The following is a 58,387-nucleotide window of genomic DNA, read 5'->3' as shown; positions in this document are numbered from 1 at the left end:
AGACAGAATCCCAAGACGGGGGTGACCAGGATTCTGGAATTCTCTGCAGAATCTCTGCAGAATCTGGGCTGGGTAGACAGACCAGACAGACCAGATCTGGGCTGGAGAGACCACTGCAGCACCTCCACACCCCTCCTTTCTGCCTTTTGTCTTTGTTTCCATCTTCCGCAACACCTTTCAGGCCTGCTCTGCCCTGCCCCAGGCCTGGGCCAGCCCTCCCTACTTCCCAAGGAAAGGCTATTACGGGAGGTTGTAACTGAGCCAGTGCTGGTGTGGCTGGCGTGGCTGGCATGGGAAAGGCCTGCGAGGGAGCCACACTGGCCCCAACTGCGGGCGGCTCTCAGGAAAGGTCAGCATCCCACAGGCAGGCAGCTGCTTTGGGTGCCTGGCCCTGTGACTGTCACAGTGCTCTGGGTCTTTGTACTCTTGTTCCCCCTGTTTGGGACACTTTCCCCAGACCTTGAAGGGCTGGCTCCTTCTCACCTGGTCAGTGGGTTACAGTGTCTGTCACCTCCTCAGGAGTGGCCTCCCAAAGCAGCGTCTACTCTACATCTAACATCCTGCAGTATCATCTTATTACTCGTATCACGATCTGAAATTATCTTTCTGATTTGTTACCCATTTCTTTTCCTCTCCCTTCCCCAGAACGCAGGCTCCCAGAGGGCAAGGGCCATGCGCATCTTTGCTGCTGCATTCCCAATGCCTAGGCTGCCTGACACATCCTGGGAGGTTCATCTCTGTTGAACTGGCCAACTGGATGGATCTCCATTTCTTATTACTCTATTGATATAATAAATAAAATAATGATACAGAAACACAGCAGACTTTTCCAATTGACGAAGCATTGCATGAGTCACAGCATATTTTCTACATACAACAGCTTAGTCTGGGTTATCCCCATTTTATATGTGAGGCAACTGAGGCTCAGGGGGCCTGCAGGATTTGCCCGAGGTCACAGGGCCGGTAGGCGGTGGAGCAGGAGTTCAAACAGACCCAACTTCTATTCTCTTTCCACAGCCCTAGAGTCTTCTCTGCCTCTGACATTCTCATCCACGCAGGTGCCCACGGCAGGCACAAGTGTGCATGGGGAAGAAGAAGTCTTCACCGTGACAGAGGCTGTCCTGCAACTGTGTGCAAGGAGACACATATGGAACTGCAGGAGAGTGGCCTGTGGAGGGGACCATTGCACAGCATGAGGAGATGGGGAGGTGCCAACATGGAGCCACCTCTGCTTGTAGGGGCTTGTTTTTTAAATTGAAGTAGAGTTGATTTACAATGTTGTGTTAGTTTCTGGTGTACAGCAAAGTGATTCATTATACATATATATATATATACAAATATATATTCATTATATATATATATACACATATATACATATATATTCATTATACATATATATACACATATATATTCATTATTCATTATATATATACACATATATATACACATATACACATATATATCCATTATACATATATATACACATATATATTCATTATACATATATATTCTTAAGAATATATATACACAAAAAATATATATATATACACATATATATTCTTTTTCATATTATTTTCCATTATAGTTTATTACAGTATATTGAATACAGTTTTCTGTGCTACTGTAGGACCTTGTTATTTATCTACTTTATATATAGTCGTGTGTATCTGTTAACCCTAAAGCCCTAATTTATCCCTCCCCCACCCTTTCCCCTTTGGTAACCATAAGTTTGTTTTCTATGTCTATGAGTCTGTTTCTGTATTGTCAATATGTTCATTTGTATAATATTTTATTTTATTTTTTATAAATTTATTTATTTATTTATTTATTTTTGGCTGCGTTGGGCCTTCGTTGCAGTGCGCGGGCTTTCTCTAGTTGCGGCGAGCAGGGGCTACCCTTCATTGCGGTGCACCGGCTTCTCACTGCTGTGGCTTCTCTTATTGCGGCACATGGGCTCTAGGTGCCTGGGCTTCGGTAATTGTGGCATGTGGGCTCAGTAGTTGTGGCACACAGGCTTAGTTGCTATGTGGCATGTGGGATCTTCCTGGACCAGGGCTTGAACCTGTGCCCCCTGCATTGGCCGGCGGATTCTTAACCACTGCACCACCAGGGAAGCCCCTGTATCATATTTTAGATTCCACATATAAGTGATATCATATGGTATTTGTCTTTGTCTTTCTGACTTACTTCAATTAGTATCTCTAGGTCCATCCATGTTGCTGCAAATGGCATTCTTTCATTCTTTTTATGGCTGAGTAATATTCCATTGTATATATGTACCACATCTTCTTTATCCATTCATCTGTCAGTGGACATTTAGGTTGCTTCCATGTCTTGGCTATTGTAAATAATGCTACCATGAACATTGGAGTGCATGTATCTTTTCACATTCTTCAGGTTTATACCCAGGAGTGGAATTGCTGGATCATATGGTAACTCAATTTTTAGTTTTTTAAGCAACCTCCATACTGTTTTCCATAGTGGCTGCACCAATATACATTCCCACCAACAGTATAGGACGCTCTCTTTCCTCCACACCTCTTCCAGCATTTGTTATTTGTAGACATTTTTAAATTTTATTTATTTTATTTATTTATTTTTGGCTGTGTTGGGTGTTCGTTGCTGCGCGCAGGCTTTCTCTACTTGTGGAGGGCGGGGGCTACTCTTTGTTGCAGTGCGTGGGCTTCTCATTGCAGTGGCTTCTCTCGTTGTGGAGCACGGGCTGTAGGCACGTGGGCTTCCGTAGTTGTGGCACATGGGCTCAGTAGTTGTGGCTTATGGGCTCTAGAGCACAGGCTCAGTAGTTGTGGCACATGGGCTTAGTTGCTCCGTGGCATGTGGGATCTTCCCAGACCAGGGCTCGAACCCGTGTCCCCTGCATTGGCAGGCGGATTCTCAACCACTGCGCCACCAGGGAAGCCCATTTGTAGACTTTTTAATAATGGCCATTCTGAGCGGTGTGAGGCGGTACCTCACTGTAGTTTTGATTTGTATTTTTCTAATAATTAGTGATGTTGAGCATCTTTTCATGTGCAGAAGGGCTGTCTTTAATTCTCTAAAAGCTTTCTTTTCTCCTTTTAAAAATGCTCTCAACATGGTAATATATGTTGACTATCTCTGACATGCTAGCATTTTTCCAGGTACTGGGAATTCAACATAAATAAGAGAAGATTTTCACCTTGGAGTGGAAAAGAACGAAAAGAAACTCGGAAACCTATCTCTTCTGCCATTGATTCATTGTTTCCTTTTTTTTTTTTTCCTCTCCTCCTACTCAGTTACATGGGGATCTTTCTTGTGGCTCTAGTTCTATAAGAGATCTTCTGCCAGCTTTCAGCTAGTATTCTGTTCCACATAAAGATGTAGTTTTGATGTGTTTGTAGGGGGAGGTGAGCTCCATGTCCTTCTACTTGGCCGTCTTGATCTTCTCTATCTGATTCATTGTTGACTCGAGGAAATCAGATGCTCTTTGAGCTCTTTTACTATTAAAAAGTAAGAAATTGATCTAACTTATCAGTGTCAATACTAATATTACATTTGCAAAAGGCCTTATAATTTTCCAAAAAATTGTAAATATAGTTATTATGTATATTACTTTATAGAGGAAGTTTTTTTCATACCTTCATAAGAACAAGGAACAACTTTACTAGGCCTGGCTCATTACAAATTCATGTACTAATTCTAAAATAAAGCTATGATTTAGAAACGCAGCCAGACACATGCAGATCCACGGGGAAAAGGGGCTGTTGAGGGGAGGGCTAAGGGTGAACATTTCAGTTCACAGTCCCTCACTTATAGTGTGCTTCTTTTGTTACCTACTGGTTTTCAATAAGAAGTAAGAGGCACTAAAAGGTTAATATGCCGTGGGCACTTCTCTTCACCCAGATGTGAACTCCAAAAGAACAGGTTGTTGAGTTTTTATTTACTTTTGCATGCCTAGCCCCTAGCATGTTTGGTATTCTGTAGGCAGAGAATACTTGTTGACTAAATAGATAGAGCAAGAGTAACTATAAAGTAATGCCTTTGGTCCTGTAAATGCCTAGAGCTGTTCAGAGAAAAGGCATTATGTGAAATCTGAAATATCACTGCTCCTTTCCATAGCATTGTGGAAGTGTGTCATGATCGCTTGTGATGTCAGCAAAGCACATTCTGCTGGATGAAAAACTACATTCAAAGATACTATGGTTTTGCAAATGAGTCCATGTTGTGAGTTGAAATTGCAGCAAAGCATAGTTTTGCTGGGTACAGTTATGACCTGTGGTTAGAAAAGGGTACAGTTATGACCTGTGGTTAGAAAAGTTTCCTGGATTCTGATTTTCTACAGATTGAACATTTTGGTCTTCACAGGCATATTCCTTAGAGGGCTTTTTGTTCTGGTGATAGTTAAAGTCTTGAAAAGTCTGCACCTTTTCTGCTCTTCTCAGGTATCTTTTTTTTTTTTTTTGCGGTACGCGGGTCTCTCACTGTTGTGGCCTCTCCCGTTGTGGAGCACAGGCTCCGGACGTGCCAGCTCAGCAGCCATGGCTCACGGGCCCAGCCGCTCCGCGGCATGTGGGATCTTCCCAGACCGGGGCACGAACCCGTGTCCCCTGCATCGGCAGGTGGACTCTCAACCACTGCGCCACCAGGGAAGCCCTGTCTTCTCAGGTATCTTTAACATGAAATCATTCAGTGGGAAAGCAGTGAAGCAGGGCCCACCCATCCGTATGGGGTTATGTCCCTAACTTCTTGCCATCTGTATTGGCTAGCAGTTAATCAGATCTGATCCCAATATCTGAAGCCAGACCACCTGGTTCTAATGCCCACTTCCTGACTGTGTGACCTTGGGCAAGTCCCTTGACCTTCTTAAGTCTCAGATTCCCTGTCTGTGAAGTGGGGATGATAATCAGAGCATCTCCTTCATGGGTCTGTATAAGGGTATAAGAGTCCATGCCTGTAACGCACTTAGCACGGTGCTTGCTAATGGCAAACACTCAAGACTTGGTGGCTCTAATCTCCCTCCCCACCCCCATACCTAGAGGTCCCAAGTTGGAAGCCCCAGGTTAAGACTAATGTTCTCATTGTGTGACTGAAGCTAAGACTCTTGACCTTGATCTCAGTTTTCTCACCTGTAAAATGATGCCAGGTAACCCTCAAATAAGGCAAAGCCTGCCCTTGGCAGTTATTTATCAAGTAATAACTGATTATACAAGGTAATGGTGGGCCGTTGGTAAAGTCTGAACACAGGGTAGGATGGTATACACACACACACACACACTTTTGTTCCCTGAATGCAAATGGTAGGAATGAAAAAGTAAAGAAAGATATTTGTGTATTTGTATATTTGCTATGCTGGACAGATTCCTCAGATTCCCTCCATTGTCACCTCCTTTCCAAAAGCCCTGGTCTGGAACTTGCTATAAAGGACAAGATGTTGCTCCTTAAACTTTCCAGCACTAAGAAAGAGACACATCATTTATTTGGACTCTTTAGATTTGGAGGCTAGGTGTGCTGCACTTGAGAATATCACCTCAAACTAGTTGTGAGGTGATCCAGAAGGCTGGCAGTTTTAAGTGAGTCCCAGAGCAAGACAGTCCCCTGCAGCAGGTCCAGGCTGTAAACAAGCTGCCCCGCCTCTTGGGCCTTGTGATCCAGCACGTTCAGTGGTGCTAGAAATCCCTGTTGTGATGGATAAGGATGCTGTGTGGAGTCTGGCAAGCTCTGATGGGGAACTGCAGCACATACCCTGGGATTCTGGAACAAGGTTATGCCCTCTCTGACAAAGAATTACATCTGAAAAACAGCTCCTAGTTCGACATTGGGCCCTAATAGAGACTGAGTGCCTGACCAATGGGCACCAAGTGACCATTCAACATGAGCTGCCCATCATAAAACTGAATGTTGGGCTTCCCTGGTGGCGCAGTGGTTGAGAGTCCGCCTGCTGATGCAGGGGACACGGGTTCGTGCCCCGGTCTGGGAGGATCCCATGTGCCGCAGGGCAGCTGGGCCCGTGAGCCATGGCCGCTGAGCCTGCGCGTCCGGAGCCTGTGCTCCGCAACGGGAGAGGCCACAACAGTGAGAGGCCCGCGTACCGCAAAAAACAAACAAACAAAAAAAAACTGAATGCTATCTGATCCACAAGTCCTAAAGTTGGACAGGCAAAGCAAGTAACTCATTCTGTGGTGGGCATGATACATCTGTACCAGTCTTGAACTGATCCAGAATTCAAAAGTAAATTGCATGAGCAGGTGGCCCAGACTGCCAATCTCCTGCCTCTATTGCTACTGCTTCTTCTTCAGCCATATTTGTGACCTCACAAGGATTCCCTATAACCAACTGATAGATGTGCCAGGATGACATGTTGGCACTAGCAGCAGTATGGTCTCACTCAGGGTGTCCCTGAAAGACAGTGCTAAAGGGAAATCCTCCCAGAGCTGCAGCATACATCAGTCACCCTCTTTGCACCTAGGGAAAGATGGTCCAGAGTAAGGATGGGCATGGACTACTAGGAGTGGCAAATAGCTTGGCCAATTGGTCAGAGAATGTCTGGGACATCTCTTAGTACTTCCATGCCTGGCGATGACTGTTAATGGGCAGCTACAACAACCAATAAGGGCAGGGCAACTAGGGGTCTATACCTTGGGGGAATGAAGTTCTGGATCACCCCACCAGAAAAACAACCCAGACCAGATGAAATGCTAACTAAAGGTGGGGGCATCTAGAATGAGTGACAGAGGAGGGAGATGATGACTATCAATCAGAGCCTCTGGATCAGTTACAACTACAAGGATTGCAGCTTTTCTCACTTATCCTCTCACCTCAGTCTTTTAGAAAGACACCCTTGACCTCCACCTTGAAGGGGGTTGTGTGACTGAGTGTAGCTCCCTTCTTGGAGAGTAAGGATGTTTCTGTTTGTACAGAACAAATGTCAGCCCTGTCTTGTAGTATAAGATCTGTATATGATGAGAAGGCACAAGGGGTGGACTGTTTTGGGCACAAAACTTGTACACCTCCTTAGATTCTTTTCATTGACTCCTTGGCTGGCTGCCTCCCAAACCACTTCCACTTTTTTCAGAGCCCTTTTTTGGGACCTGAGCTGGCTAGAGTCCAAGATGAATCCTAGGAATGCACAGCCTTCACACATCATCTGTTGAACCTATCTCTCTGAGTCACCTCTCCATTTCTGATTAATATCAGACACCACACCAAGGACCATGAGATCTGGCTTCCTGAGCGGATACCAAGGTACAGGGGATGCAATCTCTAAGGCAGTTCCTGTGGGACCATCTTGATCAATGGGAAGTGGGAAGTATGAGGGAGCTGGGAAGATAAGTTCTTCCTCCTTTCTCCCCTCTGTGGGTTACTCCAAGCTGTGGTTTCAGCTTGCACCCTGTGTGGAGAAAGTCCTCAAGTGAAAATGCCTGTCAAGAAACTGGATGTTTCAGGCTTCCCTGGTGGCGCAGTGGTTGAGAGTCCGCCTGCCGATGCAGGGGACACGGGTTCGTGCCCGGGTCAGGAAAGATCCCACATGCCACGGAACGGCTGGGTCCGTGAGCCATGGCCGCTGAGCCTGCTCATCCAGAGCCTGTGCTCCGCAACGGGAGAGGCCACAACAGTGAGAGGCCCGCGTACTGCAAAAAAAAAAAAAAAAAAAAAAAGAAACTGGATGTTTCTCTTTTCAGCTCATTTTGAAGTGATAACCAATGCAGTAATATTATTTTACTTTTTTTTTTTGCTTCACTTCTCTTCTCCTCATCCTCACCACCCTGAGCTTGTACCTCCCAAATAAAGTGTCAAACTTTGAGTCTTGCATTGAGCTCTACTAAGACACTTGCTAAGCTTGTCCTCAAGACTAAATCCTGAGCTGGGATGCTTCCTCACTACAGGAGACATGATTGGGTTCATCAGTGTAGCCGTTGCTCCTCCCCATCTGGGCATGTGGAAGAATACACATCCCTGGGAGTTCCCTGGTGGCCTAGTGATTAGGATTCCAGGCTTTCACTGCTGTGGCTTGGGTTCAATCCCTGGTCAGGGAACTGAGATCCTGCAAGCCACCTGCTTTGGCTAATAATGTGTTAGTGGAAGGAGCATGTTTCACTCCCAGAGATGGGGAGAGCATTTAGGAAAGAGCGGATAACTCTCTATACTCCTCTTCCCCTGCCAGTGACTGTGGGAGGGTGTGTAGATATGGCAGCACCATAATGTTTAGGCAACCTGGGAGGCTGAGCCACCACCTGGGCAACAGCTGCCCTGAAGAGATGCCCAGCTCTTCAGTGTAACTTGCATAGGTAAGAAACAAACTTTTGTTGTGTTAAGCTGCTGAGATTTTGGTGTTCTTTGTCACCTCAGCATAACCTAGCCTATACTACCTGATGTTCCACTTCCGAACCATATGAAGGAGAGGTGTTCAAGAGAATCACACACCAACATGGGATGGCTTCAAGAAGAGGACAGGGGCATCTTGCTCCCTAGCTGACGTCTGCTGAGCCCACTCTGCTTTCAGTGCAGAGCATAGTGAGGGAGATCATTCATCATGCCTTAGTCTTGATCCCATCTCTGGGGGCTGGGGTCAAGGCTAAGGCAACCGTTTTTAAGGAAGGGAAGAGGGCTCAGGCAGCTAAGGGGGAGGCAAGTCTTTGGGGTATGGGTGTGGCTGGGCCAGCCGTGACTCCTGGGGGAAGTCTTTCCCTCTCAGAGCTGCTGGGGAAGGAGCTCTCCAGGCTGTCGGGACTCCAAAGTCCTTCCTGGGAGCAAGGCAGTGTGTACTCTGGCCCTGGCCCCACCAGCTGCATAATCCACTGCTGGCAGCCCCCAAGCCAGCTTCCGCTCCAGTCACGTATCCCCTGCTCCACCCTATTCCCTTTTTCCATGCAGTTGCACATGCTCATTCCTCTTCTAGAAACGCCTTTCCCCACCTTCCTCAACCCTGCTCATCCTCCACAGCTCAGCTCAATCCCCTCTTCTGACATCCCAACCCTCTGTACACGCAGGCACGCACTGTACACACAGCTAGATTAGGAGCCTCTGAGGTGGGCTCCCGTAGCACCAGCCCACACCACTAACTCACCACAACCTTCTGTAAGTACCTGTTGGCAAGTCGTTTCCCCCTCTTGACATCTTGAGACAAGATCCTTTTTCTCCCTGGGCTCTCAGCACCAAGAACAGTGCCTGGCACATAGCCATGGACTGTTGGCCTAAATCACGGTGAAATTTGTAAAAGAAGATCCAGTTTCTAGTCCCAACTCTGCCATGAACATCTGAGACACTGAAAGACCCGGGCCAAGGCACTTAACTTCTCTAAGCTTCAGTTTACCCTTCTGGAAAATGGGGATAATGTTCCCTGACTCCTTCTCATTTGTGAGGATCACACAAGAGAGAAATGGGATTGGTCCTCTAGGGTGGCAGCAGGTTTAAGCACACTTCAGGTTGAAGACATCAGCACTGAAGTTATTAATAACAACTGCTAATGACGACCTGCTTAGTTGAAGGAAATTTCCCCTCCCTTTCTGCGGGATGGCCTGGCTTTGTCCTAACCCAGCTCCATTCTCTGCTTGACGATGAAGCCAGGTTCCCTCTTCCCTACCCCCTTGTCTCACAGGTTTCATGTGACCTCAGAAAATCCTTCAAAAGTCTGACCCACATTCTTTCTGTTGCAGCTCTGACCCCTCCCCTCCTCGTGTGTCCCAAGAGCACAGTCCTGCCTATGAATCTTCGATGACCCCGAAGCCCCATCACCTTATAAGGCTTATCCTTCTGAGGTTGACGTCCCCACTGCCACTGCTCAGACAGAGGGAGAGAGATGGGGAGAGAGACAAAGAGAGAGGGAGAGAAAGGGAAGCCCCAGTCTGGAGTGAGGGTGTGGAGAAAGAATCACCAGAGAGATGGAGATAAGACAGCAACAAGGACTCCCCAACACCCAGACACGCAATGACACAAATACTCACCACACCACCACCACCTTCAGCTGCCTGGCTTCCGGGGGAGGGACAATTGTCTTACGGCTTTCCATGACGTGAGTCCTCCGCGAGGGCTAGGGTTGTGGGTGAGGCGACATTTCCTGCCCCCGGGGGCTGGGGTGAGAGGAGAGATGAGTAGCTGAGTGTGCACACCTTTTGAGAGCCCAGACACACACCCTGCTCCAGGGGCTCCTTTCCTAGGCTGCCCCCATGGAGTTCCCCCTGGCCCAGATATGCCCTCAAGGTAAGTGTGAAGTTGGGGAATGTGGATGGGAGGGAACATCAAGACCCCCATGACGCACCTGCTCTCCTCCCTCTGGGCCTGAGCTCCCACTTCAGGGGTGATGGGCCACACCTCAAGCCAGAGCTGGCGGGCAGGCGGCCCACAACCCCCGCTCCTCTTTGGGGGCTCCAGGTCCACGCATCCCTGAGGATAAGGGTGAAAGGGTCTTCTGAGGGCTTCTTCGAGTGGAGAGAGGAGACAGCAGAAGAATGAAGGGGGCTGGGAGGCCGAAGATCCTGGGCCAGAAGAGGGACCTGCCCTGAAGAGATCTGCCTCCTTTCCCGGATTTCAGGACTTCCGGGCCAGCCGAAGGCCAGCTGGCTTCCCAGCGCTCCTTCCTGGGGCCCAGTTTCCCTGAGAAGCCCCTCTGCGCCTCTTTGGCCCCTTACTCCTCCTCCCTGAGAAATCGTGTCTGCCATCCCTCCTGCATGTCTCCTGCTGTCACAAATGTCCCTGTCCTCCAGGTCCCCAGGGAGAGGCCTATGGGGCCCCTCTGAGCCTGGGGGAGGGCTGGGCGGCAGAGGGAGAGGCAGGCCCTCACTGAGAAACTTCTCTGTGCTAACAGGGAGTCAAGAAGCCCCCACCATAACCTTCAGCACCTTCCGGCCCATAGACTTGAACCGCACGAGCTGCCAGGGCCTGGGCTTGCTGCCGGGTCCCAGACTCCAGGCCCTGAAGGCCCAGGAAGCCCAGCCCAGCCCCAGGGCCTCCGCTGTGCACCCTGCGGTGAGTGGGAACCTGGGGGGTGTTGCTCCCTCCTCCGCTCCCACCCTCCCACGGGTGAGGGCTTGCAGGGGGACAGAGGCCAAAGCAGGAATGAGCTGGGGGCTGCCGACAAAGCCAGCGGCCCAGAGGGAGGGTCTGCATCTCTCTCCGTGGCCTTCATTTGCCCAGTGCATCCTCATCTCAGGCCTTCTCACTCACCCGGTCATTAGGAAATCCTCCCTCCTACTGTAGGGTGAGCCCTCCCTCATGCTGGCCTCTGGCGTTCCCTTCATCCCTCAGGCCAGGGAATGCCTTTCTGTCCATCTGGAAGGCCTCACTCCCATTTAAAGCACAGTTTAACAGTTCACTGCTACTGGATCAAAGGCCCACAGACCCAGACGGAAGTGGAAGGAAATTCCCTGGAAACAAAAACAGTTTGACCTAAAGAAGAGATTTAAGTTACACTTTGGGAGGGACTTTCCGGGCAATTATACCCTAAAATAGGCAACAGGGATGGGGGATGGGGAGCTTCCTCCGCATGTCCAGGAGGGGCTAGGTATAAGGGTGAGAAGGGAGTAGCTGGCTTGAAGGCAGAAGGACCACTAATCATGGCTACTTCCCCTTGCTTGAACTCTTCCCCTATCCAGGCACCTCCCCAGGCCCCAGGGGCTGCCTGCAGCCCAAAGGATATCGGGAAGGAAGAGGTACCCAGGGAAGGAGGCATGTCCCTGCAGGCTGAGACTCAGGCTTGGTTCCAGAAGACCCAGGCCCATGAGCTCCTGCAGCATGGGGCAGCCCCTGCTTGGTTCCATGGCTTCATCACCCGGAGGTGAGTCACAGAGGAAGAAATAGGCTCAGAGAAGGGCAGGGGCCAGTCCTGGGTCCTGCGGTCAGTCAGGAGTAGATTGAGGCTACAGGCCAGGCTATGACACCTAGAGGTTCCAAGGCTACTCGTTAAGGCAGCTCTCCTGAGGGAGATCATTGGAGAGGCTCTAGCCCAAACCCCCCACTCCGTGCCTCAGTTTCTCCCTTCTAGGCTCAACTTTCCTCCTGTCTCTAAGGCTTCTAGTGCTCAAGTTCCCACCTCTGCCTCAGTCTCTCTCCCTCCATCTTTATTTACCTCTGGCTCTCTCCAGCCCTCTCCTCTTTCTTCCCTCCCTTTTTTCCTCCACTTCTCAGCTTCACTTCTCCTGTATCTCTCCGTTCACATCCTCTGTTCAGCTTGTGACTTGTGAAGTCTAGAAGTCTATTACCATCCCTGTTGCTGCGGCCGCTGTACTGCCCCCCTGAGTCCCCGACCCCAGGCTGCTTTTCCAGGATGAGGCCAGGAGGAGAATGCAGGGCTGGGAGGTCTCCTGACCATCCATGCCCAGTCCCTGCAGCAGAAGCACAGTGCCCACAGCCTCTCTCTCCCACCTCCACCCTTCTCTAGCCACTTAAGCCCTCTTGGTAGGGGGTAGGGGTCCCCCCATGAGAGCCAGGGAGACAGGGAGTGAGGCTGGAAGAGTCTGAGCATCTTCCGTGTCTTCTCCATCACCCACAGAGAGGCTGAGAGGCTGCTAGAGAGCAAGCCTCAGGGATGCTACTTGGTGCGTTTCAGCGAGAGCGCCGTGACCTTTGTGCTGACTTACAGGTGAGGGGCGGAGCGCTGCGCTGGGCGACAGGGAGGCGGGGCTTCGGGCTAATCAGAGGGCGGGACTTGATACTGACGGACGTGTGAGGGGAAGAACTTCATGCAGACTCCCAGCAGGGGCGGAGGAGGTCTATGCTCAGCCCCCAGTCTACTAAGGGTGGGAGACCCGGGCGCGGGGCGGGTAGGGGTCACTCCTCGTGCTGGTGCCCTGGCCGGCAAGAGGGAGCAGGTCTGATCCTGACTAGTGCCTCCAGGAGCCGGACTTGCTGCCGCCACTTCCTGCTGGCCCAACTCCGGGATGGGCGCCACGTGGTGCTGGGCGAGGACAGCGCCCACGAGCGGCTGCAGGACCTGCTGCGGCACTACGAGGCGTGCCCGCTGAGCCCCTACGGGGAGACGCTCACCGAGCCCCTCGCCCGCCAGGTACGCAGCCCCCATCCCCGGCCCTGACACTGAACCTGACCCTGACCCTGGGAACCCAGGCCAGCGCCCCTCCCCACGCAGAGCCCAGGCCACAGGACCTCGAAATCAGGCACTTTCCCATTCCCACCGACGACCCAGCCAAACCTCCCTTGCCCACACATCTCCACGCGGATGCCCTTCCAGAAAGATGCGTGCGCTGGAGGAGGGGGTCCTTGAGAGACCAGCCCAGCCACACAAAGGCTGGAGGGGCCGGGAGTGGCCAGCTAGGCAGACGGGTCATTTGGGGGGGGGGTTGTTTTTTTGTTTTTTGCCTCGAAGCTTGTGGGATCTTAGTTCCCTGATCAGGCATTGAACTCAGCAGTGAAAGTGCCCAGTTCTAACCACTGGATGGCCAGGGAATTACTGGGTCATTTGTTCTTTAAATTAAGAGATATTTACTGAGACAAGACATATGGGTGTCAAACCCACAAAGCTACTTACCAGCGGCAAAGACATATAATAGGAATCAAGTGTGAGAGTGTGATGAGAGAGGAAATACAGAGTGGGGTGCCATTTAGCTCACGTGGTGGGGAGCCGTGTCAGAGAGTGCCTCCCTGAGGAAGTTCAGGCAGTTCTGAGGGACCGCTCTGTGCCAGGCCTTGGTCCGGGCACTGGGAAAATAGCAGTAAACAAAACTGACCCAAATACCCCTACCTCCATGGAGCTTCCATTCTAGTGACAGGAGACAGACAATGAATGCGTAATACAGATAACAAACAGAGAATACAGAAACAAAGAGTGACAGGGTTGGGGCTGTTTTACATAGGAACATCAGGGAAGGCTATTCTGGTAAGGGGACATTTGAACAAAGGTCTGAATAAAGTAAGGGAGAAAGTCATGCAGATAACTAGAGGAAAAACATTCTAGGTGCAAAGGCCCTGAGGCAGAAGGATCCTTGATGTGTGTGAATAAGAATAAGAGCAGTAAGGAAGCTAGCATGGGTAGAGAGGTAGGAAATGAGACCACAGGGGTGAAGGAAAGGGGTCCAGTAAATTCTTGTATGATTTGGAATTTTATTCTGAGTGAGATGGGATGGCACTGGACAGTTACAAGCTAAAGAGTGACATGACCTGGCAAGTTTGAGAGGGAAATGGGTGACCAGATGGAGACCACTACAATACTTCAGGAGAGAAGATGGCAGCCTGGACCAGGTTGGTAGAGGTGAAGGAGTGAGGAGGTGGAACACTGGGTCTGTTTGGAAAGTGGAGCTGACAGGGTTTTTGCAGGATTGGGTGAGGAGTGTGAAAAGATGGAGTTGTCATTGACTGAGATGAGGAAGGCTATAGGAGGAGCAAGTCTGGGGGAGGCAGGGGAGAACGCGAGTTCAGTTTTGACATTTGCGGTTTGAGACATCCATTCAATATGCAAATGGAGATGTCAAGTACTCAGTTGGAATATAGGGATCTGGAGTTTAGGACAGAAGTCTAGGTTGGAGATCAACATTTGGGAGCCATCAGCATGTAGATGGATTGATTCTAAAGCCTTCAGGAGGGATGAAATCTCAGGAATGAGTGTAGATGGAAAAGAATACCAAGTCTCCAGCATTGAGAGTTTGCAGAAATGAGAGGGAACCTACAAAGAAAACTGAGAAGGGGCAGTCAGAGAGAGGGGGGAGAAGAACCAGGAGTGTGATGCTCTAGACGCGAAGCAAAGAAAATGCATCAGGGAAGAGCAGGTGCCAGTGGGTCCAGAATTAACCACTGGATTTGGCCAACAGAAGGTCACTGGTGACCTGGGCAAGAATAGTTTCCTGGAGCTTGATTGGAGTCAGTTCAAAGAACTTGCCTTGAGGGACTGTGCCTAGGGGTAACTCTTGTGTGGAATTTTGTGAGGAATAAGTGGAGACCTGAAGATTCCCAAGCAGTTGGAACAGGGTGTAGGGAAGTCTGGTGGGGAGGGGAGCCAGCTGGAGCTGCGAGAGCTGAAGGCAGAGCTGTCAGAGACCAAGCTCCATAACCGGCCCTCAGAGGGTCTTGTCACTCACGTTTTCTGGAGTTTGGGCTTTATCCTGGAGCAACAGGCAGCCACGGAAGGATTGCTAGGAGAACTTCTGCAGGCTTACTCTGCTCACGGAGTGGAGAATGGGTTAGCAGGGCTAGATGATGCAGGAGGAGGACTTAGGAGGCCTGAACTGGAGTGGTAGCTGTGGGCATGGAGAAAGTGTGCAGATGTAAAGATATTTAGGCAGTGGAAGGAGCAGGCCTTGTGCTCCGTTAGATGTGGGGAGGAAGGGAGGGAGGTGTCCAGGTTGACTCCTAAGGTGCTGCTGTTTCGGCAGCAGGGTAGAGGTGCTATTTTTTATTCACAAAGGGAATGCTAAGAACTCTTAGGGGGTTGAGGCAAGGAAAAAGAATTCTGACTTGAATCCATGAACTGCCTATACACCTTCAGACGGAGACATACACTTGGTGGATTGCAGAAGCATGAGAAAAGGCCTATGGCCTGAGCCTTCCAAAAGTAGTGGGCATGTGGAGAACATTCAGGAACCCAGGGATAAATGCTGAGCAAAAAGCATAACTAACATGGGAAGGAACCCTATAAGGCTCATCTCCTCATCCCTGAGGCAGTGTCTCTGTCCCTAGAATATCTAGCTTATAGCTCCATAAAGTAGAGTCGCCTGGCACCTGCAGAAATAAACAACCTGCAGAAATAAACAAAGGCACAGAAGTCTTGGAGATCTATCCCCATGCCGAAAAATTTTAGGCTAAAGACTTCTAAAGCCTTGTTGCAGTTTTACAACCACAGGTACAAATGGCGACTGGCCTGGCCCTGTGTTCCAGATGAAGTTAAGTTTAATGCTAAATATGGCCTGTGACCAGAGCGACTATCCCGCCTCCTGGTCTCCTTGCCCCCTCTTCCTCACCCAGAAACCCAGCGCCACCCAAATTTCTGTGTCGCACCTCCACCCCCAACATTATCCGTATGGACGAGATTATTTTGCGCCCCCCTGCATCACCTGCCGACTCCCACCCGCCCCTCGTGCACCAAGTCCCTGAGGCCCCTCCTTCTTTCCCCGCAGACTCCTGAGCCCGCAGGACTGTCCGTAAGGACTGAAGAATCAGACTCTGGAAGCAAAAGCCAGGACTCACAACCTCGGTATACCTCAATCCTCAAAAAGGAGCAAAGCGCAGCCCCCATGCAGAAAGACGGGGCGGGGGGGCCAAAGCAGGTACTGGGCTGAGAGAGGTGGTGGGGCCTGAGGGAGGGGAGGAGCCGGGAGACGAAAAGAGGGAAGGCCCTGCGGTCAGGGGGCGGGGCCAGCGGGGAGTGGGCGGGGCCTGCAGGGAGCGGAGGCTCGGGCTGAGCTGCAGCTTTGGCCCTGCTTGTGTTGCTCTGACCCACTCTCCGCCCCGCCTGCCTTCTCTCCTAGACGTCCCAGCTGCCCAAGCCCAAGCCTCCCATCCCCGCCAAACCTCAGCTGCCTCCCGAAGTCTACACAAGCCCTGCTCCGAGACCCTGCCCAACCCCGCCCCCAAAGCCCTCCAACCCCGTCTACCACGAACCTGATGAACCCATAGACTTCTATGCCATGGGCCGTGGCAGCCCCGGGGAAGCCCCCAGCAACATTTATGCCGAGGTGGAGGTGAAGGTGCCTGATTCAGGGTGTGAGGGCCCGCCGTGCATCCTCAGGCACGAAGTCCTACGGAAGTGCCAGTCCAGGCCTGTCCCAGGAAGCCAGGTAAATGGGGGTGCAAGGAGGATTTCCTGAAAGTTAGATTGCGGAGGGTGGAGAAGGTGTTCAGACTGGATGCCTGGGTCAGGGTGAATGCAGGTCAGAGGTCTGAGGTGAGATGGAAAGGACAGAGGATCCAGGCTGCCAGCAACCCTCTTCCAGGCCCAGATTTGCTCCCTCTCCTCTGCCTGGAGTTACTGGGACCTGCCTCCCCGTTGTTAAGTCCCCACTCCCTCCACTTCTCAGAGAAAATAGAGGCCCCGTCAGCCTTCCCCCAACTGAGCCTGTGTCCCTCTCACCTGGCTTGTCCTCTTCAGACCCACCTGAGATTGACCCCACCCTGTGCTGGGAATCTTGGCTCCACCTCTCCTCTCCTCCCAAGTCTGAACTTGGGCCTCTCTCACTCTGGTTCCCTCCCCTCAGCCTTCAGGGCCCTCCTAAAGAAGAGCACGTGGGCCTCCCTGGTGGCGCAGTGGTTGAGAGTCCGCCTGCCGATGCAGGGGACACGGGTTCGTGCCCCGATCCCGGAGGATCCCACATGCCACGGAGCGGCTGGGCCCGCGAGCCATGGCCGCGGAGCCTGTGTGTCCGGAGCCTGTGCTCCGCAACGGGAGAGGCCACAGCAGTGAGAGGCCCACATACCGCAAAAAGAAAAAAAAAAAAAAAAAAAAAAAGAAGAGCACGTGGAGTCCCTTGTGTCACCTCAGATGAGCTCAGGGGAGGGGGTACCTGCACGTCCCCTCCTTCTGCACACTCCTCCTCTCCTCCATCCTCCCACCTGCCCAGTCTTCTCATTGATCAGTTCAAGTCAGTACCTTGTTTCATGGGATGTGTTAGACCCACCAGCTGCTCCCACGCAATCCCTCTGCCTCTGCCCCCCTCCTCAGGCCCTTCCCCACCCTCCCCCCGACTTCTGGCACCTCAGGCTCCCCCTCAGCCCTTGTGCCTGCTCACACTTACCCACACCCCTGCCACCTGCTACCATCCTAGAGCTGAGGTCACCAGTCCACGTCTCTATGCAAACTTCTCTCCAGGCTTCTGCTCGGCTCCCCAGCATCCCACAGCTTCTTGGACTCAGCACAGCCAACACTGTTCTTACCCTGCTCCCCGGATTGCTCCCTCCATTGTTCCCTCTCTGATCGGGTACCTCTCCAGTCACCCAACTATTCAAGACCGTAGGGCTCCCTTGACGTCTCCCCTCCCTTCACCCTCACTCCCCTATAAGCCACTGATTCCTGCTGAGTCTCTTCCTAAATATATTTTTCCTTTCCCCACTTTCAGCCCCCATCATCTCTCATCAGGACTTATCCGAGGGCTTCTTAACTGGTCTCCTAACCACCAGTCTTGCCACTTCTGACCCACTCTGCCCCAAGAAAGTCAGAATGGTCTTTCTAAAACAGCTACCTGGCCCGCGAGGCCCTCTATACTTGTGTGGGCTGGGGAACTACCTCCTCAGTCTTACCATCAGCTGCTCCCACCCTCCCAGAACTGGTCACATTTCTCCAAACACACCAAGTGGTTTCAAACCTCCCAAGGTTTTGCACATGCCAGTCCCTCTGCCTATAGCTACTTCCTGCACGTGCACCCTCCTGCTGCCCAGCAACCTTCTAATCATCCCTCAAGATCAGCTTGCCCTTCTCCTCCTCTGCAAAGACTTCCCTGACCTCACCGCAGAGGCCGTCCACACAGAGGCTTTATACACACCTGCCATGCCACTGATCATTGACACCCATCTCCCCTCTCCCCCAGCAAAGTGTGAGCTCCCTGAGGGCAGGGGCTGGGACTTGTTCATCTCTGTTTCCAGAGCACCCAGCACAGTGCCTGGCAAAGAGCAAGTGCTCAGGAAGTGTTTGTTGAATGAATGAGAGAGGTTTAGACCTCCTCTCTGCAGGCCAATGTCTGTTAAGATCAGACGTCTTGGCCCTTGAGGCTGCAGGTAAGCCTAGGAAGCAGAAGGTAGAGGGTGTGACCTGGGACTATCCTTCTCTCTACAGAATCCAGGTGGCCAACAACTGCATTCTGAGAACTCTGTGGCTGAACAAGGCCCTCCTGTGCCCCACAAGCCCCTACCCCGCTGCGGGCACACCCTCCCCCACAACCTTTCTAGACAGGTGCTTCATAACAGAGGTCAGGCGTGGCTCCCCCTGGGGCCTCCTCAGTAGCTGCTGAGTCTGAGCTGGGGTGGGGCCGGGGGCGGGGATAACTGGGAACAGCGGGTCCAGAGACCTTCACACACACCCAGGCGCCCTTTTCACAAAATGTGGATGGAACAAACTGTAGATGATCAAAGCTGGAAAGGACCTCAGCCATCATCCATTGCAAAGATGGCAAAAAGGTGTCACCTTGCATGCCAACTCCAATCCATTCACTGTGGCTGCCTAGAGCGCTGCATTGGAAAGGATGTTAAGGTCATATCTGAACTCAGCAGAAAAGAACTCTGTGATTGATTAGTGATGTCTGCCACGGGTGAGAGAAGGAAGAGAAGCAGCATCTCCTTTGCCCTTACTGATCAAGTTCGACTCCCTCACTGTGCAGATAAGGAAACAAAACCAGAGAAGGATAGTGGCTTAGTCAAGGTCAAGGACTAGAACCCCAGCTTCCTGTTTAGTGCTCTGTTCCGTACCCCACATCCACTAACTCTTCACCACGGGAAACGTCAGAGGTTTCCTCAGGAAATCTGGCTGCTTTCCAGAGTTCTGCCACATGGGGTCCCGGGTACTTGTTCCCCTCCTCCAGATCCCAGCTTACCCCTGTTCCCCTAACTGGTCTGGGCCCCCACAAAGAAGCCTGGAGGTCAGAGGAGCAAATGTGGAGTCTGCTTCCTTTTAGGGACACACCCACTGGTTCCCTCCCAAGAGTCTCCAAGAATCCAATGGCTCAGTGCTTGCCTCTAAGGAAGTGGGCTAGGAGGACCCTGCTGCATCCCACTGCCCTGGTTTCTCCTCCTGGAGTCTGATTTCCTTGGCCCTCTGAGCCTTTGAATCTGGGCCCTGGTCCAATGCTGCTGTTGTCTGAGGAACAGTTTGGCGAGAACAGATGTTAGAACTTGTTTGTTGATTCTTGTCTGGCTAATAAATCATCGCCAACCACCTCCCCCAACAGGGATTCAAGTACTCCAGGCTCCTTCTGTCTCTCCTTCTGACTCTCTGTCTCATGTTGTGGAAGGCAAGTGGTTGAACGACCATTGCAATGGTGGGAGAAGGGTTGGGGGTTGAGAGACTCCTGGGCAAGGGTCACAGATCTATGGGCTGCAGGCAGAGAGACACCAAGGCAGGGGACACAGACCTCTCTCTGAAAAGTATTCTTTCCCTAACTGGGGTGGGCTGGGCAGCTAGCCAGGGGCAGAGGGGTGGCTACATCACCTGGGGGTTGCCAGGAAAGAAAGGGGCAGGGAGGGGAGTGGTTGAAAGGTAGCCCCTGAACCTCCTTCCCCAGCACCCTGCCAAACACAGGACTGGGAGGGGGAGGGGGCATTGCTAGCCTATGTGTGTGAGCCCCTTAGGAGGATGGGGAGCCCCCCTGCAGCAGCTCCCAGCCTCTTGGGCTTAGGCCTCCCCTGTTCCTCTTATGAGGCTTCCTCCTGTCTGCCCAGACCCACTTCAAGGCCATCTTCCTGCCTCTGTGGCCGAGCTCCGCATTCTAAGCTTCAACCACCTAGAAGAATCTGCCTTGGGTCTTATTTTTGTCTCAGACTGGAGGCTCCCTGAGGCAGGGCTGCGTCTGCGCCTGGATGGCCCTGAGGGCCCAGAATAGACTGCCCCCAGGAGCCACTCAGGGGGCTTCTGGGTACTCCTGTGGTCCCAGCCTGTTCTTACCCTCATTTCTATGAGAGTTCAGTCAAGACAATCAGAGCCCATCGAGGTCTCTCTTCCTGCCAAGGGGCCCTGGGTACTTGCCTGAATCACAGAAACCCCCCAGACCCCTCCCTGAAGACATATACCCTAGGCCTAGGTGCTGCCACCACCATGCCACCCCCAGCCTGGTGCAGGGCCAGCTCCAGTGACTAGTGAATTCCCCTCCTTTCCACTCAGTGCTAATCAGCTCAAGGAGAAATATGGTTGCTGAGTCAACAGAGTGGGGTTCCACTTCCTTCTGTCTGTAAGTCTAAACTCCCTCCTGAGCAAGAGACGGGGGAGGGGAGGGGAGCAGATGGCTTTGGGAGGGGAGGCTGAAAGCGCAAGAAAGGTCTTAGATTAGACTCAGGGAGTCACCTCATGGCTGGTTCCTCGTGGCAGGGGAGGAGGCAGGAAAAGGAGAGGCTTGCTGTATAGCAAGGGCTGGAAATCAGAGTCAGAAGATGGGATTTCCTTAGACTTCGGGATAGAACAGGATGGCGGGTTCGGGGAGGGGACAGAAATGCCTAGGGACCCACCTGGTGTTTCTGAAGGAGCAAAGCCTGCTAGAAAGGGGTGAGCAGGACCCAGAGAATCTCCCCCTCCCTCTTCAGCTCCTCACAGCTAGGGGTGGACTCACCAAAGTGGGTGGGAGGATCCAGATGATGGCATTGTCAGGAGCCCTGGGTTCCTGTTGTGGCTGTTTGCTAACCAGCTGCCCAGGCTTTAACAGGGGAACTTTTTTCTGCACCACTGTTCCCTACATTCCCTTGAAATGGAGATAATGCCGTATTTGCCCACAGGGCTGCTGTACAGAGCAGATGAGACCAGGCAGCGAGGGGCTTGGCCGAGCAGGACTGCTGGGACTAGAAGGGACTTCAGACCCCTTGTGACTGACTTCTTGGTTCAGCCAAATCGGAAACTGAGGTCTAGAGAGGGGAGGTGACAGGGTACTGGAGATAGGACCAGATCTTGTCATCCCAGTCCAATGTTCCCCCTTACACCGTGAGGCCCCTCCCAGGCCAGAGGATTAAGGCCCCGGTCCTCCTGAGGACTCCAGCTGCAGGCCCAGCCCTGATGACCAAGATGGTGGAACCTCCCTTCTCCCCACCATAGCCATAGGCACCCCTGCACCATCCTGCTGATTTCACTCCCACGGGGGCCTGGGGCTGCGGTGAGACCTCAGGATAGAGAAGTTGAGTAACTAGTACAGGAAAGGGAGCCTGGCGATTCTGCTGAGCAGGTTCTCTGCCCCAGCAGAGACCACGCGGGCGGGGAGGGGGAGGGCATTTCCCAGCTGACTCAATCTCCCGTGGTTATTCCATCCCTCCAGCTTCCTCTAGGGAGGGCTCTCTCTGGCTCAGCCCTGTCAGAAAGAAGAGTCTCCTACCCCGAGCCCCAGATCCCCTTCAGAGCCTGCAGAAGGCCTTGCTGCAAGTGGAGGTTCCAGCTTTTTCCTCCAGTTCCAGCCCCTTCAGCACCATGGCCAACCCTTAAGTCTTTTTTTGCCTGATCCTGTCTCCCTTAAGCTGTCCCCTTTATCCTATTAGTTCCCTCAGCTAATGCAGTAGATAGTCTACTTCAGTAAAGTACCCTGTAACTCTGGCTCAGGGGACCAGGGCAGGGGCAGGGGGCTGAGAAGCTATTAAACCCCCAACCTCAGCTGTCACGAGTCTATAGCACATCATTCCCCATGGACCCACTTAAGGAGGACTGGGGGCCAGTCATCACTGAGGCCCCATCCCCAACTACCTCTACTGACCTTAGAACATGTGTCCCCACCGGAAACAAAGCTGAGCTGGGGGAGAGGGGGTAAAGGAAGGTTGGGAGCAGACAGCAAAGCCTTCCAGCACCCTTGCCACCTCCCCAGGCCCCACAGAACTTCAACCATCCCCCCAACAGACTGCGACTTCTTGGACAGCAAGCTCAGCACCCAGCTGGGGCGAAGACCTGGCCAGGTCCCTGCCCAAGGGTCAGAGCTGAAACCCTCTTTGTGACAGCTTTGCCATGTCTGTGCAGTTCCTAAGTCTGCGGCCTAAGCCTGTTCCTGTGGACCTCACCTTCCTCAGCTCCTCTGCCCTGGGCAATGCAGCACTGCACACTTGGGCTTTGCCCCAGCACCTCCAACACCTTCTAGAGCCATTGGGAGCCACTTCTGACCAAGGCCTTCACCTCCCGCCCCCACCAACCCCGTCCCTTGGCTGTTACTGCCATGCCAATTTGAGCCAAGTTATCATTCCTTATTCCTCTTTCCCTCTCCCTCATCCCTGTCTTCTCTTTCCTGTTTATCAGAACTTGAGGTTATTACCTCAGGAAGCCCTCCCAAATAAAGTCTGTCCATTTTCTAACTTGTATTTCTCTTGGTGACCAAGAAGTTCTAACCACCAAATAAAATGGCATCTTTGGTAGGAGTAAAAAGTGGCTTTAAAAAAATGGCTTAATACTACCTCCAGAGAACCAAAGGAGGTGGGAGGCAAGAGGAAGCTGAAAGATATCTGGCTTAACTATCCCTTCCCAGAAGACACCAGGACAATCCCTGCCCACCACACCTTGCCTCCCAACCCAGAGCACTTCCAGCTCCATCATGATGCATCCCCTAAAATAAGAAAGTTGAACTGCTGAATCCCAGGAGTGTGGCAACTCAGGAGGGAAGGGCTGTGTCTACAGCGTACTGAATACAGAAACAGCACTTGACTCCATGGGACCTGACTTTGGTGCCCTGCTGAGCCTACCTCACCACCTCACTTCACTACGACACCCCAGACAGGTGACCTCAGCCCTCAGTGCCTCTGTGGATGGTGGGAGTGGTGGTACGGGCTAATGCTCCTTGCTGAAGGCTGGCTGGATGCACTGACTTGGACAACTACAGCCCAAGTGTCCCTGCGGGATGCAGGAGCCCTGTCTGGCTCCAACCTGAAGTAGGTCAGATTTCAGATAAGCGGGTGGCTTTCCTGTAAGTGATGAAACCCTCCTCTGTACTTAATGAGAAACAGACTCCTCAAGTTACCCCAGCCGACAAGACCAGAAGCATGGTGAGATTCCTCACTTCCTTCTAGTCCCCAAGTCTCCACCACACTCTTCTTCAAACTGCCCCTCTGGCCTTAGCCTTCCTGTCACCAGGACTGTCAAACACCAATTCCCCCCAGTGTTTTCCCCATTCAGAACCTGAAACGACTAGAGGCAGGCATCTTCGTCCAGTTAACGTTGCTCTGCCTAGCATCTAAGGCCTTTCTTCTTGCAGGAGTGTAACAGTCCCTTCCTGCAGGAAGCCACTGCAGTTAAGCCCTACTGGAGTCCCAGTATCCTCAGCAACAGGTTTCAGCAGTGTCTACAGTAGGATTTGCATGCTGCTTTGTGAACAATACCCGGTATCTTCCATCTCTACCTGAACCTTGCTCCGAGGAGGAACCATGCCACCTATCTTGTGGCTCCTGGGCACCACAGTGCCCTACAGCTAACTCAAGTCACAGACCCTGCCACCTCCCTTCCCCATCCATCCACCCACCCAACCTGCCCCTCCCTCTCAAGCAAAAAGCTAGGAGTCCAGAAATCTCCAAGATCTGTCTAGCCCCCAAGCTCTGTGCAAAGCTTCCAAACCAGTCCAGGTCGATGACAACCAGTATAAATCTGACTTATCTTTAGGGACAGGCATTTCACCACTTTTTCATGTCCAATAACTCTTTCATGTCACAGAAACAATCTCCTTGACTTCCCCCGGTCTTCAGAGATACCCGAGATCAGCAATACTTTCCATATTTGGGATCACAGGCCCCTGTCCCATACAAAATTGTTGGTACAATTCCTAGAGTCTTCAATGGCCATGACCCCAGTTTAGATGGTGAGTTCTCAGAAAAGATGCAAAGTAATCATAAGGCAGCTCATGACAGTTTGGAGGTTGCTTTACACAAAGTAAATATTGAGATCCAAGGACAGGATAATAAATGAGAAGGGTCCAAAAAAAAGAGACCTCACTTAAAAGTAGGAAAGGGTCAAGGCAGGCAGCATCTGTCAGACTGAATGTTTTATTTCAACAGACATCCCTGGTTTTTAAAAAAAAAAAAAAAAAAAAGGATGGAGGGGTTCAACATTTCATCACACCCAACAGGGAGCAAAACTCCCATCCAAGAACTCAGAGCCCCTTCTGAGGCATCACTTGAGTCTCTGCTAGCTCCAAGACAGAAAGGAGCTGAATTTTCTAACTTTTGTTAAGAAAAATCTATCAAATATGTTCATTCTCGCAGAGGCGAGGGCTGGGTCCTCAGGGAAGGAGATCCTGGGCTTGGAACAGCTGGGGTCCCAGAGATGAAGCTGGGGGCCCGGCCAGCTGGGCAGCAGGAGATCCAGGGGGCAGTCAGGTCCAGAGCCCTAGAATCCATATTTGGCTTGGGTCTGCCGGCGGCTGAGCTTGTTCTCCGACCAGGTGTTCTTCAGTTCCAGCTCCCGCTCCTTAGCCTATGCGAGGAAGAGGGGGCAGGGGAGAGTCACACTAAGGTTCTGAGAAATATTTTTCTTTTGCCTCTGTGCACTTCCCAATTTAAAGTCTTTCTCCCGGGCTTCCCTGGTGGCGCAGTGGTTGAGAATCTGCCTGCTAATGCAGGGGACACGGGTTCGAGCCCTGGTCTGGGAGGATCCCACATGCCGTGGAGCAACTAGGCCCGTGAGCCACAACTACTGAGCCTGTGCGTCTGGAGCCTGTGCTCCGCAACAAGAGAGGCCGCGATAGTGAGAGGCCCGCGCACCGCAATGAAGAGTGGCCCCCGCTTGCCACAACTAGAGAAAGCCCTCGCACAGAAACGAAGACCCGACACAGCAAAAATAAATTTAAAAAAATTAATTAATGAACTCCTACCCCCAACATCTTCTTTAAAAAAAAATAAAAAATAAAGTCTTTCTCCCATCAAAACAATTATGTGGAAAAAGCAAATCCCTTGAAAGATTTAATTTTTCCTTATTCAAGCAGAAGGGGAAGACCCTGAGAAAGCAAAGAAAACATCTCTTTGGGGAGCTAATAGGGTTTAAGCAGAATAAAGACTCAAGAATCCTGGTCCTTCATCAGCTAGAATTAAAACTGAGATGCTCAAGTGGGAAATGGACAAATGAGAAATTGAATTTGGCATCTGAAAGAAAGACAACTGGTTACCTTGGATACCTAACTAGCCAAGTGGGAGAGGACAGCCTTGAAGACGGACAGGTCAAAATAGGACACCAGGCTCCCCTGGTGGCGCAGTGGCTGAGAGTCCGCCTGCCGATGCAGGGGACATGGGTTCGTGCCCCGGTCCGGGAAGATCCCACATGCCGCGGAGCTGCTAGGCCAATGAGCCATGGCCGCTGAGCCTGCGCATCCGGAGCCTGTGCTCCGCAACGGGAGAGGCCACAGCAGTGAGAGGCCCGCGTACCGAGAAAAAAAAAAAAAAAAAAACAGGACACATACCAATAATAACTTAGTCTGGAGCCACAGTTTGCTGTTGTGTTGAATACAGTGTATATGGTACCCTAGAAATTCACATGACTTTAAAGTATAAATTGAAGCTGTGAAAAACTGACTGGAAGGAACTAGAATTAATGCTTTCTCCTCCTGACCGTGACAACTCCTGGCTCTACACTGCATTCTGGGAAGGTACAAGCGCCACCCTAGAAACAGGGCTCCTCAACCCCACTCCCACAAGCTAGCTGATACCTGCTCATTTCCCCTGGAATGGGGTGGGGTGCTAAGGGTTTGAGTTTAAAAAAAGACCCTACAGGGGAGCAGCTAGCAAAAAAAAATAATTAAAAAATAAAAATAAATTTTAAAAAGTTTTGAAAGACCCTACCCTCAAATTCTTTTCCTACAAACAACAAGACAGGGTAAGGGTACAAAGGAGTCCCTGAAAATGAATGTGAAAATATGATAAGAACAACGAAAGCAAGTTTTGCCACTGAAATCACCAACCAGCATATACACTCCCCAGGGAAATGGCCAGGAAAGAGTCTTATTCCTGTCTGTACCCTTGACAGCATTTAGTACAGTAGGTCTGGAAAAGATATTTAGTGATTCAGTGAATATTTGAAAGCTGCGAGGTCCTATCAAATAAATACCAAGACATATTCTAATTCCAGAAGATATTCTGGATTATCTGTAATTTTGAATTATTTGCACTGATGTTTCCTGCCACAGAAATGGAGAACATAAATAAAACCAACTTCCTCACGAGGTGGATGTTTTGCTAAAAGTTGGTGAACCAATTTTTCTTTAAAGTTTTTTTTAAAATTTTTTAACTTTATTTATTGGCTGCATTGGGTTTTCATTGTGGTGGGCAGGCTTCTCACTGCAGTGGCTTCTCTTGTTGCGGAGCGCGGGCTCTAGGCGCATGGGCTTCAGTAGTTGTGGCATGCAGGCTCAGTAGTTGTGGCGCACGGGCTTAGCTGCTCCGTGGCATGTGGGATCTTCCCAGACCAGGGCTTGAACCTGTGTCCCCTGCATTGGCAGGTGGATTCTTAACCACTGCGCAACCAGGTAAGTCCCTAAAGTTTTTGAAATTATCAGATAAACTTGCTATTTGAAAGAACCCTGTGATAAACCATTTCACTCCCCTCTTACCTTTATGCTTTGAATATCTGAATTTTCACTTACAGAGTTTATTCCAAGCACCTGTACTTGAGTCTTATCTGAAGTGAGACTGATGCAGAGTAGGAGAATTCTGAAGGACACATCCCCACCTAGTGGCCGTATGGAGAACTGGGGAGGGTGCCTACTGGAAGCTTCTTAGCCTAGATCTCAGCCTTCAAATCCCCAGGTTTACAGGGATCCTGCCTAGCAGGCCAGGGCCCTCAGCCCTCTCACCTGATGAATCAGATACGTGATCTGGTGTTTCCGCCGCTGCTGGCCTGTTGGCTGCTCACCTTTCTTCTGCAAGGGAAGAAAACAATCATTAACCCACTGAAAGAAAAGTGGAAGTTTCTCACGTGCCCCAATGAGGCAAGGTTGGGCATTAAGAAACCAACTATACACAGCCCAAATCCTAGGGGGAAAAAGTCAGCTTGAAGCTGTTTTTATGTCTGTATACTTACAGTTATTTTTATTAAAGCCATTATGCAAAAATCCCAAGCTCAGACTACTTGCCTAGAATACCCAGCTAACATCCCCATTAGACTGGAAATCCTGTGGGATCAGGACTGTCTACTACACGTCTTTGGTAAGTAACCCCACCCTGCCCCCAGCACCAAGCATGGTGTCCTGCCCGCAATGGGCACTTGATTACCAGCTTTACTGCCTGCAGTCAGTCTAAAACAGCTGAAGTGCCAGGGTACAGGAGACCTTCCTCCCTCCTTTCCTCCCGCCCTCCAGACCCTCTCACCACCCACTCTGTCCATCTCCCCTTTAGGCCCTCTTCATCTCTGTTCACCTGTCCCCAGTCAGGCCAGATGTCTAGCCTATCTCCTACCTACTGCTTACCAAGCTCTCTCCCATCAATCACCTCTGGCTGAAACCCCAACAAACAACTTCCCTGGAATTAGATTTTCACCATCACCCCACCTCTCTCCAGTCTTCCAGCCTCCACCCGTAACTGCACTGAACCCCTAACCAAACTTTGATGCAAATGATTTACTGTCAAAGTCTATATTGGTCTGGGCTTTCATTCTGCGGTTTTTCTGTCCTCTGCCAGTCTTGTCTCAGACTAGAAGCTTCCTAATCAGCCCCACCCAACTCCCAAAACTCCTCTCTGGAGTCTCCTCAGCACTTATGTAATCAATTTGCACCATAATCATTTATACTCAAGTGTCCTTAAATCTCTTTTTCTCAACTACACTGTAAACCCCTCAAGGACAGGAACTGTATCTTTCTCTCCTTTTTTTTCAATCTAGCTCAATACAATGAGATGATGGAAAAAAAACTTAGACCTGGGAAAATGGCAAACTCCAATTCCTTGATGCTATTTAATATCATTTAATATGACAGTTAAAGATGACAAACATAAAACATCCAGCTCCATTCCTGGCCCACAGTGAGCACTGACAACAGTAGCTATTACTATGTGATGATGCTTCTCGACCCACAGTTAGTAGAGCATGCTCTCCTAAGTGGTTTTTCCAGTAAACAATGATGGATCTATGCTGATCTAACCACAATCCTTTGCTCTGTCCTGTATGGCCGCCAACATTCAGTTAAAACAAATGGCTGGGGCTCAGATGGCCATCTGTGGCCACAGAACAAAGCAAAGAAAATGGATAGAGAAGGGAATAAAATGCCCGACCTTGGCCTTGCTGGTGCTCGGCTAGAATCCAGGGTTCCCCACATTTTCCCCCCTGTGGCAGGCTCATAAATGTCCACATTTGCTGTACTCAGCTACTAGGTGAAGAGATGTTCATCATACTGACTGAAGAAAACTAGCAGAGAGAAGGTAGGAGTGTGGTGTGGGAAATGTGAGGAATAAAGCATCTGAAAAGACTGCAGCTGGCTACAATAAATAATGGAAAGAAAGGAGAGAGAAGGACACGTACACTCAGCACCTAGGACCTCAGGGCTTCTGAGGCTTTGCTGTGCCCACACCTCACAGATGTGCTGTGCCAGGTCCCAACTTAACAGGATGGAGAGAGGGATATGATTGCAGAGAGAAGGAAGAGCAGCTATGGATCCCGTCCAGCCAGGGAAGGAGCCACACATATCAGAGATCTTCCCAACTGCAGGTTAGGAAACTGTTTCAACCATCCAATCTCAGTAACCAGACTCCACCATCCAGATGGAGAGCAAAGTGCTGCAAAATTCTGCAAGGCGGAAGCTCTATCAGGAAGGCTTGGTGTACACTCCAGTACCAAGGGGAACAGGTGTTTGCTAAAGGTGCTGGGACAGTAACAATGGGGTATGGGGTCAGATTTTGCTTTGGCCACCCACTAGACCTTTCCCACTTACTTTGCTGAATGACTTCATGCTTTTCTCTTCTGTCAATGACTTGGTCATCCACTGCTGGGCCCCACTGAGCTGGTCATCACCTTTGATCTCCACAAAGTTGATCTCCTCTCTCCCTCGGTTCCTTTTGCCCTGCAGCCGCTTAAACTGGAAAAGGGGGAAAAATTCAGGCGTGGGGGTTCTGGGTAGGGGGTCAGGAGAGGTCACCAAGGATCCAGAGTTTATGGAATGGTTTTGGGCCTCCCCAATTCCATTGCACCCTTAATTCTCTCTATGCAGTATGTCCTTTCACCATGCCACCTACCAAGTGGCCTTAAAGCCAGGTGAAAGGCTACTTCTCAGAAGTTCTCCTGGCCTCAGGGAAAGGAAGGCCAAAATGTATTCCCAAACATAAGTGAGTGCAGAGAATCACTGATATGAATTTGTATTCAAATTATTTATAAAATGTATCTGCCTAAAAGGACTGCATACTATTTTCAAATTAAGGGTACCAAAAAAAAATTTTTTAGGATTTTTCTTCTAAAAATTGGTTCTTTTAACATGTCTGTTCCTTCGCATTGGTTCAGTATCACCAAATCAGCAGCCCGCACACCAGACCAGACATGAGAGAAGGAGAACATAGAGATGGGAAGAGAGGAAGCCTCAAAAAAAGACCTGGCAAATTTTCTAGGAGACTGCTACTCTTTCCTCCTCAAAAAAAAAAAAAAAAAAAAAAATCACACCACAAGTCACCAGGAGATACGCCTAGAAGGAGTGTGAGCAAAGGGGAATTCAATTCAATAACACTCAGAAACCTGCAATGAAACCCAGGTTGTGGTCTGAGCATTAGCAAGGCCTCCTGGGGTCACTCTACCCATAAGAAGCTGCCTTTTGCCACTGGATGAGCTCTCTGCTGCCTCCTAGGCTTAAAACAAAAAGGGCCTAACTACTGAACTTGTCAAGGAGGATATACACAGGGAGGTGGATGAACACAGTATTAACCACAGGCAGAAGTTTGCAAAGGGATGCACATCTTTCTGTGAAAAGGTGAGAAGAAAATTATTTTTATAAGAACTTGCATGCACAGAGGTAGAATCCCCTATTTCTCCAACCTACTCCTAATAGGCTGTGACCTCCCTACAGATGGAATACTTTATCTCCTGAACATGACCAGATGGCCGCAGGACATGGGGTTTTCATCTTCCCTTGTGCTGAGTTGGGGAAAAGCTCAGCAGCAGGGAACACAGTGATGTGAAACACAGGGTTATTTACTGTGGCTGCTGTTCCCTCCCCAGATCCACTCTCCCTGTCTCCATTAGTATGAATGAACCCAACACTTTGGCTAGGCATATTACCACCCAGTGAAAAGACAACATTTCCTTGCAACTAGATATGGCCATGTGACCAGGTTCTAGTCAGTAAGACAGAAGGGGAAGTGTTCTTAGGAACTTTCAGCAAGTCTCCTAAAAGGGGAGGTGACTTTCTTTCTCCACTCTGCTGCCTGGTATGCAGTAATGATGGCAGTGGACTTAGCTACATTCTTATTCTTATCACTAACCATAAGAATAAAGGCCACAACCTAGGGATGGGCAAAGTAATGATCAGAAGGGGACTGGATCCCTGACAGCTTGTGGAGCTGCCATACCAGCCTTCGCCTACCTACCTCTAGCCTTCTTTTATGAAGAAAAAAGTTAACTTCCCTTACATAAGCCAGTATTACTCGAAGTTTCTCAATTATATGTTGCCAAACCTAATCCTAAATGAATGTAGTTTAAAAAAAAAAAAAAAAGAAAGAATTTCCTTTAGCTTCAGATTTGAAACCTGGTGTCCAGGGGTCAAAGATGGTCACCTGTGCTTTGTTAACTTACTGCTTCGTCATCGATGAAGGAGGCATCTGGGGCAATTTCCTGTGGGGGGACCAGAGTCGGGTCCTGTGCGGGATAGTAGCCACCACTGTAATAATCCTGCAGTCAAGGAGGGAAAAAAACACACCAACTGAGGGCACAGTGGAGAGGGGACAAAGAAAACCCTCATCAAAGAGGCAGTGGTGATACCCACACCCACACTACAGACCCTCAAATGGACCAGTAAAAAGCACAGATCCTAAGGACCTACCCTATAACTCAAGAACCAGACTTTCTTCTCATCTGCACCATCCAGACAGACGGATATTTTTTAGGGAAGAGAGGTAAGAAATAAAGACGTTCTCTCTGGCTTCAATTTACCCGCTGCTCCCCTGGCTGCTTCCCAAGAGTGGTTCCCACTCCTGACCTCTACTGTGCCTTAGCCCTGCTCCTGCTCGTAAGACCCCAGTAGAATCCAGTGTGAGCAGAGGTGAGAGGTGTGAGGCATGCCATTCCTGCTCCTCGTCCTATCTAGCACCCTGGACACAGGGGATCACCTATAACAGGCAGGGAGGTTGCAGATCTCGGATAAAAAGCAACCACTACAAGGGTGGTATGGAATTTACAAAGCTGGGAACAAACCAGGTTTGCATTACCAGATTTTTAGTTCAGGAATTGATGATTTCCCTATAGAGGTGAGCTGTCCAGATGTTGTTATGGACCCTAGAGGAAGAGGGGTGAAGGCAAGGGCAAGGACCCTACTGTGGCCGAGTCAGGCAGCCACAGAGCTGAGAAACTGTTTCCTCCCGGCCTGCACTTTTTCCTAATTCTTCCACCTTTGCCCAGAACTCCAAGAAATGCTCCTCTAAAAACATTTTATAGTGAGCTATATGAAAAATAAGGTTTAATTCTGACTAAAAATAATACATAAAAACCCAGAGTAATTAATTTTCATTAAAAGTATTGAAAATAACATACATTTAAATTGCAGGGGCCCCTAGTGTATTTAAAGTGCTTTAATTTGCACAGATTACCTCAGTAGTGTTTATAACTGCATACAGAATTCCAACTGATACTCATTTGCTGGATGTAAACTAGTGGTTTCTTAGATTTTTTTTTTTTTTTCGCCTGCTAAAGAGATCAAAACACTCATGTTCCTCCTTCCTTCTAACAACCTTGAGGGGAGATGCATTGTCCCTGATCAGCCTACAGGATACAACAAGGTTTAACGGCAAATAGTTCTCAAAGTCTTTGATCAGAACAGAGTCCCTTCAAAGCCCACTGCCTAGACTGTAGGCAAGATTAACACTGACCATTCAGAGAATCACAGTGGCTGAAGAAGACTGAAGTCTTGAAACCATCGCATGCTGGCAGGAAAACTTCCTACAGCTGCCCAGCCACAGGACCAGCCAGAGGCCTCTGTTCCACCTCCACCACTGCTGTGAGTCCCCGAACTCCTGGGAGCCCTCTCCATCTCAGGAAGCTCTGACCACTGGAAAAGTCTTTCTTAAACCTATTTACAACCTGGCCTCATATATTCTCACTCTCTGAGGCCACACAGAACAATTTAAACAGCTCTTCCAAATAACATTTGAATAAAAAGTTATCATAACCATTTACTGAGCATTTGCTATGTTCCAGGCAGCACACTAAACCAATGTAATTCTACCTAGCAACCCTGAAGTTGCTAGTATTCTTCCCATTTTAGAGCTGAGAAATCTGAGACTCAGAGAGGCAGTTAAGTAATAGACTCACATAGTTTGAGATTCAAACTCCAAACCACCCTCAAACCCCATTCTCTATCTCTGCCCAAACTATGGTCCTCCAGCATCTTCTTTCCAGGGACTTGCCTCAGTCCCTTCAACTTCCTGTGACTCAGTCGAGGCCTCTCACCATTCTCCTTATTCCCTTTTGCATTCGACTCTCCAAATTCCCTCCTGTCCTCTGCAGTCCCTCCTCTCCCTTGCGGTCCTCAGCACTCCCCGCCTCCAGAACTCTTCTTGGACTCACTGCTGTCTAGGAGTCTATGCCACAGTTCACTTATCCTCCTCACCCACACCTGCAGAAGTTACCTGGGATCTCTAAGACTAGAGACTGCTCCTCTTCCACTTTTTCCCTATACCTTTCATCAGCTCCTAAAATGACATTTTGTCTTCAGAATAAACGGGTCAATTATGTGTTTCAACCTATCAGACTACAAGCTTTAGCAATAAAGGCAGTATGTTTTGAGGCCTGACAGGTACAGAAAAACCAAGACACCAGAAGATTCATTAATTCACCCAAAGTGATGCCACAGAGGCCGTATCACTGGCTCAAAGCTCTCCCTGACAGCCATACTCCAACATTCCCTGGCCTGCCCTCCATGCCTCCTACCCACCTGATAGTAAGCACCAGCGGCATTGGCATCGCCATACGTGGAAAACTGATTGTAGCTGTAGTCATCCCCAGGCTTAGGCATCCAAGGAGCCCCACTTGAGCCTGCTGCCATCTTGAACTCTAAGGGGGCATTGGCTGCATCGTCCTGGAAGGCCGGCTCTGGTTCCGTGCCTGGAGGCAACTCTTCAGGGACAGTGGGAATGGGGTAAGGGTATGGCTCAACTCCAGGCGGCTCAGCCTTCTCAGGGAGGGAGAAAAAGTTCTCAGGGGCTACTTCCTCATCACTATCGTCCTCTTCCTGCGTGATCTGCTTCGTCACCTGCAGGGCAGCACTCTTGGCAGCAGCCTTGATAGCAGAGGGCGATGGAGTGGTGGTTGTGGTGCCCACAACAGGGGCGAGAGAAGAGGGCTTGGTCTTAGAAGCTTGTCTGGAGGGCTTAGTGTCAGAGGAGCCCTCCGAGGGTTTCCGGGAGAAGGCATGGGGCAGGAGCAACCTGTTAGTCTCTTTCACAGTCAGGTTTTTAGGTTGGGGAAGCAAGGCGGACAATCCAGTCCCCTCACTGGATCCCTGGTGAGCCCAGGTTTGGGTAAGGAGGGAAGAAAGATGACAAGTGAGATGTTATGATACATACTACTGACACTAAGAACAAGCATTACAGATATGTGCTCTAGCCTAAAATCTTACCAGCCCTGTTTCCGGCTAACCTCGGCCCACTAACGTCATCCAAACTGGACTTGACTCCTGCTACCTCAGGCCATTCTGCTGTCCGCTTCTCCCAAGGTAAGATGTCATCCCTGTTTTCCTCATCCATCTCAACCCAGCTCCTCTTCCCTCTGCCACAAAGCCTTCCCTGACTCTGATTTTTTTTTGCAAATATGATAAATACATTTGGCAAATACATCATCCTTCTTCCCAAAAAGCTCAGGGCCCTCTCCAGCTGATCAGTGAACCTCTATGTCCTAAAGGTTCCTCTTAACATGGGATTACTCCCTGCTTCCTTTGGATTGCCACTCAAACTCAAGAGCAAGCCTATGTCCAAAAAAGACATTCATACATGCCGCCAAAAGTTCCCTCCCCCACCCAAGGAAAGCCCTACAGATGGGGTATATTCAGCTTGCTTACGCCAGAGTCGTGCATTTAACTTATCAATTTGTAAGCTAATTGGCTCAGCCTATCCAGTGTTCCTCAGCCCAACCAGAGTTGCTCTTATTCATAAGCATCTCTGGGATTCTGCTTTCCATGTGCTACAGGGCCAGCTTGCCCTAACTGCAGGGCTGAGGGAGGTGTCAGTCTGAAAAAGGAGAATGGAATAAGGTCATTGTGTCACCATTCTGGAGTACCCATGTACTTCAGCTCTCTCAGCCAAGAAATGCCCAGAATGAGTAAAATAAGACTTCTGAGTCAAGCAGGCCAGGCAGAACTGTTCATCCAGAAAATGGGCTCTTCTCCCTGCTGTCTGTGTTCACAGATTTGGGTCATTTCAGCCTGGTAGACCCCAGAGGCTCAGGTTCATAAAAAGCAGACTGAGGTGGCAGGTGGAGCACATCCTCAGGCTACCTTCAAAGTGTCTGACTTCTCAGATACATCTGGGATCATGGCTACATCCCTTTGCAGTGCTGGGTCCATACTCTGCCATAACAGCTCAGAGTTTCTCTATGCACTCATCTCTTCCTACCATCTGGAAGACTGCTTTTTACTCCTGGGGTGCCTTCTGAGCCAGTGTCCTCTCATCTCTTTAGTTGCCAGTCCACGTCCTCCAGGAAGTCATTCTGATAACAGAGAACAACTGGCTTCATTCAGTCTCAGCAAGTCAGTATCTTCCATGATTCCTCCTCCATCACCCACTACAAATATGGACACATCATCACTCTCACTAGTTATCTTTCTTTCACATGACTTTGTCCTTCTAACACCTCCCAGCCGTGGAAGTGACACCTTAACAGAGTCAGGGGAAGGAGCAATTTCAGCATCATATACCTAAATCACGAGACAGCAACCTTATAAAGGCAGAACTGTTTTTGTTTTTTTGTTTTTTTTGTTATTTGGCTACGTTGGGTCTTCGTTGCTGCGCACCAGCTTTCTCTAGTTGCGACAAACGGGGGCTACTCTTCGTTGTGGTGCACAGGTTTCTCATTGCGGTGGCTTCTCTTGTTGCGGAGCACTGGCTCTAGGCGCGCAGGTCTCAGTAGTTGTGGCTCACAGGCCCCAGGAGTTGTGGCTCGCAGGCCCTAGAGTGCAGGCTCAGTAGTTGTGGCACACGGGCTTAGCTGCTCCACGGCATGTGGGATCTTCCGGGACCAGGGATCAAACCCGTGTCCCCTGCACTGGCAGGCGGATTCTTAACCACTGCACCACAAGGGAAGTCTCAAGGCAGAACTGCTTTTGCTCTTCCTGAGGCATATAATCAACATGAGGTCAGAGAGTGTATAAATCACCAAGTGTGGAGCTGAACAGGAAGAAACTTCTGGGAGCCAGAATAAAGGCATGGGGACAAGGGGAAACAGGAAACAGCAGCGAGATCATCTCCCGACACTGTCTGGTTAAGGACTTCTGGTCTTGATGACAGAGCAGCAGCCAAATGCAACAGATAAGAGCTTGGACTCTACAGTCAGACTGGCTCAGTCTGAACCCCAGCTCTGTCCCCACTAGTTGTCTGACCTTGGGCAAGTTCCTTAAGCTCTCATTTTCCTTGTATGTAACATAGGGATGATAATAACGCTATGACTTAGGCAGTATTAGGAGGATTAAATCAGTTAAACACTGGTACAGCACTTAGTGCCTGGTAAGTGCTATTTAAGTGTTTCTTTTCCAGGTTAAAAATGAGACAGGGAGAAGATGGATAATTTTAAAGTTCAGATGTTCCATAACAACATTTTGACCAATCCGTTTATTCTACCGTTCCTAAATAATCCTTTTACCTGAAATGTAATGAATCAAATTGAGTTCCAATTCATCTCCCTACCACGCCTGTCCTCCAGGAGAGACGCCAGTGCGCTGAAGCCAGGGAACGGCGAGGAGAGGGTAGAGAAGCACGAGGTCTGATGTTATCAGGAAAGCAAAACTACACCCAAACAGGCAGTCGTCCAATACTTGCATTTGCTCTAAACCTGACCTGGAAATTTCCCGTCTTTCAGGAAGCAATATGGGAAGAGAAAAAATGGCTTCTATTACGTCACAAAGCTTACCTGAAGGACAGTTTTCTTCTTTGTGGGTTCATCTTCCTCGGAATCTGACTAAGAGAAAAAGAAACGGAATAAGGCCTCACTGTTTAAGGACAGTGGAGAAGCACCCACATTAAATGAAGCACAAATAAAGGACTGGACAACAGGGGACATCATCCTGTCCGAGCCCCTCCTCTGTATGAGAGGTGCACCCCCCAGAACCAGCCAAACAAGCAGAGCTTCCTTCCTGCTCTCAAACAGCTTCAGAGAACAAGGTATGCGTTGACCACCCCTGGTCACTCATTCCCATACCTCCAGACATGTTGCACAGCCTTCTTAGCATCCATTTCTAGTCCTTTAAATTAAGACTACTTCCTCCCATTCAGTCTTTGGTGGAAAGAAAAAACTACACCCATTCTTCTTCCTATAAATCTGTCCACTAGAAGATGAATGGGATTTGGCCCACAATCTCACCCAATCTCAGTTTCACTTCTAAAACCACTTATATAGACTACATAACCACAGGGCTGGGGAACTCCGGTGGGATTAAGTGGTATGTTAACTACTCTTCTATGAGGTATTAAAGGTCAAAGCCATTGGAGAAATCCATTCCCTCTCCAAGTATGATCTATTGTCTGCCAGACAGAGTTGTTTGTGTCCAGGAAGAAGGCGAGCAAATGATGACTGTGAGAATTTGGAGCAAGAAGGGAGCTCATCTGTGTTACCCCTCTGACTCATCAGGATTGTTTCTAATACAAGCTCTCACACTAAAAATGTCTAAACTTTTAGCTCAATACCAGTTCCTCAGCATCTCCAGCTATCAGAAAGATGCAAGGCATATGAAGAGCAAGCTTTCACATTTTATTTTAAAAAATTAATATCCAAACTGAGAACCTTAAAAGTGTTCCATTTGTTCTTAGCACCTTGGTTTGGGGCATCTGTAAATAAAGGTGATTAGGCAAGAATCTAAGATTCTATTCATCTCCAAGATTCTAAAGAACTCAAATCCTCTATCTTATCTTTCTCAACTGACCCTCAGATCTCACAAGTTCCTTTGGGGTCTTTTTTTTTTTTTTTCTATTTTATTTTTATTTATTTTTATTTTTTTGGCCACACCACATGGCATGCGGGATCTTAGTTTCCCCACCAGGGATCGAACCTACGTCCTCTGCAGTGGAAGCGCAGAGTCTTAACCACTGGACCGCCAGGGAAGTCCACAGGTTCCTTTTTGGATCTGTGTGCTACAAGGACATTTTGATCATCATTACTCAGAACCTACTGTATGCAAGACACTGTGCCAGGTACTGTAGACAGAGCTTCCCAACTGGTGTCCTATGGCTGTGTTATAGGTACCATGATAATGATCCACTCAGCCCACAGGGCATCAGGCAGGGCTTGGAGCAGGTAGAGTCCTGGCCCACTGGTTTCCAGAGGCACAGCCTGTACCACGTCCCCCACTGTGCTTCAAAGATTTTCTTGTGTGCCATGACATGAAAAAAGTCCCTGCCCTCCAGAAACTTACAGTCCAGTTAAGAAGAATGACAAGTACCCAAATAACTGTAATAAAGGCGGTAAAAAGATAAGGGCATCAAGTGTGGTTCTAACATCCCCTCAAAGAATTGGCTGATCCTCCATTTGTGCTTTCTTTCACATAAGTCCCCCACCTTATTACTCCCTCTCCCCTACCTGAATCACTGACACCTCTCACTCTCCTGTCAGTCTGCACTCTGTACTTCCTGACTCGAAACTCCTAAAGTCTTTCTGAAGAAGCTCACCTTGCTCTTTTTTTTTTTTTTTTTTTTTTTTTTTTTTTTTTGTGGTATGCGGGCCTCTCACTGTTGTGGCCTCCCCCGTTGCGGAGCACAGGCTCCGGACGCGCAGGCTCAGCGGCCATGGCTCACGGGCCCAGCCGCTCCGCGGCATATGGGATCCTCCCAGACCGGGGCACGAACCCGTATCCCCTGCATCGGCAGGCGGACTCTCAACCACTTGCGCCACCAGGGAGGCCCTCACCTTGCTCTTTTTCACTCTGTGTCCCTAAGCTATTCATTTGTCTGGGGTGGCATCATGCTAACAATGATTCATTTGTGCTTGCTCTGTAAATGTTACATTTTTCACGTGCGTATTCTTCCCTTTACTCTGACAGCCAAGGCCCTATCTTACGGTTCAATATTACCTCACAGTAGTCAGTACACAATGATTTTAATTACTAACTGCTGCCAATTGTAGTATTAAAAAAAACTGTTAAGAGAAATCTGTCTTGGACTTCCCTGGTGGCACAGTGGTTAAGAATCTGCCTGCCAATGCAAGGGACACAGGTTCAAGCCCTGGTCCGGGAAGATCCCACATGCCGCAGAGCAACTAAACCCGTGCACCACAACTACTGAGCCTGCGCTCTACAGCCCACAAGCCACAACTACTGAGCCCGTGTGCCACAACTACTGAAGCTCACGCGCCTAGAGACCGTGCTCCCCAACAAAGAGAAGCCACCGCAATGAGAAGCCCATGCACCGCAACGAAGAGTAGCTCCCGCTCGCCGCAACTAGTGAAAGCCCGTGTTCAGCAATGAAGACCCAACACAGCCAAAGACAAATAAACAAAATAAATAAATATATATATTTAAAAAAAGAGAAATCTGTCTTAATACTTAAATATGGGGGTAAGAGAAAGGGCAGTAAAGAACAGGACAGTCATTTGCTGAGTAGCTACTACATGTCAGGCAATTTATTCACAAGTTTTTATTCAATCCTGAATAAAATTTCAAGGTAGGCATTATTATCTCAACTTTACAGGTAAGGAATATAAGGCTCAGAGAGGTTAAATAATTGCTAGTACACGGCAGAACTGGGACCTGAATCAGTTTAGGCTCCCGTGCTTTTGCAGCGACACCTGTCATGCTTTTGCAGCTGAGCTGTGCATGTCCAGACCTGAGATCCACACTGATCAGATCCCACTAGATCCCACATGACACAGCCGAGAGCACAAGGCACAACATCAGAAATACAGGTCTGAATCTCAGCTTTGCCATTCATTGGCTGGGAGGATCCCCAAGGAGCCATTTAACCCCCCAAGCCTCAGTTAGCAATAATACTTATCCATGTCACAACATTGTTCTAAAGACTGCATGAGCTACTACCCATGAACATGTATATAAACTAAAATTCTTAACAGAGTTCAAGGATTACTATTCTCTCTGGTCTGCCAAGATGTCAAACACAACCAAAGAATAAGCCTTAAGCCCCAAACACCCAAGCATTTCTGACCTTTTCTCTCTGTTCCAAACTCCCACTGCCTCAGGGGCTACTGACCATTTCCCTTGGCTTCTGACCGTGAAGACTTTTCTCCTTTCCAGCAGACCACACAGAGCCACCTCACTATGGGGTATACAAGGTTTTCATGAAGTCCCCAGGCACGTTTAAACTTTAACATCTAAGGCAATATGTCCAATGGAAACAATCTGAAAATAAAATTTTATCAAGTTTAAGATGATTACGTTTATAAAATTGTACAAGCATATTTTTATTTTTCAGATCCTGTGACAAACAGAAAGTGGCTACTTTGAAAGTGTAGGCAAACTGTCCCACGGCTAATAGAATTGAAGGCCAGATCAGCTGTGGGAAGAAAATTCAATTTTTCCTTAAATGTCAGATTGTTTCCAGTACACTGTCAACCTAAGTTTAAAAGCAAGTGCGCGCGTGCACACACCCACACACACACACACACACACAAACTGTACAAAGACTTTAGGAACACCTTATTAATTCTGGATTTAGAGAACTGCTATGGCTACTCACAATCATCCTTCTTTGAACATTTTGTACTAACCTACTGAACCCCATTATAAATCATCTCAAGATGGGCACAAAATATGACAGACTCCCTAAAACAGAATACTAAGACCCTCAAAAAAATGTGCTGAGCCCCTAAACACTTCTTAGGTCATGACTATTCATCTTTGAGGGAGGGGTAAAAATAAATCTTGACCTCTTAAAGCTGACAAACAGGACTCCGAGACATTCAGTAATCTACCCAGGGCCACACAGGAAGTCCAGGGCCATTGGGAGGGTGAGGAAATAGAATGAGAACCACCTCTTGCCCCCTGAACTAACTTTAGCCAACTAAAGAGGTTGGAAACACAGAACTCACTGGTTCACTATGAAAAGAGGTCTAGATGCCACTCAAAATACTTATGGGCATGTGGGGGCCTGAATGAAAACTAACAGGAAGCAAAAGGAAAGCTCAGCAAGGAATTATCCAAATACCTCAAACAAAAAAAAATAAACTTCGGTTCAGAGTACCAAAAAGGAGGAGATAAATAAGCCAAAAGCTAAGAGATGTGTCATATATCCTCCAGTCACAGGGTAGGGGTTGGAGTGGGGGGGATACAGCTGTCTTGGAGCATTTAAAAGAAAAATTAATTCAGCTTCTATCAGGAACCAGCTAGAAGCAATGGGCTTAGCCTAAATACAGTATTTAAGACACAAGAACTTCCTTGATGGTGAGAGGCACATGAGTATACTGGGTTTTTTTCCCCTTATCATGGTAAAACATATCTAACACAAAATTTATCTTTTTTTTTTCTTTTTGCAGTTCGCGGGCCTCTCACTGTTGTGGCCTCTCCCGTTGCGGAGCACAGGCTCCGGACAAAATTTATCATTTTAACCATTTATAAATGTACAATTCAGTGGCAGTAAGTACATTCACAATATTGTATAACCATCACCACTATTCCCAGAACTTTTTCATCATCCCAAATAGAAACTCTGTACCTATTGAACAATAATTCCCTATTGCCCAGCCCCCAATAACCTCTACTCTACTTTCTATCTCTGGATTTGCCTACTCTAGGTACCTCATATAAATGGAATCATACAATAGGTGTCCTTCTTTGTCTAGCTTATTTTACTTACCATGATGTCTGCAAAGTCCATCCATGTTGTAGCATGCACCAGACTGCATTCCTTTTTAAGGCTGAATAATATTCTATTGCATGGATATACCACACTTTTGTTGATCCACTCATCTGTTGATAAGTTGGGCTGTTGCCACCTTTTGGCTACTGGCTACTGTGAGTAGTGCTGCTGTGAACACTGGCATACAAGTATCTGTGTGAGTCTGTTTTCAATCCTTTTCACCTAGGAGTGAAAATGCTGGATCACATGGTAATTCTAATTAACTTTTTGAGGACCTGCCAAACTGTTTTCCACAGGAGTATATTAAATGGAGGCTGTGGAGTCAATTCCTAGAGAATGCTAAAGACCAGCAAATGGTGATCTGAGTGGGTCTGTTTCATTAGACCCAGAAAGAAGGGTGATGCTAGAGATATGGGAGAACCCAGGGCTGGAAGAAGTACGCTGGGCCAGAACAGGCATTCCCGGGTTTTAGAGACACAAACCGGTTGTGTCTCTGAAGAAGAAAGTATTGTATTTCTTCTTGGCCTCATTAGAACCTGAGCCTCAATGGCCACCACTGTCCTCTCTGTTCCAGCTGCCAAGAGTGACAAGACACACACACCCAGAGACTGCTGAGCAAGAACGGAAACAGACATTTTCCATTAAGCCAGGCCCAGTGGGAGCTGCTAATCTATCAGAGCCTCATTCCCCGTGGCAGCCTCCCTCTTATCTTTCCAGGCTCTGGTTCTGACAGACTCCCTCTCCAAAAAAGCAATCACTAGTTGCCAGGGCCAGGAGCCAAGAAGAAAATCAGGGCCCAAGCACAGACTCTCCTACCCCCAGGCTCCGAACTCTAATCACTTCTACACTCCTCTCTGCTATTATCCCAATTAGCTAGATTCATCAACTTCTTTACCCTTTGGTCTCAAATATGTTCTTACATCTGCCCTTCAGTTACGACTTCATTTTCTCTCCCACTTTTGCACTGCTCGTCGTATCACTTTCATAGTTCTGGTTGCTCAAGGTTCTTCTATCTTTTTGGTAGGCGCTATGATAGAAAGGAACAGAAGACACCTGGGTACAAATACGACTTCTGCTACCCCCAAACTGTGTGATTTTAGCTCTGCTCTCTAAATTCCTATCTCCCCACCTGTAAACTAGGGGAACACTTAGCTTACAGAGTCGCTGAAGTGCCCAGCACTGTGTCGGACACTATGCAAGTGCCCCACAGGTGTTAGTACGCTCCTCCTTCTCTTTCTATCTAGGGCTAAATCTTAGCTAAATCCACCGCAGTCAACTCTTATATTACTTGGTTAATAGAAATTAGCAAAATTAGTGAACTTGCAATCTCACAGCTTCAAATCTTCCACTACCTGGGTAAACAATCTAAAAGGATGGGTAATGCTAATCCAGATAACCCTAAAATTTCTATTTGTGTTGTAATGCACATTATATGACAGAAAACTCTTACAGCAAACTTATTCTTCTAATTTTGTTTTTTTGGTATCCTAATTTTAGAAGTCTGCATCCCCTAAGCCCACAAAATCAACAATAAACCACTGTTCAGAAAACGAACAGTAAGAAGGGAAAAGGAAAGGATGATTCTCCATTTTATGGATCATTCCTAATTCCTCACAGAAGTCAAAAGCTGACTGAATTTGATTCTGCAGTGCACCTGGAGAGAGAAATTTGGTACTACTCTGTCCCCTGACTGCAGCTGACTGATGAGCTTACCCAAACCAATCATATTCTCTCCCCTGGAAAACCAGAACTGGGACTAAGATTGTAGGTCAATCTGAGCCAATCACTAAAAGAAAGGAACTAAAAACCAAGGAGGTATGGGTGGCCATCTTTCACCTGCAACAAAAGTTAAGAAGTGGAAACTGGTCTGCAGACAAAGAAGAATGAATCGGGCTTCCCTGGTGGCGCAGTGGTTGAGAGTCCGCCTGCCGATGCAGGGGACACGGGTTCGTGCCCCGGTCTGGGAAGATCCCACGTGCCACGGAGCGGCTGGGCCCGTGAGCCATGGCCGCTGAGCCTGAGCGTCCGGAGCCTGTGCTCCCCAACGGGAGAGGCCACAACAGTGAGAGGCCCGCGTACCACAAAAAAAAAAAAAGAAGAATGAATCAAATGTGCAGAGAAGCTGTATGACGCATTTCCATTTAAGCCTGCTGGGAGCAGTTTCTAACCAATTAAATCTAATCCCCAATCTGCTCAGCCTCTGTATTCCCTAAATAAATGGCACCACTACCCTCCCAGCTGCCTGAGCCAAAAGGCAAGGGATCAGCCATGAATCCTCTCCTTCACCCATGACATCCAATCAATTCCCTAGTCTTAAAACGTCTACCTCAGAAAAAGACCTGGAGCCTCCAGCTCTCTCCATCCCCCGCTACTCCCTTATCCAGGCCGCCATCATCTTTCACACTCTCTGTCAGTCTTGCTCCCTCCAGATCTTTCAGTACCCTGTGATCAGAGAATTCTTGCTCAGACTTCAAGGGCTCTTCACTACCCTAGAATTATGTACAAAGGCCTTGGCATGGTATCCAAGGCCCATTATCATCTAGCCTCAGCCTCTTTCTCTCTAGCTTCATCTCTCATCACTGCCCCGCCCACCCATGTGCTCCAGCCAGGGTGCCTTACAAAAGGTTCCCCAAAGCATTTTCATTCTCTCACCTCTGGGCTTTTGTACATTCTGTTCCCCTGCCTGATGTTCTCCTCTCCATCGCCCCTTTCTCTGGCTACTTTCTGCTCATCTGTCTTATCTCTGAAGTTTAGACATCGACTCCTCCTGGAAACCTCCCCAACCTGTGAACTGGATTAGTGCCCCAGAGGAGTGCTCCCCTGGCACCAGCTCTATCATGGTTCTTCTCTGACTTGACCTAAAATCTATTTCCTTGTCTGTCTCCCCCACATTGACCATAAACTCCTTTTGGGACAGGATCGATCATGTTCACTACTGTACTCTTAGCTCCTGGCACAGAGAAGCAGCTCAATACTGAACGAACAAATGAATGAATGAAAATTCAGAGTTAATTCTACTTCAGCACCAAACCCTAAAGGGAAATTATTTAAGGAAACCTAATTCATTCACTCAAATGTTTACTGAGAGCCCAATAAGCACAAGACACAGAGCTTGGAACCCCAGGGCCTTAGAACCACAACTATTTCAAAGGTGAAGATCATTCTCACCTAATCATCTTGGAACTCTCTTAGGCTACACTTCCCAGGAACCATATGTTTAGAAAACAAAAATACTAACTTGAACAGAACAAAAATGGGAAACTGAACCAGCTAAGGGCTAGAATTTGGCTTTATTTTAATTATCCACATCAGGATTCACCTCAGGAATTTAGTGAATTATACTTACAAAGGAGGGATAGTTAGAAGTCCTCAGAGTTTTCTGCCACTTCAGCCAGCCTAAATGGAAGATTCTACAGCCTCTACCAGCAACCTTTCTTTTTTTTTTTTTGTTGGGGGTAGGATTAATTTTTATTTATTTTTGCTGTGTTGGGTCTTCGCCTCCATGCGAGGGCTTCCCCCAGTTGCGGCAAGCGGGGACCACTCTTCATCGCGGCGCGAGGGCCTCTCACCATCGCGGCCTCTCTTGCTGCGGAGCACAGGCTCCAGACGCGCAGGCTCAGTAGTTGTGGCTCACGGGCCCAGTTGCTCCGCGGCATGTGGGATCCTCCCAGACCAGGGCTCGAACCCGTGTCCCCTGCATTGGCAGGCAGACTCTCAACCACTGCGCCACCAGGGAAGCCCCAGAAACCTTTCTTAATGCTACCTTTGCAGACCTAAAAATGAGCTTTTCCACCGTCACTGTGGAGGGTGGAGAGAGGCAGGCTTAAAGTGCCATCTTCCATCATATATCACAATTAGGCTGCGAGAAAAGTTGGTGGGAAAATTGTGAAAAGAAAACACCCCAAACAACAAACCTATCTTCCTCTGTCCTACTCAGGGACTTTCCTTTGTTCCAGGTTAAATCAAGACCAAACTAAGTTTCAGTGGAGCAATACAAGGCTTTCTGGGAACCTAAACTTAGAAATGACAAACTCAGGTGAGAAAGAAGGGGGAAACGATATGGAAAAAAGTTTGGAACAAGGTAGTAAAGGAGATTCTGGAAACTCCTTCTATACAGAATCCATATTCATTTGAGTTCATTCACTCAAAATATTTAGGTAGTACTCAGCTTACGCCAGGCACTGTTTTAACCACCAGGGATATAGCAGCGAATAAAATAAACAATAAGCCTACCTTCATGGAGCTTGTATACTAGCAAAAGGAGAAAGGCAAATAAAATATACAGTAGACGGTGGTAAAGTATTTTAGATGGCGGTGCTACCGAGAAAAATAAAAGAAGTGGGTTGGGGAGGAGCGTGCGACAGGAAGTTGCAGTTTAAATAGGTCGCCTAGGAAGTCCTCACCGAGAACGTGTCTTTCAAGCCAAGATTTGAAAGAGGTGAGGGAAAGAACATTAGGACATGGTGGGGGACGGGGGAGAGAAGAGAAATAGCCTCCAGGCAGAGTCGGAAGTCTGAAGAAAAGAAAGGGCAAGAATCAGCTTCTCTCAGAGGGTTACCAAAAGTGAGCCAGGGATTGACCCAATTAACCTTTTAGAAGAGAGAGAATGGAAAGAATTCCAAGTAACTCTAAAGTATTACCTGCCCCTAGGCTGTCTCCTCTATCCCCCAAAGCGCTCACTTCAGAAAAGGCCTTCAATTTTTCTGATACAACATTCAGAGAACGACAAGAGCTTGGTTGCCTCTCTAGGACCCAAATGTCCTAATTCACCTAGGCTTGAGAAATACATAAACCGTGAAACTGAGGCACAGGCCTGGAGTTCAGATAAACCCTTATTCTTCACTCTGCCCTCTGCCAGGTAAGATCATGCATACTGGACACCTGTTTCTCATCTGTAAAAATTAGAATGTTATCCCCCAGAGTTCTGTAACAATTGAAGGAAAGGGCCAGTAACTGGCAAACGATCTGTACTAAACAAACACTCAATTTCTTCCCTAACTCCCCTCAAAAACAGAATCCAGGATTCCTATCCTTTTTATTCCGAACCCTGATGCTTTTAAGTTCAGAGGCAAAGGAAAAGGTTAGTCCTGAATGTTCAGCAAGGGCTCAGGAATCCTGTCTCCTGTTACCTACGGTGCCAGATTTTATGCCGTTCTCAGTATAAGAGAGAGAGAGGAAAAAAAAAAAGAAAACTGGCCTGCGATGAAGATGCAACAAGGCGGAATGGAACCAAGTGTCCCTAGGCCTGGGCCTGTCAGTGCCAGGTGATGGTATATGGCCCTTCTGCAGGCGAATCCAGCTTGAAGAAACCCGCATGGACAAATACCCTAACTCCCCAAAGCTGACAAACTTCAGCTCAATTCATCGCACTGTACCAGGAATCCAGCGGTCCGGAATCAACGGATGCATTTACAGGAGGGAGTCTCGGAATCTCCACAAGTCCCTCCTACAGCTGAGCCCATGCCCAAACCCAATGGACAGTTTGGGGGTGCCCTCCTCAGATACTCACATCCCCCTTATGCAGCTCTGGCGCCGCAATCTTCACCGGCTCTGTCCTCTTCTTTGGCTTGGGAAGCCCCAGGGGGGGCCCGGCCCCGCCGATAGGTGGGGGCAGACTGAGGCCAGGGCCTCTGGGCGAGGGCAGCCCCAATCCCAGCCCCTCCCCAATTCCCGCCGCTTCAGCCGGGCTCACGCCTGGAGGTGGGGGGAAGCCTCCCAAACCGAAGGGCAAGGAGGGAGGAGGCTGGAGCCGGGGGTCTCCGGTGGGTGTGGGCAGCAACAACGGCGGGGGAAAGGCTGGGGCCAGCATCTGGGGGGACGGAGGCAGCAAGGCCGGACCCTTGGGCGCGGGAAGAGAAGCGAACAAGCCCCCTAAAGTGGGCCCAGGTGTAGGGGCCGCCGCCTCCTCCTCCTCCTCCGGCTCCGGCTCAGCCTCATCCGGCTCACTCTCATCGCTGCTGGCGTAAGCAACCAGCGACATGGCGCCTCCCGCCTTTGGGGCGCCCTTGCCGGCAGACGAGGCCTACTTGACACCGGGGATGTCCGGAGGCCTAGTGGGCCCCGCCAGTCAGCGGGACGGTGAACCAAAAAGCCCACCTTCTCCGTACTCTAGGGGTAGCCCCGGTAGAGGCCCATGCCCACAGTTGATTTCCACCGAATAAGCCTTCCCTCTCCACTTAAGCTCCTAGTCCCGGGCAACTACACACAGCTAATGGCCGCCGAGTCACTCCACCTCCTACTCGTCTCACCAATATACGAACTACAACTCCCAGAAAGCATTTTGGCCACAGCACCATTCTCCGCCGTAGGGAGCTCAGTGCAAGGCACGGAGGGAGTTGGAGTCCAAGGAAGGATTAAGTGATGCGGAGAAAGACGGGAGGTAAACCCGCCTCTGACACGAGGACTCCTGGGATGAGTAGTTTTTTTGGGGTCGCCTGACAATTCCTAGGTAACTACAAGCCCCGTCGGTCACCGCGGTAGTCACGGAGACGGATAGGAGAGCATTTCGGTACTTGAAGTTCCCTAAAACAGCTGCCTGGGCGCTAAGATTTATGGGAGACGTAGTGCTCTTAGAAACTGCAAGTGAGGTCGGGAATGAGAGGGAGTCTGGGAAGGTGACGGATTGAGGGAAAATAGCTTAAAGGGAAAGAGGTCTGTAAATGAATTGATGAAGCTTCCGAAGCCACTGAAACCCCGAGTTGGAACAAAACACCCCAAGAAGAGCCAGGGCCCGAGACACCTGTACGGAATTGGGCTGCGAGCCAGAAATAAGCAAGACTTCAGGCCTAATTAAAAACATCTGAGGGCTGAAATAAGTGTGACGTAAGAGGGAGTAAGTGATCTCCCTCGCCTTGACCAAGGTGCATATCCAGGAGCACACCTAGCCCTTCCAGCCTGGGTCCTGACCTCTCTCTGCAATGAGACTGAAAGATGGGCAGGGCCCTGGAAGGCAGAGCCTGGTACTTGAGGTTAATCCCTTCCCTTCAGCCCAGTGGGTTAAGGGGCCAGCTACACCTGAGCCCCCTTCACAGATTTGAGGCATCACCTGAGTCCATCTCTATCTGCATATGTCCTTTGTATCTGTGTGTCCATGCTTGGTATTCGTGTGACTTTGTGTGTGACCTTGTTAATCGGTCTCTATGAGTGCCTCTTATATCCATCCATGTTTGCGTATCCTTTTCCAGCTCACATATGTCTGCCCGTGATTCTGCAGCTGTCCTTCCCTGTCCGCCCGTAATTTTGTGTCCTTTTCTTTATATTCATCTTTGCCCCTTCCTGTCTGCCTGTGACTGGGTGCCCTCTACTTGTCAACTCTGTGCATGTCCTATATATGCCAAACCACCTCTGTGTGGGATCTATCTCCCTGTTCCCGGAGCAGAAGGTTCTACTGAGCTCAGCCCATAAAGACTGTTGAGGTTTGGGGAGGAGGCTAAAGAGGAAAATGGAAAGGATGACAAGGGGGTTGATGATGATGGCAACAACAGAGAGGGACAGTGAAAGCCCAAGCATGAATTCTCCCTCAGACAGGCCTGCTATGGCCCCCTCCTCCCCACCTTCTCCATGTGTCTAAATCTCACCCTACCTTCACCAACAAACTCATATGTTGCCTTCTCCGTCTGTTTGCTTAAACCTCTTTGCTTCCTGCTCTGGATGCCCAGAGCATTTTTTCTGCCCACCAATTCTTAAACTTTATTGTGCCTAAGATCACTGGGAAAACTTCTTAAAAATGCAAATTTCTGAATTCCAGCCTAAGAGATTCCTCTTCAGTAAGTGTGGGGTGGGGCCCAGAAGTCTGAATTTTTAAGAAACTCCTCAGTTGATTGCAAAGCAGGTGCACTGAGGACAGCGTTGAGAAACTAGACCTTCCAGTCCTACCTTGCAGCTGGTATGCTTTGCACTACTGACTTCTAATACCACCTTTTTGAATCTAGGTTCCCCAACCTACTTTCTGGTGACTTTGGACAGTCACTTCTCTTCTCTGAGTCTCACTTTCCTCCTTTGAAAAATGGATAGAGTATGAAGGAACCCTACCCTACTTCTGTGAGAAACATCTGATATTAACACACAGTGAAATGATTTAGAACCGTAAGAGAATGGGAAACTTTCAAAGGGAAATGACTAGCCTTGTTCCTGGTCAACATATCTTGCTGCCCTGCAGTGAAGAGACACCCCAAAAGGGCAGAGATCTTTTTGACAAACATTTTCTAAGCAGGGTCCTCTTACTGTAAAGATTAATGATTTACCTTAATAGGTAGATACCCTGCCCTTGAAAGGTTGTTTTTGTGCAAGAAATTGATAATAGAAACTTTAGGACAGGGATGGGAAGGGGATTTATTTCTTACTGCTTACTCCTTTATACCTTTAGAAATTTGTAACTTGTGCATGTATTACCTGTTCAAAAGTAGTAATAACAGTTATAAAGTCTTCCATTAAAGATAGTGAATAGAATAGACATATCTAATTTGGTTCCCTCCTGAAATTCTACTAAAACTTCAATTAAAGGAATATTTTTAAGGCATTAAAGATCATTTTGAAAAGATTTAAACCCACAAAGATGGGGACATGAGAAAAGGAGATCACAGTAACAACATTTGGAAGGTGGAGAGCAAGATGCATCAATGGTACTTACTTGGCATATCCAAGAGAGCCGAGAAGCAAGCTGGCCTTGGGGAATGGTGAGACTCTGAAGTATCTGTGGAAACCTCAAAGGGCTCAGGAGTGGTGGCATCAAGTACCTCTGGAAGTGAATGAGAAGGGAAGGGAGCAAAAGTGAGGGCTGGTTACAAGCTAGTTAACAAAGAGTTAGATCCCTAAATCCCACTTCATGCTAGTGGAAGACTGCCTCTCCCCAATCCCAGAAAAAATAAAGGGTTTTTGTTTTTGTTTTTTTCCAGAGGGAACAAAACAGAGGGTTTCTGCTATGGGGAAAACTGGGCACAGTCAAGGGCAGAGGTATTTTACAGAAATCAAAGGAATTAAAGCAATATGCACATGGAATACTGAGACCCCAGACCTATTTCTCCAGAAGACTGGCCACCGGCCTTTACCCTAAAGGCTAGATGCTGGGAAAAATCTCCACAGGAAAATGTGTTCAGCCCAAGAGGAAAGATCTATGGAATCCCACATCAGAAATTCCCCCTACAAATTTCCCAGCCAGATAACCCTCACATCAAGTTCTCAGCTGAGAAGCCCCAACCACATGCCCATAGGTACAAGATGTCTTTTTAGTCCTTCACTCTTTTTTAAGTCCCTCACTCTTAAACATGAGCAGGCACTCTGACATGAATGATAGAGACAAAACAAACAAGTAAAAATAGAGAAAGTGCAGGGAGAAGAAAACTTCCAAAACCTATCAATTTTCTCAAATAAGTAAGAGAAAATACTGTATACATGAAACAAGAACAGAATGCCATAAAAAAGTAACAAGCAGAAAATAAAATAGAGCTCTTGAGAAATCAAAATATAAGCACACAAATAAAATTCTCACTAGAAGAGTTGGAAGAGAAAAGTTCAGAAAAAGAGAACCAGCCCAGAAAGTCTAATATCTGAATAATAAGAGTTCCAAAAAAAAGAGAGACAACAGAAAAAAACAGAGGGAAGGAAATCGTCAAAGGAATAATTACAGAAAACTTCCCAGAACTGGAGGACAAGCGTTTGTGTTCAGATTGAAAGGGCCTACCCACTGCTCAGCATAATGGATAAAAATGGATCCACACCAATATGAAATTTCAGAACACTGAAGACAAAGAGAAGATCCTGAAAGTTCCCAAAGAAAAGAAACAGATCTCTTAAGATAGATCAAGACAGGGACTTCCCTGGTGGCGCAGTGGTTAAGAATCTTCCTGCCAATGCAGGGGACACGGGTTCGAGCCCTGGTCCAGGAAGATCCCACATGCCGCGGAGCAACTAAGCCTGTGCACCGCAACTACTGAGCCTGTGCTCTAGAGCCCGTGAGTCACAACTACTGAGCCAACATGCCACAACTACTGAAGCCTGCGCACCTAGAGCCTGTGCTCCGCAACAAGAGAAGCCACTGCAATGAGAAGCCCACGCACCACAACGGAGAGTAGTCCCTGTTCATCGCAACTAGAGAAAGCCCGCGCACAGCAGTGAGGACCCAACACAGCCAAAAATAATAAACAAACAAACAAACAAACAAGCTGCAAAAAAATAAAAAATAAAAAAAATAAAACAACAACAAAAAAATGGATCAGGACAGAATGTGCAAGGGCTTCAAAAATCCAGAGGAAAAATATTTCCAACCTAGAATTCAACACCAAGCCAAACTATCAATCAAGTGGGAGGGTAGAATAAAGACATTTTCAGACATAGAAGTTCTCCAGAATTTTCCATTCTAAGCACTTTTACTCAGGAAGCTACCAGAGGATGTGCTCTATCAAAAAAGGGGGGGAGGGGAGATTAACCATGAAAAAGAAACACCTAGGATTTAGAAAATACAGGAGAGGGATGAAGGGAATCCCCAGGATGCTTGGGAAGGGAGATTCCAGGAGGAAAGCTGGAGACCAGACTACTCACTGCCAGCCACCTATTCATCTTCAGACCTACACCTTGCCCCCAACACTCCCTCAGGGCCTGGCACAGCACCTACCAATGCCCTAGGAATATATGTGGGAGTGAATGAATGAAGCTTCAAGCCCATGGCAATGTGGTGGCAGAAATGGTGGCCTTTCAGTACCTCCATTGCCATCTGTGCCCACAGAAGCCATAATCAGCTTCCTCCAGCAGAGCCAAAACTGCTGCTCTCTCTCCCTCAGTTGTGGGGAAGTGGGGCAAGGGGCAGAGAACCCACTAGGGCTCAATCTTATCATTCCAGAAAAGGGCCCTTGGCCCCTCCTCACCCAGGCACCTCCCAGGCTCCTCTCCTCCCTAGACCTCTGTCCCTGGTGTCTCAGAGCAAGGCCCTTGGTGGGAGAGGGCTGAAAAGTGTGGTGAGACACGATCAGAGTCACAGCAATTCTGTCAGCCTGACTCTGGTCCCAGAGCTCATTCCTTTAAGTCTCAGGGACCAAGGGGAAAGCAGACAGACCGGGGGTTTGTGGCTGTACACAATGGAGGCTTCTCATTCAACCTTAGATGCCCCTGTCTATAATTAGCAAGGTTACTTCCAGCACTACTTGTCAGCGAACTCCTGCAAATAATGTTGCTGTGAATGACCTTTTTCATCTTGCAAATGTGAGAGAAAAATGGTGAGGATCCTCATCCGTGAAAGATATGAAATGGTACAGTTTTATTCACTACAGCATTATTGGTATTATCAAAAGAAAGGAAAAAACCTAATCCATCTACAGGGGACTGATTATATCATTTCTGACACAGAAATGTTGTGAACTATTATGTAATCATTAAAATGAATGGGGCCAATCCTTGTGTACTGAAATGGAAGGAGTCCCAAGATATATTGTTAAGTAAAAGGTAGTAAAGTGCAGAACGGTGTAAATGAGATGCTACAATTTGTGTAAAGGAAATAGATAGCTCTGCATTTGCTTAAAAATTATATAGAGAGAATATTACTAGAAGAATACATACAAATTGGTAAATTTTTGCCTCTAAGAAGAAAATTGGGGTGGCAAGGGATAGGGAGGGGTAACGTGAGATGACTTTTCACTAAATTATCTTCTTGACTTTCTAAATTCTGTATCATATACACATATTCATTACATATACAAAAAATAAGTTGAGGGCCTCCCTGGTGGCGCAAGTGGTTGAGAGTCCGCCTGCCGATGCAGGGGATACGGGTTCGTGCCCCGGTCTGGGAGGATCCCATATGCCGCGGAGCGGCTGGGCCCGTGAGCCACGGCCGCTGAGCCTGCGCGTCCGGAGCCTGCGCGTCCGGAGCCTGTGCTCCGCGACAGGGGAGGCCACAACAGTGAGAGGCCCGCATACCGCAAAAAAAAAAAAAAAAAAATAAGTTGAATTTTTTTTAATGGCATCTACAACTCATGGGGATCTTGAGATGCTCTGACTCTTTCCTGGTCTATGAAGGCTGAAGTTCTCTCCCCTGAGGGCTAAGGAGCCAAGGAGCTGTTGCCACCATAATTCTTGGAAGAGTGGAGAAGAGAACCCAGGAATACAGCTCCCCAGGAGCTTTCATAGCCCCTTCCACATGTGAGGTCACACATCCCTCAGCAGAGACCACCGCTGTACCCTCTCCATGACCTGGCAACTCCAAGCCACACCCGTGCTGCCTCCAAATGAAGCTTCTAGAAGTTCACCTCTGCTCATGTTTCTCTCTTGCCTAAACACTTTAACAGCTTCCACTGTCAACCAATTAAATCTAAACTCTGGGGAGTCTGGCCCAGGCATTAGTATTTTTTAATTCTTCAAGTGACTCTAATGTACAGCTCAAATGGAAAGCCATGGCCTTGGAACACTGCTGTCCAATAGAACTTTCTGAGCTAATAGAAATGTTCTGTATCTGCTCTGTCCAATACAGTAGCCAATAGCCACATGAGGCCACTGAATACTTAAAGAGTGGCTCATATGACTGAAGAAGGGAATATTTAGTTTTAATTAGTTTACATTTAAATAGTCAGATATGTTAAAAGAATAGCTTTAGAGAATGAATCCAATGATTCTCACTTTTTAAAAAACAGAATCCAGGAGTTCCCTGGTGGCCTAGTGGTTAGGATTCCAGGCTTTCACTGCTGTGGCTCAGGTTCAGTCCCTGGTTGGGGAACTGAGATCCCACAAGCTGCATGGTGGCCAAAAAAATTAAATAATAAATAAAAATAGAATCCTCTTTAAAAATATATTTTTCTTATACAGGATACTATACATACAGAAGAGTTATAAAACATAAGCATTTTAAAGAAAAATAGCTAAGGGAATTCCCTTGTGGTCCAGTGGTTAGGACACCACATTCTCACCGCCAAGGGCCTGGGTTCAATCCCTGGTCCGGGAACTAAGATCCCACAAGTCTGTTCTAAGCACCTGTTCTAAGCCTGTTCTCAACATCCCCCTTTACAGATGGAAAACTGAGGCTCAGAAAGGTTGAGTAACTTGTGGCTGGTCACACGGTTGGTAAGTGGTGGAGTGGGACTCAAACGCAGGTAAATGGGTTCCCAAGCCCATGTGAACACCCACATTCATTGTAGTAGTGCCAGCTTTACCAGCGCATAAGGCTAGTACCTAGAAGCTCACTGCAAAGTAACCCATTTTCTTGAACTATTACTCAATCTAATCTGATAAGTACAGTGATAACTGATTTTATCAAGCATTTACCATGTTCCTGGCTCTATTCAAAGCACTTTAAAATACATTAAATTCATTCAATCCTCATCACAACCCTTTTTACAGACATGGAAACTGAAACTCACCCATTTCACAGACATGCAAACTGAGACTGGGGGCAGTGAAGTAGGTTTCCTAAGGCAATACAGTGTGTCACGGTGGTGGAGCAGGTACTTAGACCCTGTTATCTCTGACTCTTAACCACTCTGACTCCTTGCAGGCTCCGGACGCGCAGGCTCAGTGGCCGTGGCTTACGGGCCCAGCCGTTCCGCGGCACGTGGGATCTTCCCAGAACGGGGCACGAACCCGTGTCCCCTGCATCGGCAGGCAGACTCTCAACCACTGCGCCACCAGAGAAGCCCATGAATGCTTTTTTATTTTGGGAGGCACCAGTGGGAGGGGCCAATGGAGGCGGTTTTGAAAACCACTGGTCTAAACTTCCCATCCTTCTCTCCTCCATTTTCCAGAAGGGGTAACCAGGCCCAAGAAGTAGTAATGGGAGCAGGTCACACAGCGTTGAGGGCTGGGACCGGAGCCAAAACCCTTGACTCTCTCTTAGGAGTTAAAGGGAAGGAAGCTGACATTTCCTGTGAACCTAATGAGCAGGTAAGGTTTTCACTCAGATGATCTCCTTTTCACTTTACAACCACACCATAAGGTTAGCTATTGTATTAGTATTTTTGCAGTGGAAGAAAATTTTGTTTAGAAATTCTAGTTAAATCATTTGCTAAAAGCAAGTTTCAAACAAACACAGATTGTTTCCACTAGACTACATTGCCCCTTCCTCTAGTACTCTAACTTCCACAACCCTACTGCTGTGCCAGTTCCTCCTTCTTCCTGACATGGACAGAAAGAAGTCCGCCACCATCTTCCCTGACCTTGCTCCTCCAGACTCGCTTCAGAACCCTAGAGCCAGATCTGCACCCTCAAGCCTTCTCTGCTCTAGGGCCCCAAGTCCACTGTCTGTCTTGACCTCCCTCCCACACAAATGTAGAATCAAGCACCAGCATCAAAGGAGTCATTTCACTGAGACATCTGTGAATTGGTTCCAAGCTGGACTAGCAGTCTGGGGCCTGTGACCGAGTGTTTTATTTATTTTTATTTATTTTTGGCTGCGTTGGGTCTTCGTTGCTGTTCGTGGGTTTTCTCTAGTTGCGGAGAGCGGGGGCTACTCTCCATTGGGGTTGTGCGGGCTTCTCATTGCGGTGGCCTCTCCTGTTGGGAGCACAGGCTCTAGGCACGCGGGCTCTAGAGCGCAGGCTCAGTAGGTGTGTTGCACGGGATTAGTTGCTCCGTGATATGTGGGATCCTCCCGGGCCAGGGCTCGAACCCGTGTCCCCTGCGTTGGCAGGCGGACTCTTAACCACTGCGCCACCAGGGAAGCCCCTGACCGAGTGTTCTAGACCTTACTAATCAAATGGAGGTCCAAAGCAGCAGCACCTTGGGTGATGAAATAGAAATGTGGGCACCCCGCACCTACTGAGTTAGAATCTGCTTTTTAAGAGGATCCCCAGGTGATTCATTTGCACATTAAAGTCTGCAAAGCTCTAAATTAGACCTGAATCCCAGGGGAAGCAGGTTTATGCCCGCCCCTGTAACTGACCCTCTGTGGCTCTTGGCTTGGTTGTTAGGGGCAGCTGTGAATTGGTTGATGATGTTATTGTAAGGAGAACTTGGATATTAAATTGCAACCAAGGCCTGGGAGATTATTGCAACAAAGGGAACCCTGGTTGTTTTATTGCAACCAGCATCTGCATGGCGGACTGAATGACAGGCCCAAGAGATTTGTTGCAAAAGAATTTAAGAAGCCTTATTGCCATCTCCATGCAACAAAGTGGAGAAATGGATAGGAGTCTTTGGTTTAAACTAAATTAGGGTGTGCTAAATTGGAAAATAGTTTAAAAAACATGTTTGTTGCACTGAAACGGCATACTTATAATACTGGCCTGAACACTAAATAAAAGGAAACCAATTGTGACACTGGATTTACTGAAACATTTCTAAGAACTTGTGACAAGATTCTCTCCTAACAACAATAAGAACAACAAAGAAGGGTATTAGCCTGACAGAATCTGGACTATCACACTGACTGCATTTCAAACTGGAATGCATGGTAGAGTAAACACCAACTGGGATCTAGCTGCTCTGTTGCAACAAGTTTGGATTTGCTATTGAAACAAATCGACAAGTCTGTGGCTGAGGGCATGCATGAGGACCTTGCAGAGTGCCCTGCTGTGCCAGCAGCCTGGGGCCTGGAGTGCCTGTGGACAGGGCCAGAGGACTCCCATCACAAGGTGGGATTATGCTGAGAGGCCACATTTTATAAAGGCAAAAATTGTGAAATGCATTGCCATGGACATAAGGACAACCAACTGATATGAAGGTCTGCAGGGAGCAAGGTCAGGCCTCGGCTAATGATAAGCAGCCCTTCCATGTCTGTGATGTTGGCAGGAGAGTAATGTGATCCCATCTCACAGCTGAAGAAACTGAGGCTCAGGGAGAAGTTCAGGGGGTAGCCCAAGTTCTCATGACTAGTGAACAGCAGGGTAGGATGTGGATCTGAGCCTTTTGGCTTCATCCTGTGCTTCTTTTTCAGGGAGACTTTGCATATGCTTTGAAGCAGGATCAGGAAACTTGTGCGAAGAAAAACACACATATTTTATCTCTTCAAACCTAGAATATTTTGTTGCAAAATTTTAAGGATCTGGACATACTATAAGATCCAAATAGCTTATTTCTAAGTTACCATAGGTGTCTGGAATTTCGGCAAATCCAAGATCAACAGAGTGACAGTAAATCAAAGATGTAATTACGGCAAAGTCTTGTTTGGCTTAATGGTAAGCGACGTGAATTCAAGTTTTGGCTCTATCAGTTCTTAACATATAACCTAGTCTAAAATGTAGTCTCCGGAATCCGGCAGGATCACATTCGTCCTTTAAGGCCCAACTGAAAAGTCACCACTTTGTGAAGCCTTCCCAGATTTTCCCCCACTCTCACCGCCCCAAGAGAGCTAGTGACTTCACGTTTTATCGATGGTTTGGGATTTACTGGCATTCTACTGTCTCTTCCCACTAGAACAGAGCTCATCTTTGAGGGCTTAACTGGTGGTAAAGCCCAGATCTCTTTTGCCAGGAAGTAGCAGAGAACCGAGACCTGTCTAATGCACATGGAACGTGGCCACTTTGTGCCACAACCCCTCCGAAGCTTCCTCGATACCGAATTCCACAAAGGCCGTCGTAGGGCGCAATCCCCCACGTTTCAGGAGCCACCCCACAGACTGTAAGCACGTCGAGGTCCAGGCCAAACCTCTGTGCGCTCAGGGGCGCGGTGCCCAGCCCTCGCCCCGGCGCCCAGCACGCTGCCATGCACAGGGTGCCCAGCAAACATTCGTGGATAGGGATGGAGCCGAGGGCAGGGAGACACTGCGCCTAAACGTCGACAGTTGGCAGCGCCGAAG

The 58,387-nt window shown here is 48.5% G+C and overlaps 2 protein-coding genes across 4 annotated transcripts; one reads left to right on the top strand and one right to left on the bottom strand.

Moving 5' to 3' along the window:
- Positions 1 to 10,142: 10,142 nt before the first annotated feature.
- Positions 10,143 to 18,850, top strand: SH2D2A (SH2 domain containing 2A). 3 transcript variants are annotated; one of them, XM_060088286.1, is made up of 8 exons: positions 10,143 to 10,176; positions 10,781 to 10,862; positions 11,561 to 11,749; positions 12,464 to 12,553; positions 12,808 to 12,976; positions 16,035 to 16,184; positions 16,386 to 16,694; positions 18,683 to 18,850. In XM_060088286.1, the coding sequence occupies exons 1-8, from the start codon at positions 10,143 to 10,145 to the stop codon at positions 18,848 to 18,850; spliced, it is 1,191 nt and encodes a 396-aa protein (XP_059944269.1). The 3 variants fall into 3 exon arrangements, with proteins under 3 accessions (XP_059944269.1, XP_059944268.1, XP_059944267.1); XM_060088285.1 differs by having other exon boundaries at positions 12,434 to 12,553; XM_060088284.1 differs by having other exon boundaries at positions 10,781 to 10,941; positions 11,568 to 11,749.
- A 5,677-nt stretch (positions 18,851 to 24,527) lies between these two features.
- On the bottom strand, positions 24,528 to 47,914 carry PRCC (proline rich mitotic checkpoint control factor). Its single transcript, XM_060090765.1, has 7 exons — positions 47,189 to 47,914; positions 36,791 to 36,838; positions 33,606 to 34,172; positions 31,253 to 31,348; positions 29,409 to 29,552; positions 27,342 to 27,407; positions 24,528 to 24,973 (listed from the first exon to the last, which is right to left on the bottom strand). Exons 1-7 carry the CDS (start codon positions 47,657 to 47,659, stop codon positions 24,887 to 24,889), a joined length of 1,479 nt encoding a protein of 492 aa, XP_059946748.1. The 5' UTR covers positions 47,660 to 47,914; the 3' UTR covers positions 24,528 to 24,886.
- Between the last annotated feature and the right edge of the window lie 10,473 nt (positions 47,915 to 58,387).

Source organism: Mesoplodon densirostris, chromosome 2 (assembly GCF_025265405.1).
Source record: "Mesoplodon densirostris isolate mMesDen1 chromosome 2, mMesDen1 primary haplotype, whole genome shotgun sequence".
Lineage (NCBI taxonomy): Eukaryota > Metazoa > Chordata > Mammalia > Artiodactyla > Ziphiidae > Mesoplodon > Mesoplodon densirostris.
Note: the sequence above shows the minus strand (reverse complement) of the source record. Positions and strands in the feature narration are given on the sequence as shown.

Bases quoted from the DNA above. Each gene is read 5' to 3' on its own strand.
- SH2D2A (XM_060088284.1), top strand. From the start codon at position 10,143: ATGGAGTTCCCCCTGGCCCAGATATGCCCTCAAG. The intron at 11,750-12,463 runs GTGAGTCACAGA...CATCACCCACAG, and splicing joins CATGGCTTCATCACCCGGAG to AGAGGCTGAGAGGCTGCTAG. The intron at 16,695-18,682 runs GTAAATGGGGGT...TTCTCTCTACAG, and splicing joins GGCCTGTCCCAGGAAGCCAG to AATCCAGGTGGCCAACAACT.
- PRCC (XM_060090765.1), bottom strand. From the start codon at position 47,659: ATGTCGCTGGTTGCTTACGCCAGCAGCGATGAGAGTGAGCCGGATGAG. The intron at 34,173-36,790 runs GTAAGCTTTGTG...TGGGCTCACCAG, and splicing joins AGAAGAAAACTGTCCTTCAG to GGATCCAGTGAGGGGACTGG. The intron at 27,408-29,408 runs GTAAGTGGGAAA...CTTCCCTTGCAG, and splicing joins GCATGAAGTCATTCAGCAAA to AAGAAAGGTGAGCAGCCAAC.